Consider the following 72,089-nt stretch of genomic DNA (forward strand, 5'->3'; position numbering starts at 1 on the left):
CATATGAGCAGAATTGACTTCTGTGTTTTATGGTAGTCTGGCGAAAATTTGTAGGCAGGGCTAAGTCACGATCACTACATATGGCTTGATTCATTACTGAACTAGATAACATAGCAGATTAGGTCGAAATTTTACTAGCCGTTTGTATCTGCATCACTACAAGTCGCAAATTTTTGTACAGTGCTTGAAAGAAGTACTATGAAGAACGTACTACATATTCTGTCCAGTGGGAGCTGAGCGTGGAAGTGGGGGTGCGTTTGAAGGTCTGTATGTCTTTCTTTAATAACTGGAAAATTAAGACTTCTAGCGAAAACAAATCCCAGTAAAAATTTAATTACATTAAATTTTCTATAAAAAGGCCCTGTTCATTTTTTTTGTTGGACTAGTAGTTCGTGCATAGTGAGTGAGGCACTATGATAATCCCACGCGTAGATCAAGTCCAGATATAACATTGCAGCTCCCATGAAACATCAGTAGGGGCAGCTGTATCACTCCTTATACTGTAACGCTCTTCGTGAGTGCTGCCTTATTCTGCCAAACTCGAACCCGTGCGCAACCAACTAACACAAGTACATATAAACATAAAGACAGTTCATTATCACTTAAATAAACTTACGGATCTGCTTCAATCACACCGCAGCAATAATGTGACAGAGTTCAGAGTCATCTTCAAAAAAGCTAAAAAAAAAAAAATTAGCAAAGAACTGGATGTTGAATGTAAACGTCCTCGAGTGTTGGCAATGCAGACCTACAGCTCAAATTAGCCATCTGAAAATGTAGAAGAATTCTTCAGAATATCTATCTTCATCTCACAATTAGACTACAATTTCTTCTCTGAGAGATCGTTTTTCTTCTGCAAACAAAACAGCATTTTCGATTATGCAGGTCCACCCTGAAAATATAACAAAATTACACAAATCTTCATTTTTATCCATTGCAGAAGGCGTACCGAACTTTTATGGAGGTGTTTTACACAATGTTATTCCTGAAGTTATCATGGAATATGAATGGTTAAAGTAAATAATGCGAGTGATGAGAATTTAAATATATCCATGGAGTGCGCAAATGTGACCGATCAAGCCACCTCGTTTTACCCAACTGTGTATGACGCAGTCAAGACTGACTTGACTGTTGCAGCTACAATATATAGTATTGAACGTTCATTTAGTACATTACGATGTGTCAAGATGTGGACTCGGTCTACGACAGGAGGAAGACAGGAGGCTCAGTGTTCATAGTAAAAGGTTGAAGGAGGACATGAAATTCGTTGATAAGGTGCTAAACAGTTTTAGAAAACACCTTAAACGTCTCAAGTTTCTATTCACACGCCGATTTTCCCCCAAGGTTTACAATGAAAAAATTATTTTGTAAATAATATAACAACAAAATTTTTATTTCATTGTTTTCCGTCTATATTTTCCAAGATGGAGAATGGGAGTGCACCCCTCCCGTCGCTCATGGATCCTCCTTCTGTTATCATGTACTTTCGCCCACGTAAATCTTCACTGATAATTATGGTACCCATTGTATACAAATTTTGCATTCGTGTAACTCTGCCCTCCCCCCACAAACGGCCGCTTGGGCCCTAAACCGACGCCGATGATGTTACTAGAAGACCACAGAGAGGTTAATGGAAATTTATTCCTGGATGACAGTGGATAGAGCTGTAAAGTTTCCCAGGTGTCTGGGTCCAGAATCTATCGTGGAACTCTTTGAAATATAGTCGATGAGAATGCCCCTCCATCTGCTCCAGTCGTAACCCACAACCACGAGCCCCATGACAGTACTACATGATGAGCTATATCTTTCAAAATATAAGTGGAACAATGGTTGAGATTTTTAAAGAAATTTCCGCTATTTGACTGTTAATTGTTCATTTATTTTACACAATCATGATTTTGGCTTTACAGCCATTCTCAAGAGCATGTTGAAATGTAAATACACAGACGGAAAAAAATCGCGACACCAAAAAATAATTAACATTGAGTAGTGAAATTTCGGGAATAAATTTGTCTCGGTAACATATTTCAGTATTAACGTTGCGAGGTCACAGGTTAGTGTCAGTCACCGCAGAAGTGAAGCGCCGCTACATTAATAAGTGGTATAAACACCAGAATGCTGATGCAATCATGCAAAAGTGCATGATTTGTGTTGTACAGGTGCCAGATGTCAGTTTGAGGGATGGAGTACCACGTCTGTTGCACTTGGTCGCGCGCTTAATTATGGTTGTGGATGACGCTGGAGTTGTCATCCGATGATCTCTTATATGTGCTCGATTCGAGACAGAGCTGTTGATCGAGCAGGCCAAGACAACATGTTGACACTCTGTAGAGCATGTTGGATTATAACAGCGTATGTGGACTCCGTTACCCTGCTAGAAAACACACTCTGGAATGCTGTTCATGAATGGTATCACAACATGTCAGCCACCCTATTGATGCGCAAATTTGCAGTCAGGATACGTGGGACAACCACGAAAGTCCTCCTTCTGTCGTACGAAATCGCATGCCAGACCAGGTGTAAGTCCAATGTGTCCAGCCCGCTGACAGGCTGCTTGCAGGCACTCACCCGGCATCCTTCTACCCAACACATGGCCATCCACGGCACCGAGGCAAGACCGGCTTTCACCAGAAATACCAACAGACTCCACCTTGCTCCTCCGGTCAGCCTTCGTTTGACACCACTGAAGTCGCAAATGGCGGTGGTTTGTAGTCTGTGGATTGCGCGATACAGGGAGTCTGGCTCGGAGCTATCCTTAAAGTAAACGATTTGTAGCAGACTGTTGTGCCAACTGCGGCTCAAATTGCGGGTGAAGATGCAGTACGATGCGCCACAGCCATACGCCGAATGCAGTGGTCTTCCCTCTCAGTAGTACCACGCAGCCGTCCAGAGCCCGGTCTTCTTGTGATCATATAGTGTTGTGACCACCTCTGCGAGCAGTCACGTATAGTGGTTACATTCCTACCAGGTCGTTCTACAGTATCCCAGAAGGAACATCCAGCTTCTCGTAGCTTCTTGTAGCATTAAAAGCATCCTTGTCTGAAATCAGCTCAAAACGTTCAATCTCTCAGGCAACTACCGCTCGCGACGGCTGCAGCGTGTATTTAAAGCAAACCTGATTTGCATCCTCGTAGTGGCACTACTAGCACCACTCATATGTGACTGGCGCGAAATTTCAAGAGACATCATCCTTCAGATGAAGAAAGAGTTGCCACATCCATCAGGAATTGCCATAAATTTAAGAACATAGACATTCATAAATTTTGCCTAGTACAACATATGGAAGCATGTGCAACAGAAGTAGAATTTCACAAAAAATCCTTCATAATATTAAGTGTATATCGAGCACCTCTAGGTAACTTTAATCTGTTCGTAAACCACATTGGCCCATTTAACAACCAAAAACAAAGAAATAGTGGTTGCTGGTGATTTCAATGTAGATTTCCTTAAAGACTCTCCCAATAAGAACTTATTTGTGTTAGTAACACTATCATTCAACTTAATTCCCACTGTAAAGTTCCCCACTATGGTAGCCAACTGCTCACAAACAGCCATTGATAATATCTTTATAGAAAAGTCCAATGAATAAAATTATATTACAAAACCAATAGTCAATGGCCTCTCAGATCATGACATGTAGTTCCTTCTGTTAAATGTTAACACTGAACAGGATATAAAATCTGTTAAATCTGAGCTCAAGAGGGTAATAAATAAGCCAAAAATTGATTATTTTAGGACACTCCTCAGAGACATTCACTCGACTGATGTTTACAGTGCTCATGCCATGAATGAAAAATATAACACTTTTGCTAATAAAGTGCTTACCTTATTCCAACACTGTTTCCACCCAAAACTTACCAAGGTTAGAGCAAAGTCTACAAAGAAGCCATGGATTACTCAAGGAATAGGGGTATCTTGTAAAACAAAAAGAAAACTGTATCTGTCAATCCGAAACAGTTCCGATGTTGATGCTATAGCACATTACAAGAAATACTGCAGAATGTTAAAGACTGTAATATGGACATCAAAGCAGATATATTACAAGGAAAAGACAATATGGGATATAGTGAAGGAGGAGACCAGTAGAACCAGACATGAAGAGGGACAAATAGCATTAAGAGTAAATGATACATTAGTGACAGATGTGTATAGTGTTGCAGAACTTTTTAACGAAGATTTCATAACTGTTACTGAAAAGATGGAGTTGTCAGGTCAGACATTTCAAGTAATTCCCATAATATGAATTTGACCCTCACTACCCCAGCAGAAATAATGACCATCATAAAATCTTTAAAATCAAAAACATCTAGTGGGTATGATGAAATACCAACAAAGCTAATTAAAGAATGTGATTCTGAGTTAAGTAACATATTAAGCTATTGGTGTAACCAGTTGTTTATCACTGGAATATTTCCTGAATGGTTAAAATATGCTGAAGTTAAGCCACTATTTAAGAAGGGAGATAAAGAAATAGCATCAAATTTCCATCCAATTTCACTTTTGCCAGCATTCTTAAAATTTTTAGAAAAAGCAATGTACAATCGGCTTTATAACCATCTTATCTCAAATAACATACTGTCAAATCACAGTTCGGATTTCTAAAGGGTTCTGTTATTGAGATGGCTATCTACATTTACAGTGAAAATGTGCTTAATTCATTAGATAAAAAATTGCAGGCAACTGTATATTTTGTGATCTGTCAAAGGCATTTGACTGTGTAAATCACTATATCCTTTTAAGTAAATTATAATATTATAGTGTAACAGGAAATGCTGCAAAATCTTATATCTCTGGCAGGAAACAAAGAATGTTATTAGGAAAGAGACATATATGAAGCTATCAGGCATCATCTAACTGGGAACAAATTACATGTGAGGTCCCACAAGGTTCCATTTTAGGGCCCTTACTTTTTCTTGTGTATATCAATGACCTTTAATTAGTAACTTTACCAGTTGCCAAGTTCGTTTTGTTTGCCAATGATACAAACATTGCAATAAATATCAAATCAAGTGTAGTCTTAGAAAGATCAGCTAATAAAATATTCGTAGACATTAATCACTGGTTCCTAGCCAATTCCTTGTCACTAAACTTTGAAAAACCACACTACATGCAGTTCAGAACTTGTAAGGGGTGTCCCACAAGTATATGCCTAACATATGATGACAAAAAGGTAGAAGAAGTGGACAGTGTTAAATTCTTGGGATTACAGTTTGATAATAAATTCAACTGGGAAAAGCACACCACAGAACTGCTGAAGTGTCTTAAGAAATCTTTATTTGTAATGCGAATTGTATCCGACATAGGGGATATAAAAATGAAAAAACTGGCATACTGTGCTTACTTTCATTTCATAATGTCATATGGGATTATTTTTTGGGGTAATTCATCAAGCCAAGCTAAAGTTTTCTGGGTACAAAAACGTGCAGTAAGAGTTATATGTGGTGTGAACTCAAGAACATCCTGCAGAAGCCTGTTTAGGGAACTAGGGATACTCACTACTGCTTCCCAATATATTTATTCTTTAATGAAATTTGCCATTAAAAATATATCACTTTTTCAAACCAACAGCTCAATTCATGGAATCAATACTAGAAATAAGAATAATCTTCACAAGGATTTAATGTCACTTAGTATTGTTCAAAAATATGTGCATTATTCAGGAACACACATTTTTAATAACTTGCCAGCAGCCATAAAAAGCTTGACGACCAATGAAATTCAGTTTAAGAGAAGCCTAAAGGATTTATTGGTGGCCAACTCCTTCTACTCCATTGATGAATTTCTCAGTAGAACCAACTGATTTTTATGTGTGTATATATATAAATACAATATAACTTCTGCACAATTTCAGTGCAGTAATGTATTCATTGTAAATAAGTGTGTATGTGTGTGTGTGTGTGTGTGTGTGTGTGTACAATCTAACTTCTGCACCAGTTCAGTGCAGTAATGTGTGCGTTGTAAATAAGTATTATAGTAGTCGTATTACACGTTTATTACCTTTTAAGTAAATAAAAAACTTTTTTATTTTAAATTTAGTGCACTAGTATTTGTAAAATGATTCTTTCATATAGTGTTCATTAAAAAATGACGATCATTCGCCAGCCAGTGTGGCCATGCGGTTCTAGGCGCTACAGTCTGGAGCCGAGCGACCGCTACGGTCGCAGATTCGAATTCTGCCTCGGGCATGGATGTGTGTGATGTCCTTAGGTTAGTTAGGTTTGATTAGTTCTAAGTTCTAGGCGACTGATGACCTCAGAAGTAAAGTCGCATAGTGCTCAGAGCCATTTGAACCATTTGACGATCATTCCACTTGGGACCTGTGGAATGGTACGTACATTAGCTTATTTGTTTGCGTTGTAAATATTTGTCATGTATTGTTGTTTTTCTGACGTGTTCTACATCTTGGAGGACCTCCGCACTACGGATCAATTGGAATGAAAGTAAATCTAATCTAATCTCATCTAACACTCGTACCAACCCTCGTTTATATCTCACAGCTCCTCTTTGGTGTTGCGATTTTTATTTTTCGTCAGTGTATATCCGACCACTCTGTGACATGTCATCGTCAGATATATTTTATCATCTCAACAAGCACTTGAGAATGCCTGTAAAGCCGAAATCATGATTGTGTAAAATAAATGAACAATAAACAGTCATTTGGCGGAATTTTCTTTCAAAAAATTCTGCATGCCTTTAGTCCCCCACGAAGGAAAGATAATCAGAGATCTGTGCTCGATTACGTTGAAGACATGCGTCGAACTTGTAAACGAATCCTAAAGTCACAGTGTTTTGCAATCCTCTCTGTCACTTACACTGCATGTCTATGACTAGTGTCTTGTTTCTTTATTACTAGCTGAATTAAACTGACCATGTTTTAGAACTCATCTCATGATAGACGACTAAAACTGCTCAAACTTTCCATCACTTTTTTGGGAATCAACCAATTTCTAGCTAGTTCGATACAGCCCGCTACGAATTGCTCTCCTTTATCAACCTTGTCACTGTCTCACAGTAACAATTGCACGCAAAGTCTTCAGTTATTTGTTGGACGTACCCCAGCCTCTGTCTTTCCCCACACTTTTTATCCTCTACAGTTCCCTGTAGTATCACGGAAGTTATTCCCTGGTTTCTTAGCAGATGTCCTATCATCCTGTCCTTTCTCGTTATCAGTGTTTCCTACATATAACTTTTCTAGCCGTGCCGTATCAGTCGCAAATGCTTCCATTCTCTTTTTTTCTGGTTTTATTACATCCCATGATTCACTTCCGAACAATGCTATGCTCAGAAATTTTCTCATAAAATTAAGGCCAATGTTGGATGCTAGTAGTGTTCCTTTGGCCAGGAATGATTTCTTGCTTGTGGTATCCTCCATTGCTTCGTCTATCATGTGTCATTTTCCTTGTAGGATTGCAGTATTTCTTGATAAACAACTACGAAAGCAGCACTTACAACTTGCAGTTTTTTCTTCCATTTTTTGTCGAACTAGTCCTGCAAGTATGTAAATGAAGTATGAAGTGTAATATAAGACATATCCAATGTTCTTGCAAAGTGATCCACGAATGAATAAAACTACTACTACTACTACTACTACTACTACTACTACACTGTCACGCGCGCTCACTGGAACCTTACTACACACCTACGAACACACGGCCCGTTATAGCCTACTTCGTTTTGCGCTGCTCTGCACCTAGCGGCGCAGCGCGTCCAGTATGGACGCGGCTCTCCCTCATTCAAGTGTGCGCCTCTTACATCGTACTCTGCATTCTTGTCGCCCTGTTTAAGGCGAATGCAGAACTGGCTTCCGTGAGCCTCCTACCGATATGGCTTGTTTTACGTTTACATTAAATCGGATACAGGACTACTTTAGTCATTACGCATAAAATGATTACATCATACGATTTATTTCACTGTGATCATTTGTCTGGAAACATCTGAATGATTATACCCTTTACTAGAGAGCCTGTATACAGAGAGTGTGGCCATAGGTGAAGTTACCCGTGATTGGTTGATTAGCGTTGGCAGAAAAATGGCGCCAATCGTCTCTCGCGCTTCCTATGTTCGCCGTGATTTTGAGTTGAATTGAAATTCAGAGGACTTTTGGAAACGATTAAAACGTATTTGAATTATTCAGGGACTTGTTATGCGTTGTCCATGCATGTTCGATTTAGTTGTATATCGTTTTTAGTACGTAATTAGCGTTTGCGATCTTAAATACGAGTTGAAATAACGAAGCGTTTTGTGATGAAATCGGTAGGCCTACATGTTTGAAGTAAACACGTTAGTAATTGTACAGTATTGTTTTGACATTTGTAATTCGTTCTGCAGACGTTCGAAAACGATGCCAGGTTGTGCTGCATTTGTTTGTTCCAATAGAGGCGAAGGCTCTATACCCTTTACTTCAGCAAGGACTTTCACATTAATTGAATGAAAACAACTGGGATGCTTGGCTTCACACCGTATATGAAAGAGAGGAATGGGAATGATAGGAAAAGGGTGGGTAGATGGGAAACTAGTAGCTTCCAGCACTGGGCACTGCGAAAATGCAATGGCGAAAGTTGAAACTTTGTGCCGGACCGTGACTCGAACTCACATGTCATGAGCAGTTGCCTTAACCGCTTCGGTCATGCGGAAACGGTCCGTGACAGATTCAAATTTCCAATTATCGCACGCTGCAATGCAGCGTCCTTCGTCCATTAAAATTATTGATTCCTGTAGGAGTTAGGACGATATTAGTGCATCCATACTGAACAAATTGCCACGAAGCAGTCACACTATCACATGAATGTATAGGATATGTCCGCCATAGGGTCAGGGATTTCCTCTGCCTCGTGATGGCTGGGTGTTGTGTGCTGTCCTTAGGTTAGTTAGGTTTAAGTAGTTCTAAGTTCTAGGGGACTGATGACCATAGATGTTAAGTCCCATAGTGCTCAGAGCCATTTGAACCATTTTTTGTCTGCCAGAACAGACATTATTTATATATCTAAGCTTCCCGCCGATACAAAAATATTATCTTTGATTCATATTTGTATTTCATGCCATACACATCCTTTATGTTTACTCTTTGTCAATAAAATTTCTATCGTTAGTGGAGAAAATAGCACGTGTTATGTATTACTTTCCGTTAAACCCGGGAGTGATGAAGAACAAACGTGGTCGTAATAGCTGAGCAGTCACGGATCCCGCCCGCAGCAATGGTGGAGAGGAAAGTAGCAAGAGAGACACACCGGATACGGTACCTACTTCAACGCAACTGCTCCATTACATACGCAAATTAAACGCCAATCGTCTATGCGTTTTGGCTCTGAGTATTAGTATGACGCAGAATGTTTGTAAACATATGTAATGCGCTAACCTTCCTGACACGCTGCATTTGCCACGTTCACATGAGACACAACCTCCGGAAGAGGAAAACCGAATTTCGTAAGCCTATTTTCGCTGTCGTGATTGCATACAGAGACATATCAAATATCGTTTTCTAGGTCGTCTGTTGTTTAACAACTATGGCAATCAGCTTAATGCTCAGTCTAATATCTCTACTTCTCCTTCACTGCACCCCAGATCACGTAAGAAACAGATTGACCGTCCTTACGACGGAACAGGCAACCGTAAAAATAGTTTTCCCGTCGGTCAACAGATGTCTCAGGCGACACTACAATACTAGCTGACCTGTCCATGTCGGGGAATTGGCAACGCTGTATCTTCGGTGACGTGAATGACGCTGATTTGTGTTCGGCTAGAGCGTTGCGCGCGAAATGCATTCGTTACACAGCTGACTGTAGACCATGATCGGCTATGGTTTTTCCCGAGTTTTCAATCGAAGAATGTAGATTAGCTCCTGTAATTCTACAAACCAGGTTTATTTCTACTATAGGGATACTTCTCACAATCATATGCGAAATTAAATAAATGAAAAGTAACACTCAAATATTTCCCGTGAGTTACTGTTTAAATGCAGACTGTATTGCAGTCACATAGGTTTTACACTCGCCTTCCATGCCGTCTATTTCCTCTTTGTTATACAGCTCTTCTGATACGGATTATGTTGGTAAAAAAGATCTCCACGTGCAGGTTAACACTAGAAAGTTTTCAAAACCTCAACGTCTTTGAAATATAATCCGTTAATTTACTGACAAATATTGCACTGAGCAGTGGGTTTCGCGTCCTGACATTACCGACATAATTATTTATTTTGCATAAAGTATGTATAGGGATTAGGTGAGTTATAACTACAAGATATTTTTCACATTGAGACTGTAAATAAGTTTAAGAAACAGATTTTGCTTCCTTTCTAAGTATTTCTGTAAGCGTTCTTAAGTATAACCACATTTTTCATTTGCTTACTATTAGTTGTAAACGAATATAATTTCATGTACGCACTTAACAACGATATCTTCGAAAAAAATAAATATTGTGAAACTTTAAATATCGTGAGTAAAAAGAAATTCTGTGATGGTAAACATCTTAACTTTGCAGTCAGCACATCTACTATTGTCACATGCAGTACTGTTTTGCTCAGATTTAACACATTATTTCTTTCTAGTTAAACATGGTAGAGTGATCAAGGAAAGGCAACGAAAATTATTTGTCCAGCCTAACGGAGAATCTTTATTTGGTACTTAAATACAATATGAATAAACTACATATTTTTTATAATTTTCAGTTTTGAGACAGTTCTACTACACTTGCCTTTGAACATTTAAAAAAGTTCAAATCGCAGCAAAGATTTCATTTAAAAATTATATGATATGATTCTTGTACAGGAAGGGCTGCCACGTTATATCAGAATATAAGATCGACAGAATGTATATAGTATCGAATGCTTAGGGCTCTTCATTAATTCTTACTCGTAACTAATTTATTGATTTACCTGAATTTAAAATCCACTCGCGTAACCTTTCTTTATCTTTGATGGGAAATCTGAACATTTTTAATTCAGGATTTGTTCGTCTACTCCTTCCACAGCTGATATACTCGCAGGTCCTCGGCATGACGACTCGATCCACTACCACTGGTATGTCAGAAACAGCTGTACTTCACAGACGCCAAATAGTGGAAAGCTGCACGCGTTCGGCCGATGTTGCCAAATATTTCACAAAACGGAGTGCCATCTAGTGGTTGATTCCACAAGTAAGGGTGCGACGCTGTTGCCGCCTGGTGGCTGTTCCCTGACAAGGGTTGCCTGCTAGACCAAGCGATCGGGCAATCTGTTTCTTACGTGATCTGGGACTGCACAAAAAGTCACTACGTCCACATTAATTGAAAATATTTAAAAACAAGACGTAACATGACAACACAAACACTTTTCTGAAACATACGACATTGCAGTGTCTGTGTTATTCTGGTTACTATGCAATGTTGCTTTAGACACGGAGCATGTCCATAGGAACACAAGGTTGACGACATATGGAAGTTTGGATCTGACCGTGAGTCGTTCTCGAGATAAGCTGGAGATCCGGGTTCGTGTCCCGGTCCGACACAAGTTTTCATTGTCGTCATTCCATACTGCAGCTGATGGTAGTCCTTATTCGCAATTGCGAATTCATTTGATGCGTTTTAGAAACTGTTGTGTGTTTACTTGGGGGGCGAAAAATCGACAGTAGAATTACTGATCTGCCATCTGGAACCTCTTTTCCATAAACGGTATTGGAATCCTGACGAATAGGGTTAAGAAAGCAGGTTTTGGGAGCCCTATGTAAACGTAGTGATGGTTTTTTTGTCTATGACTTTTCGTCCATGCGTATTTATTGTCACTAAGTATCGTTGTTGCACTGAACCCCTTTGATGAAGTGCGATATTTGTTTCAGTTGTCTTTGGTTACAGCTGCCAGCGAGCGCAACAGACTTGGCAGATGATAACACGATACATAATGTTAAAAGGAAATTGCGGGAGAGGGCGAATGTCACGCGATTTACAGTTGTGATCAATGAGTTAAGTAATCTGAGGAGCTATAATACTGTGACAGAAGCTTAAAAGAGACATAGCACTTCTCTTACGTGAAGATGCTATTCATGACATCTCATCGAAAGATTATGACAGGGCAGTGTCGTGTTCCCCCATGTAATCTCGGCGTGATTGATTAATGGTGAGCTTTCGAGCGTTCCGCCGAGTTGGTGATTCCATTTCTTTTGCACAAAATGTTTACAACAACTCGACTGAATGCCATCTTCTTCAGAATATTATTTTCAACAGTTCGGCAGAAAAACCTAAAGTATACCGTTAATTAATCACGGCGAGAAAACCTGAGAGATCACGACAGTTGTCGCTCTCATAACCGTCACCTGACAAGAGGTAATGAACGGCGTCATCCTGATGCGAGATAAGCGCTAACGTATCATCTAAGCAACTCTCTCAGTGTTCTAATTTTGCCATGTGACTCAACACGTTTATCACAGCTGTACACCGCCTGACAGGCGCCCTGTCCTGACCTATCTTTTAAAATTGTGTAGCGTGTTATAGTCTGCCATGTTTGTTGCGGTGGCTAGCAGTTGTTCCTAAATACTATTGAAACATATGTCGCAGGACTGTATATAATAGTACTGTCCACGGAGTGGCTTTTCCAGCCGTGGAGCTTTCGCACCATTTCTACAGGAGAGTTCCAGTAACTCCAGTTGAAAAGGAACCGAGAGGATTTAAAAAGCCGCTCTCCTTGACCGCGGATTAGTGCCGCTTCCTCGTATTCCACGTAAAGATGAAGCATCTGCACAGTGGTTACAATTAAACATCCGCTACGTGAACCAGCGTAGACGGAAAAAATTTTTACCGGACGGGCACCCAACTTCATAAGATCTTCAGACTGTGCGCTGCAGATCTGACATGTTAGTAGTGTTAGTGTCATGACTTGCCATTAGGCACCATCACTGGTATGGCGACGTAGGGTTGAAACACAAGCGCCGGCAGGAGTGGCCGAGCGGTTCTAGGCGCTCAGTCCAGAACTGCGCGACTGCTACGGTCGCAGGTTCGATCCTGCCTCGGGCATGGAGGTGTGTGATGTCCTTAGGTTAGTTAGGTTTAAGTAGTTATAAGTTCTAGGGGACTGATGACCACGAGCCATTTGAGCCATTTGAAACACAAGCATCAGTCTCCTCTATAGTTACAGACAGTCAACATGGGACTGGGCAAGGTGGACAGGGCGTTACTCGCTGTTTTACCAAATAACAGCAATAGATATGCTGCTCTTCGCGAGTATCGACGCATTAAAGGAGTACGATGAGGTCCTCTCTCCGCGCTGGGGTTGAAGAGCATGATTCGGAAGTTCGAATCAACTGCCGATTTTAGAATTGCTCCTGGAAGAGGTCTACCGCCAACTGCGTCACAGGTTGTTGAAGAAGTTAGTGTTACCATGGCTGGAAATGTTGGGCGCAGTGTGCGTTCTTCAAGCAGTGCATGATCTGTGTCGCGACAACTGAACATTCCATTGTCCACCGTCGTTTTGGGCAGCAGTACAGCAATCTCCAGTGCGGTTCCAGGCTGTTGTGGAGGCAAATGGTCGTCAGATTCAGCAACATTTGTAACCCAGAACGTAAACATAGAACGCAGTTACCAAATATTACCCTCTCATATGGACATTAAAACGTGTTTCTTTCAGTGATTTTTTTCGTTATTTCTCTTCTGCGCTCCCCTACAAATGTTACCATATCGTTGTCCTACGATTACTCATTTGCCATGGGAACTCTATCAGGTAGCGAGAGTTTAATTACAACCACCCTACATTTCTCTTCATTTAATTTATGATACGCTAAAGGTACTGCTAATCTATTTTCTCAAGTAGTGATAGTTTAATTATAACCACTGTGTATTTCATGTTAGGTAATTTCTGTTACTGTGCTAATGGCTATCGATCAATTTCTTCATGGAGGTAAAAAAAGAAGGGAGATGGCATCGTAGACTTAAGCTGCACGTTGTTTTGAAGCTAGAGTGGACGGGGCCTGCCACTATCTTAAATAGCCTAAAACGTTAGCAGACTGTTGTTTACGACTGCTTCTTAAAAACGTTCAAATGTTCAAAAGCGTGTGAAATCTTATGGGACTTAACTGCTAAGGTCATCAGTCCCTAAGCTTACACACTACTTAACCTAAATTATCCTAAGGACAAACACACACACCCCTGCGCGAGGGAGAGGACTCGAACCTCCGCCGGTACCAGCCGCACAGTCCATGACCGCAGCGCCTTAGACCGGACTGCTTCTTACTCATTATTTCTGCCGTGTGCACGCAATAACTGTTTTAAACACTAAAAAATTACAGAGCGTACATGTATAACATAGCGTCAGTTTCGAACGATTTTCCGCTCTTAAATGCGTATTTGCTCTAGTAATACGACAGAACTGGCCTTATTAATGTAACTTTTTTTGTTGTTGTTGATATATTTCGAATAACCAAGAAGAGAAAGAAGTGATGTGCAAAACCTGCTTTCGGAATCCATTTAATTTCATTTTACCGTATTTGTATCGATAGCAAATAAAGCTGCAACTCCGAAAATGCTGCTTGTTCGTTATATTTTCAGCCTTCAACTCGTATGTACAATATTTTTAATGTTCACGTTTGCAAGAAAACTTATCTACGTGTTCTTTGCCAGTCTATAAACGTGTGCAGTAAGGAAAGACGCAAGGAATGCCATCGTATTTTGTGCATGTCAACAAAGTGAACGATTGTTGGAATGTCAAAGAAAGATAGCATAGAGGTGTACCTTCATGAAGAATAGAGTTCTTCGTTTATTAGATTGTCAATAAATTAGTTTCACTGTAGTCTACACATCTTCTGACCCTGAATTCTTACCCATGATGCGTCATTCAGCGTGTGACCAATACTGCAGATTTACAGTGTGAAAAAACGATATAATTTTTAACCACGTTCCAGCATTGTGCAGTACCGTACTATAAATGTGATCAAGAGAATGGACTCAAACGTTTGGACTTCGTAAAATGAATATGTTGCTTTAACATGTGTGTAAGTCATTTTGTTAGTAGTGATGGCGTAACCTGTGTAACATATACACCAACCTTTGTACAGTACCCTATTTGCGTATTTTCCCTGGATATTTCTCGCCAGTAACTCTGTCAGTTTTTCAGGAATAACCAAACATATTACAGTTATAACGTACCGCACGTCTACTTTGATCATCTGATTCAGTTTAATTTTCAATTTTATTATGCGATTTTCAAAGTATGTAAGTCTATACCACTCTTTATGATATACCAATAGACAGTTTCATGTTGCATGTATGATAAATCGTAATGACGTGGAACGAGCTATTTTATATTAAAAATATTTTTTTCTTTTGTAAATACGCCTCCCTACTAATCATTTATTAGATTTTTGTTTTTTAATGAAAGACAGACAGATGTTAATCAGTAATTTCTGCCCATCACCATTTACACATTACAACAATAGATAGTCTTCTGCGTAAGAGGACGAGATGTCGAAGAGAAACTGTTTCAATTTAGTTTCAAATTTTACTTCGTTGTCTGTCAGGCTTTTGGTTGGATAAGCGATCTAAGCTTTTGGATGTAGCATTGTGAATCGCTGTTTGTGCCATAGAGTAGATATCTCTATGGTTTGTGCTACAGATATTCTTTATGTAGTGTAATGAACGTCGTTTTTTTCCCTTCTGGTATCGTAGTGTAATGAACGTCGTTTTTTTCCCTTCTGGTATCGTAATTACCAACGAGTTAAAATTTCATAGAGTGGCTGAGATACTAGTTACAGCGCTCCTAGCGGCAACCAACGCTAACTCGGCCGCCATGTTCTCCTTAGTCAAAACATTAGGAAAGCGTTACTGTTGTTTGTGTTGGAAGTTTGTCAGCTGTTGTGATATTACTGCAATATTCAACTTTTCTAGTTGACTTTTTTGTTACAAAATGTAAAGTCAACATGCCTGCAGTGTGTTCAGCGTTCAACTGCACAAATCGTAGCGGTAAAACAACAAATATTTCATATTATAAGTAAGTATATTAGTACCGAAATACGACACACGTTTTTTAATGTTTATTAAAGAGTCATTTGCATTGGAACTGTTATTATGCTTAAGACAAATGCAGGAAAGTAATTTATTTATCGTTGATTACAGATTTCCTTTAAAAGATAAGGAAATTACAAAAAGATAGGTTATAAATATGAAGCGAGAAAACTGGTTTCCTACTACAGGCAGTTACCTCTGTTCAGCTCATTTTGAAGAGAAATATATGTACCACACAAATGTCCAGAGGCGCCTTTTGTCAAAAGCAGTACCTACTATCTTTAATTTTCCACCACATTTACAAAAGAAAGATAAAGTATTACGACCACAACCCAGAAAGCGATCTTTCGACAATTTGCAAGATAGTGCTGTTACAGTGACATCATTAGCACAAAGTAAGTCAATAATTTAATTTTACTCCTGTTCTTATTACTTTGAATTACATACTTTCTATAATAATCTTATGGTGTAACTCTGTTATAAACTTATGATGTAACTGCATTCTTTCAGTGCCTATCGGACCCACATCTGTTTCTGCTGACCACAATTACTGTCTACCAAGCCCTAAGAAGTTGAAAACACAATATAACAGAGTACAAGCAGAGAATGTGCGACTAAAGAAGCGGATAAAGCAAATGAAGCAACTTAGCGTACGACACAGAAGAAGAATAGTGGAGTTACAGACTTTAGTTGCTGGTTTGAGAAGAAGGCTATGTAGTTCAGTTTCTGATATGTTAAACAGTGAACACGTAGTTGGTTTGTTGAAGGAGCTATTGGAACTTCAGTGCAGTGCTAGAGTATGCCATTATTCTCAGCAAATAAGGAAATTTGCCCTGACCCTACACTTTTATTCTGCCAAGGCATACAGCTACTTACGAAAATTTGTGAAATTACCCCACCCAAGAACGCTTTGCCGTTGGGCAATGTCAGTGGGTGGCCATCCAGGTTTTATTGAGGAGGGTTTCACTAAAATTGCCTCTGAAGTTGAGAATAGCACAACCCAAATTTTTGCGACATTGATGTTTGATGAGATGGCTATTAAGAAGGACCTTGTTTGGGATGGGGAAAAAATAAGAGGCTATGTTGATTTTGGGGAGGGTGGCATAGAAAGTGATGATAGCGAGGCAGCAAAAGAGGCTCTTGTGTTCATGGTCACAGCGCTAAACAGAAATTGGAAAATTCCTGTGGGTTATTGTTTAGTTCACTCCCTATCTTCTACTGTAAAGCTAAATTTGGTACGACAGTACCTCCGAAAACTTGGAGACACTGGTGTTACTATAGTAGCTGTGGTTTACGATGGTACTGCCACAAATAGATCTTTAATGGCAAATTTAGGGATCAGATGTGATGAACAGGGAGCACAGTGTTAGTTTCCCCACCCTTCAAATAATGATATGAGGGTATTTTGCATGTTTGACACAGCTCACATGGTAAAGCTGGCACGTAATTTACTTGCAGAAAAGAATTTTTTGTTAGATGGTACCATTTCAGGCAGTGATAACATAATTAAATGGGAATATTTTAAAAAGTTAGTGGACTTGCATGAAAGGGAAGGTTTGCATGCTGCAAACAAACTTAGGAGGCAGCACATTCTGTACCATACTCAAAAAATGAAAGTGGCTTTGGCAGCACAAACCCTTAGCAATTCTGTTGCAAATGCCATGTTGTTCTGCAAAGATTTAGGCATTAAGGAATTTTATGGGTGTGAGGCAACAGTTAAATATATCAAAATGTTAGACGGTGCCTTTGATTTATTAAATTCTTGTCACACAATGGGCAAGGGCACTAAGGCACCAATTTTCAGAGGGAACAAAGACACAGTCTGTAAAAGGATCAATGAATACATTAAGTATTTCAAGTCTTTAAAGCTTTCTGATGGAATTCCTGTTATTCTGTCTAACAGAAAAATGCTGTTGTATGGACTTATGCTGAATTTAATGAGCATAAGGCAAATTGCAGAATTGTATGTTTGGAAAGAAAATGCAGAGCTCAATTATATTTTGACCCATAGAACAAGTCAAGATAACTTGGAATTATTTTTCTCCAGCATTCGCAGTAGAGGAGGAAACAGAAATAACTCAAATGCTGTGCAGTTTAGATCAGCATACAGGAAATGCTTAATTGCACAGATAGAAGGTTATCAAAATGGCAATTGCCAAGAATCAAATACTAGTATGCTACCGTTCCATCACTTCCTTTTGCTAAGGTAAGCCCTGCAGCTGTAGACCATGATTATGTGCCAGATTATGCCTCACTGAGTATGTACTTTGAATATGTCATTGAGTACATAGCTGGAAGTATAGTGAGACAGGTGACAAACAAAATTAACTGTACTAACTGCTTAGAAGTTATTTTTGTTTGTATTGAGGCTAAAAGAACTGGATTGATTGCAGTGAAAGATGTGAAAACCGGTTTAATCAATCCAGCTGATGATGTTGTTAAACTTTGCAATGTTACTGAGAATGTTTTCAGAAATAATGAGGACATAATCCTGAAATGTCAGAAAAACGTTTTGTTGAGGTTCCAGACAGAAGTGTTGCAATTGGGGAGAGGCTCCTTATTTATAAACAGTGAACATCTTTTCACAGAAACTGAATTTCGTGAAGAAACCCATTATGTTAAACTGATAAAACTGCTGCTCAAACATTATTTTGTATGTCGAATAAATCACTTATGCAAATCAAAATCATCTGAGCAGAGAGGTAAAGTTGTGAGACAACTATACACGAAGCTTATTTTATTTAAAGGTCAGTGAAAAGGCTGAAAAAATACGAATGTCAGTTAAAACATTGTAAAAATTAAATGTAAATAAATTAGTTTACTTTTCTTGTAGATTATTATTTTATTGAATTACTATGCTTGTGTTAACTACTTGTAACACATATTTCAAATAATATTCTCGTTCACAGTGTACTGGTTTTCGAGGCTTTGTTTACTTTGAAATAGCGACAAAAATATCGCATTTCTGCACCCGTTACTGTTTCTAATAGTTAACCACAGCATATTTAGAAGTTTCACCGTAATATTCTGGTGGTACCTGCTCTAATTGCATTAATTTATGGGCAACAAGTAACGTTATAGTGGATGGACAGACTTACTTGAGTTGTCTTGTAGTGTTATCTACAAAAACATCCCTTTTTGCTGTCAGTGTACACAGAAATCACTGCTGTCTATTGCTTGTTTTAGAAAAAATAAAGCTAGTATGGGCTATTTCAAGTGAGTCAAACGCAGACGAATGCCTTGACTAAAGAAAACATGGCGGACAGAACTTCAATTTGCTTCAAACATGGCGGACGTATAGCCACTCTATGAAATTTTAACTCGTTGGTAGTTACTATGTACATCATTGTTCCTGTTGAAGTGCGGAAGATTATTTACAAACTATTGTGTGAAGCGGATAGATTGCTAGTCACACGCCAAGCAGCAGGCAAGCACGATGAATAGTGTGTTCACATACGTTTTTGACCAAAGCTTTCTTCAGGCAAAGGAAGCAAAGCGCACGCACACACACACACACACACACACACACACACACACACTCGTATTATCATACACACAAAACTGACGCCCATGACCCCTGTCTCCGACTGTTCCAGTCAATCTTTTTTAAAGAGGGAAGAAATGTGAACAATGAATAATTATCGGCGGGGAAATTTAGGGCATTAGATGCTGCGTCAACAATACGAGCCGTCACGTAACCGTGTGTTACGCGGGGAGGAGGCCGTTGATGTAAGGTGTGGCTTACGTCGGCTTCAAGTTTGTGACGTAATGGCAACGCCCTTCTTTTTTTACCTTCGTGATTTTCTCTTTGACGAATAACCTCTATGGCCTCATGAAATAGCGAAAAGCCTTTAGGCACCGGAATTTAGGTTTCAAATTAATTTTTTCAAATGGAACTATGCGGATTTTTGGTTTCAAAATAATAGGATGATTTCTACTGCTCTTTATGGATTCTCGTTTGTACTATGCAACTATGCGGATTTTTGGTTCCAAAATAACAGTTGAGGATGATTTCTGCTGCTCTTTATGGATTCTCCTTTGTACCTATTTCTTCCTTAATAAAAATCGTCGTAGACCTAATAGAGATTTATAAATTATTAACGCTGTTATAATGAATATTTACGAGAAGCATAAATTAAATGAACTTCATGTGTCCCAGAACATCACACACACACACACACACACACACACACACACACACACACACACACACACACAGGCCGACCGGAGTGGCCGAGCGGTTCTAGGCGCTACAGTCTGGAACCGCTTGACGCTACGGTCGCACGTTCGAATCCTGCCTCGGGCATGGATGTGTGTGATGTCCTTAGGTTAGTTAGGTTTAAGTAGTTCTAAGGACTAATGACTAATGACCTCAAGGACTAATGACCTCAGAAGTTAAGTCCCATAGCGCTCAGAGCCATTTTTTGACACACACACACACACACAAACACAGAGAGAGAGAGAGAGAGAGAGAGAGAGAGAGAGAGAGAGAGATACAGTTATCTGTGTTCCATTTAGAACTTTTTCGATACGTTTGCGTAGAATTTTCATGTAAGTGTTTTCGTTTCTTATTTAAAGACTAATTTTTTGGGCCTCATCATCATTGCAGCATTTGTGGCATCGTCTTCAATTTTTGTGATGTCAGTCTGCCATAGTATCGCCCACACAGGATACATATAATTTATTTTCCGTTTGCCGCTCTTCCCGAAAATTAACAGACATCCGCTCTCTGTTTTGATGCATCTAAAAGATATTTACTTTCAGAGGTACAAATAAGATAAAGTACTTATGCAAGAACACTCCCTGAATCTATGTAAATTTCAGTGTGTCTGCTTATTATGTGATACGTAAAGTATGTCAGAACACACAGTGCTAATGTTCGTTCGTTCGTTCTCTTTCGTCATATGAGCGCCACATCCAATTCCTCGGCCGCGCGGGGTCAATGGCGCCTTGCCACGGTTCACGCAGCTCCGCCCGTCGGAGGTTCGAGTCCTCCCTTGGGCATTGGTGTGTGTGTTGTCCTTAGTGTAAGTTAGTTTAAGTTCGATTAAGTAGTGTGTAAGCCTGGATACCGATGACCTCAGCAGTTTGGTCCCATAGAACTTACCACAAATTTTCGATTTTTTTCAAATTCCTCATCGCCCCCTATGGTAGCACTGTATGTAACGGGAGGCGAATCAGTCAGAAGCTTTCATTTTGTTCGCCCTTTAGGTGTATCCCCTAACTGGCTTTGCTTCGTCGAATGATTGTCCTCCTGATTTGTGCAGAGAGCTCGTCGGTTTCTACGATAGTATCCTAAGACCGTAGCTGATACAGGCAATGCATGACGTTATAATTTTGAAACCAAGATCACGCTCAGATAACTGGTGGTGGCTTAGATTTGCAGGCGACTTCTGCAATATTGCTCAGTTTATGACTTTCCTAATCGTAGTTTTTTCAGTAGAGGTTTCTTTACTAAAGTGGTGAAATCTTCTGCCGTGTTCAATTGAAGCGAGAAGTATGTGAAGGGATGTAGCATTTCTTTCCACACATAAATTTGTTTCAAATATAGAAAAAAATTGCTAACAAATTTTTCGAGTTTCAGTAATTGAATTTACAAGATGAAGTTAAGGAGTGATTTCGTTACCAAACATATGCGAATAGCTTCATTTGAGAGTATGTATTTGTGTCTAATTATTACAAACTTAATTAGAATGGTCATTACGTATCTATCTCGTAAAAATACCTGGGAAAATGTGTGGTATATTATTTGCAAGGTGTTTCTACTTTTTGTTTTCTGTTAACTTTATAATTTGTTTTTACGTAATCTTAAAACTGATTACTGTGGACCCACTGATGCTATACAAAGGAATGTTTGGACCCTTGCTTTGAAAAGGGACAATTTTAACCCAAACGACTACGCAAAGCTATGAAGTAAACACAGTTCAAAATCCTTGCAGAGATATTTCACGAGCTGCAAGTTAATGCATTTGTTGGCCCTCATATCTAAAACATGATGAAGAATATTTTGAGATGGCAGAATGTTAATGTCTAATTCATTAGACGAGCTTACTGCATAACAAACGTTTTCTAACATATTATGCTTCTTATCCTGATATTTTTCAGGTGTCTGTACTGGATTAAATAAAAATTCTACAACATAAATGGTTATTTTGTATAAATACTGGACATTATGCATACAAAAAGACATAATTTGTTGTAAAAGCATAATAAAACTTTTCACATGCATTGTTGAAGAATTTTCAGAAAACTTGACGCTTCTTGCCAAATTGATACACTCTTTTCTACTCCCGTAGAAGCGGTGAACTAAGTGACTCACAATGCAAGTAAAACAGGTATTCACTGTATAACTGTAAATCTGTCGTTTGTAAAAACAAAGAACAGTCGGCACAGTGGCTGTAACTGTTTGTTATCTTTTCACCTGAGAAAATTTAAAAACAATACCTACCGCATTCACAGAGGAAATTTCGGAAAAACGCGTTAACTGTATTGCTACATGGGTGCTTGATTTAAACTGTAAATGAGCAATCCTGAGACTGTCGACTCCACTTCGCATAGTGTGTGATGACCACTTTTTGCCCTGCGTCACGTATCTTATTTTTAGATGTTGGTTTCAAATCTTAACAGTATCAATCTTTCGTCTAAGTTAGTACCTGATATATCCAGAGGGAGGACGCTACTCGGAACTCCCAGTTATTTGCTGATTAACCGGGCCTAAATGGTTCAAATGGCTCTAAGCACTATGGGACTTAACATCTGAGGTCATCAGTCCCCTAGACTTAGAACTACTTAAACCTATCTAACCTAAGGACTTCACACACATCCATGCCTGAGGCGGGATTCGAACCTGCGACCGTAGCAGCAGCGTGTTCCAGACTGAAGCGCCTAGAACCGCTCGGCCACATGGGCCGGTTAACCGGTTAACCGGGTCTAGTGACCGGATTTAGTACACAGACAAAGCGAATCCATCTACTCAGAAGGCAGTGAGGGGGTTGAGAGGAAGTTTTTTTGAATCCATTCCAAAGTCAAATGCAAAGATCGCGTTCCGCTAGTAGCCCCATGCACTAATTCTGTGCAAATGCCATCACTGAAACTGTAACTTTTCAGTTGACATCGAAAGCTGTTCGCGATTCTTGGAGCAGTTTAAAGCTCTCTCATATTAATTTATAGCACTGTACAATAATATGTGATGTGTTGCAACACTCCATCTGATCAAACATATCTACAAAAATATTAGTGGACATTAACATGGATGTGTCCTCCCTTTGCCATTACGACAGCTTGAACTGTTATGATGACATTTTCAGTGAAGTATGAAAATCTGTGGAGACACCTATTAGTGACATTAAGGTGCATGTCTGCTCTCTCTGAGCTTTGCTGCGAACTCTTTCAGTGAGGTGTCTCAACGTCTGTGGAAGTATGGCAGCCCGTTCTTCCTCACTAGCCGAAACTAGAGAAAGCAGCTATGTTGGACGCTGGGCTCTGAAGCACAGTCGACTTCTACCTCACCCCAAACTTGTTCCGTTGAGTTCAGGTCTGAAATCCGAGCGGAACAATTCATTTCAGGAACGTTGTTGTCCAAAAACCAAGACCTTAAGGATGTCACGCTGATGAAAACAATCATCGTCGCCCGACTGTTTCTTTCCTGTACACAACGCTGTAAAATGTTTCCATATCCTTTCACATTTAGCGTTTTCTTAAGCCCAATAAGGGGACCACAACCTAGCCACGAAAAACACCCCAATACCCCAACAGCATCTTCTCCGTACTTCACTGTTGGCAGCACATGATGACAGATAATGTTCTCGAACACTCGCCAAACCCAAACCCTTTTCTCTGATTGCCACCGGCTAGGTATATAATTCGTTTACATACATTCATTGTTCATTGGCGTCGCTGTTTACGTCACCTCTGGCGCCGCTTAGCACTAACTTCAGAAATACGTGACTTATAAGCAGGTATTCGACCATTCACCCCATTCTTTTTAACTCCTTACGCACCTACATTGTGCTAGCTGAGCTGCTGGTAGCAGTCTGGGATGCACAATTGAATACTTCTGTTGAATTCATGCGATTTTTACGACCATCCTCCGCGACACTGATGGTCCCTGTCCATCAGTTGATGAGATCTTCCTGGTCTTGCTTTAGCTGTAGCTGTTCCTTCGCGTTTCCACTGCACAACTACATCATCAACAGTCGAATCGTCCCTGATGGATTCGTTACTCAAGTGACATCTAGTGACCGGTCCATGTTTGAAGACAGTGAGCTCTACTTACCGACCCGTTCTGCTGCATACTCCTCTTTCCCGCTTCCTTGTATATTAGACGAGTCTACCTTTCGTGACATCTAGTGCTCTATATCACATTACATTGGGGTGTGCGGATACATTTGATCAGGTACAACACAACGGGTAGAGTATACAGTGGAATATAATGTTGCGTTCTGAAGGAATGAATATTCGCACATTGTAAGCGTGCGAATGACACCAAAACTGCACTGAGCTGTATTCATGTGAAAGGTTGCAAGAGAGAACTCAGGCTATCTGTTAAGGTGGCCAAAACACGAATGTTATTCGTTTGTTTAAGATTACCTACACTATGTGATCAAAAGTATCCGGACACCTGGCTGAAAATGACTTACAAGCTCGTGGCGCCCTCCATCGGTAATGCTGGAATTTAATATGGTATTGGCCTACCTTGAGGCTTGATGACAACTTCCACACTTGCAGTCGTACGATCAATCAGGTGCTGAAAGGTTTCTTGGGGAATGGCAGCCCATTCTTCACGGAGTGCTGCACTGAGCAGAAGTATCGATGTCTGTCGATGAGGCCTGGACGAAGTCAGCGTTCCAAAACATCCCAAAGGTGTTAACCAGGATTCAGGTCAGTCCATTACAGGGATGTTATTGTCGTGTAGCCACTCTGCCACAGGCCGTGCATTATGAACAGGTGCTCGATCGTGTTGAAAGATGAAATCGCCATCCCCGAATTGCTCTTCAACAGTGGGAAGCAAGAAGGTGCTTAAAACAAGAATGTAGGCCTTTGCTGAGATGGTGCCACGCAAAACAACAATGGGTGCAAGTCCAATCCATGAAAAACACGACCACACCACAGCACCACCGCCTCCGAAATTTACTTTCAGCACTACACATGCTGACAGATGATGTTCACCGGGCATTCGCCATATCCACACCCTGCCATCGGATCGCTACATTGTGTACCGTGATTCGTCACTTCACACAACGTTTCTCCACTACTCAATCGTCCAATGTTTACGCTACTTACACCAAGCGAGGCGTCGTTTGACATTTACCGGCGTGATGTGGGCTTATGAGCAGCCGCTCGACCATGAAATCCAAGTTTTCTCACCTTCCGCCTAACTGTCATAGTACTTGCAGTGGATCCTGATGCAGTTTGGAATTCCTGTGTGATTGTCTGGTTAGGTGTCTGCCTATTACACGTTACGACCCTCTTCAACTGTCGGCGGTTTGTCAGTCAACAGACGAGGTCGCCCTGTACGTTTTTGTGCTGCACGTGTCCCTTCACGTTTCCACTTCACTATCACTTCGGATGCAGTGGATCTAGGGATGTTTAGGAGTGTGGAAATCTCGCGTACAGAGGTATGACACAAGCGACAGCCAATTACCTAACCACGTTCTAAGTCCGTGAGTTTGCGGAGCGCCCCACTCTGATCTCTCACGCTGTCTAATGACTACTGAGCTCGCTGATATGGAGTTCAAAATGGTTCAAATGGCTCTGAGCACTATGGGACTTAACATCTGAGGTCATCAGTCCCCTAGAACTTAGAACCACTTAAACTAACTAACCTAAGTACAGCACATACATCCATGCGCGAGGCAGGATTCGAACCTGCGACTGTAGCGGTCGCGCGGTTCCAGACTGAAGCGCCTAGAACCGCTCGGCCACACCGGCCGGCTGTTATGGAATACCTGGCAGTAGGTGGCAGCACAATGCACCTACTATGACAAACGTATGGTTTTTTTTTTGGGAGGGGGGGGGGGTGTCCGGATGCATTTGATCACATAGTGCAGATGTTAGGAGGAAGCAGAAAACTGTAACATAAACTCATTCTCATTGATACTTGAAAACGAGATGATAGGTGAGGACCCGCTTTAGGTGAATCCTACCCTGTTACAGTATAAGAGGGTGGAGTTTACAGGGTATATTTTCGTAATTGGTACGGCTCATGAACAGTGTCAATTTACTAGGATCTGGTCTGTAACATTACTTCCTTGACAAATACAACTCCGTAACAGTGTTACTTTAATGGGTTGGTGGCCATTAACATAGTAACAATTGGAAGCATAATAAAGAAGGAAAAATTATGTATTGTGCCTACACAGTATAAGGGAAAAAATACATGATCTGGGGTATACAGAGTGCAAAATTTAGTACACAGAGCAGCCACGTCGGCAGCAACATCCTGTCGGTAACCTAGGGCATGTCCTGCTCTTCGTGGGCCTTCCCAGGGCCCAAAGCAGCCACAATTGTAAGTAGGCTGTTTAGGTTTTTGTATTGGTAACGTCACCTAGCACTCTGTATGAAAATCACTGGCTGTGCTGTGTGCAGTCTGTGGCTGGTGGGCATTGTTGAATTAGTCGCTATTGTAGTGTTGGGCAGCTGGCTGTTAACAGCGCGTAACGTTGCGCAGTTGGAGGTGAGCCGCCAGCAGTGGTGGATGTGGGGAGAGAGATGGCGGAGTTTTGAGAGCGGATGATGTGGACGTGTGTCCATCAGAGACAGTAAATTTGTATGACTGGATGTCATGAACTGATATATATAATGACTTTTGAGCACTATTAAGGTAAATATATTGTTTGTTCTCTATCAAAATCTTTCATTTGCTAACTATGCCTATCAGTATTTAGTGACTTCAGTAGTTTGAATCTTTTATTTAGCTGGCAGTATTGGCGCTCGCTCTATTGCAGTAGTTCGAGTAATGAAGATTTTTGTGAGGTAAGTGATTCATGAAAGGTATACGTTATTGTTAGTCAGGGCCATTCTTTTGTAGGGATTTTTGAAAGTCAGACTGCGTTGCGCCAAAAATATTGTGTGTCAGTTTAGTGATTATCAGAATAAGTAAAGAGAGAAACGTCTGAGTAAGTTCAGTTTTGCTCAGCTGTTTGAAAATCAAATAACGTAAGGGGTTTACCAGCACAGTAATTCACTAATTTTTCTAAGGGGACGTTTCACAATGTACAGAATACCTGAGAAGTCCATATGCCGCTCTGGAATTTGAACTATTGAAGAAATAAATAGTTCTCTTACTGGTATCGATTGGTAAATGACCAGCTGAACGACAAGTGCCTTGGTCAGCAATGGTTGACCATATTAAAAAAGATTTGAAAATGGAAGAATTTAGAGCGATATTTGTGAATGAATTATCTGACATCGACATGGAATAGCGAGTTGCAGCTTGCCGTATTTTGTTGGCAGAATTTCAAATGCCATGTCTCACTCAAGAGTGTTATTTTTAGCCGAAAGTGCGATATACTGTAGTTGACACAGGAGGAGCGTAGCTTCCTGGTCTAAGGAAAATCTCCATTGTGTGTCGTAACTGGAAAGTAACGCACCTCATTTAATGATATGCGCCAGGAGGCCATGACAGTTCCCATTGAGTTGGATATGTGTATGGAAATTCTAATTTTAACATGTTCCGAACGTTGTTAATACCTCAGTAGAAAACAAGGGAATCATGGGCCGTGGGTGGTTACAGAGGGAAAGAGATGCGGCACACTTTGGTATTCAGGTGCGTGAATTCCTCAATGAACGACCTCGAGGCATCTGGAATTGGCGTTATTCAGTAACATCTACAGCCCTTTTGAAATGACCACAAAGACACCCAAATCATGCCATGTCAGACAGATCATTACGGAGAATAATGAAGTCCCATCTGCCTCAGCATTGGTACGAGACTAAATGAAGGATTGCGCAAAAGTTTCGAAGAAGTCTTTCGAAGCGTAAGTCCCGAGATACGCCGGAAGATGTTAAGGAGAGCGCGGTGACGCACAGATATCTGTGTGATGATGGTGCACGTATAGATCCGTCGGAATGATAGTTTCTATATGTAAATAATTCCAGGGTTTTGGAAGACGAATGAGAGAAAACTACAGGTTTTTAACTCACACTACAGATACTCAATATTGCACAATTTGTGAAGCGGGAAACGTCAATACGGGTGGAAGAGAAAATGCGTGCAACTGATTGAAGTAGCAATGACAGTAACCCAGCGTGGAGATCTGTTCACTGAGTTGCCTGTCTGCAGGTCTGAAGTAATTCAGAACGATAGTAGGGAGCGGGTAATTGCCTACTTATTCCGACACGCCTGCGACCACGTGTACCCTACCAGCCACGAACGTACTAACACTGCAGTCCTATCCCCGGCTCCGAGCTTCCAATACTTGACAACATAGCACAAACAGAGTTAAATACCCCAGTTACAACACTCGACATAAAGCAAGTACTTCACAGAAAACGCAACGCATCCTCTGGTAACAACCGCATCGCCTCTTGACACCTTAAAGAATGTCCACTCTCCTTTCTAGCCACCCTTGCAACCCTTTATACCACTAACTTCTCCACAGGTTACCCTGAGCTGTGAGAAACCTCCAGATTCCTGCTCTTCCTCAGACAGCACAAACCTCCTACTGATATTTCATTCTACCGTCCTACCGCCCCATCTTCCACACCTCAATGTTCAGCAAGGTCATCGAATCCATCCTCTCCTGTCGTATCCATCAACACTTGAACCAACACCATCTTTTCCCATTAACCAATGTCGCTATCGTCCCCGTTTCTCCTCTGATGACCAGCTTCTTCACTTCGCCCATCTCCTGTCACACCGACTCAACTCCCATAAATCTGCTATTTTTCCTCCTACGGTCATGTATGGCATTCCGTTTTCCTTTTCAAACTCCAGACATACGCACTTCTAATTAACCATGTCCGCCTTATTGGATCCTTCCTATCTAATCACCCATTCTTGGTCACTGTTAACACTACCAATCATTGTACCTTCTATCTTACTGCAGGAGTGCCCCAATGATCCGTCCTCTGCCCTCTCCTTTATCTCCTCTATACTGCTGATATGCTCAAACCACCCTCCACCAGTCCACATCCTTCAGTATGCTGATGACACGGCATTCCTCACCCTCTAACCTACACTCCAGAAATCCCAGTGATCCCTCCAAATTCACCTCAATCAGTTTACCTCATGGTATAACTCATTGCTCCTGAAGATCAACCCCTCTAAACCACAGGCAATAAATATAGGACAAACACCCACACCTTCCGTCTGTGTGACTTATACCTTGACCTTTACGACTGTCATATCCATTTAACTAACACACTAAAATATCTTGAACTAACCTTCATCGGGTAAATAATGTGGAAACCTCATCTACTAACCACCCAAAAGAAAGCCCGCAATAGACTGAAACTACTAAAACTACTAACGGGCCGAACTTGGGGATTACACCCCTTCAATGTTCTCCACACCTACAAAGCCCTGATCTGACCCATCCTCTGCTATACAAATGTTGCATGAATCTCTGCACCATCAAAGTTCTGTAAGTCCCTCCAAATCTTGGAACACCATGCACTCTGTCTCGCTTTCTGCATCTGTCTGACTTCCCCACATTAATCCTCTACCATCTCATCACATTTCCACCTCGCCTCATCCACACTGAACTTGTCCACATCTCCTATACATTTTGCAAACTTGATTCCAATAACCCCATTCTCTCCCTTCTGAACACCAATCCTGGTAGGCTGCTACGCCTTCACAAACGCATCCCTCCTCCCAACACCTACACACTCTCCATATCCTATCTGAAAGCAACTTCAACCAAATCCCTCTCCCAGACAGTGAGATCCGCCCCAATATTTTTGCAGCTACCAACTTCAACGCTTTCTCGCCTATGCCACTCCACAGCTGGGCTCCTCTCTCCTTTTTCCTCTCTATCGATCCCCATAACTTTCCTCTTGTAATCAACACACTACCCACACGCCACGTGACTCCTCATCCTCTGTCTTTCCCACAGTCTATATTCCCATAATCCACCTGTACTTCTGCCTATCGTCTCCACAGTTTTTCTACCTAACAGACCCTATCTTTTCACCCCAGCCCTCAGCCCTGTGGAACATATTCTCTCCTCACACGATACTTCTCACACAATGCGGGTCCTTGAGATTTTATGTGGAAGCGCAGTGTTTCAGTACTTTTTCGTAGAAGACTATCACCAGGTTGCAATTGAGGTTTTTAAATTATCTATATTGTTCGTCCTTTTAGCCGTTCATCTTTTATATTTTTAATTTAAAAACGGAAAACATTCCTCATAAATTTTTTCGCGTCTTTTCTATATTTTTATGAGTCCTCTTGGCTGAAGAGTGGAGTAGTGCACCGCTGGCAGCCACCCACGCCCATAATGGGCGAGTGGGATGAAATAACAAGTAAAAAAGGTACTCACGTAGCAGAGCGGCATGGGGCGACGCCGCAGCAGCGTGATGTGTGCAGCGGTGGCGGCCAGCATGTCCGATCCGGCGGCAACCGTCGCCACGACGGGAATAAGCGTCGAGTAGGGGTAGAGGGCAGCGCGGTAGTGGTCCAGGCTGCGGTGCAGGCCCACCGCCACCGCCATCACCGACACGCACACCAGCTGCAACACCGCACGCCGCTCACCAGCCTCTTCCAGACTGCGCTATTTTGTTTGCGACCTACTCATTGTTGCATTTGTTAAACCCGTTTACCACCCATTACTTCGAATTCTGAAACACACTAAAATCCAGGAATTACATGATTAAAGATATTTCATAAATTGATTCTTTGGCTTCTTTCTTTGTGGAAAGAACACTCCATATGTGTAACTCCGATTTTAGATGTGCACTGGACACTACATTACGGCACAACGGACCGGCCCTTCGGTGACGCGGGATGAAGGGATATAAACCACCCGCATGCCCTCAGGTCAGTTTGTCAGCGCACCTATAGATAGCGATGGCGTTTCTCCCCGAAATATCGTGCCCTTTAGACACCGGGAACTGGCAGTACACATGTGGACTGTTCTGTCAAACATATTTCATAGTGTTTAGCTAGGAACACTTTAGAAACAAAGGATACCAAAAATTAAACAACTGAGAAACAAGTTTTAAAATATAGCAGTTAACCGATATTTGGTTTCCACCCTACGAACAGAAAATAAAAATGAAACTGTGTCATTATTCTCACTACCAACCCGTCTCTACAGTACTCACAGGCCAGAAGCGTATTTTTTGTATTACCAAATGCGTCGATGTCCATTGATTACCACCAGTATATTTCATCAAATCGTTGTAGTATTTATCACAGCTCCCTTAACAAATCACCGCCATAGACTTCTCCCTCCCTTCCTCTCTCTCTCCGTCTCACTACTATTCGTATTTTCCTAGTGAACGAACTGACTTCGAATTAATTCTAAACCTACATCGGTACTCTGTAAGCGACTGTACAGTGCGTGGCGAAGGGTACCTTGTACCATTATTATTCTGCATCTACATCCATACTCCGCAAGCCACCTGACGGTGTGTGGCTATATACTACTTGACTCCTCGCTGAAGGTATGTTCTCGAAACTTCAACAAAGCCTGTACCGAGCTACTGAGCGTCTCTCCTGCAAAGTCTTCCACTGTTTATCTATCATCACCGTAACGCTCTCGCGATTACTAAATGATCCTGTAACGAAGCGCGCTGCTCTCCGTTGGATCTTCTCTATCTCTTCTATCAACCCTATATGGTACAGATCCCACACTGGTGAGCAATGTTCAAGCAGTGGGCGAACAAATGTACTGTAACCTACTTCCTTTGTTGTCGGATTGCATTTCCTTAGGATTCTTCCAATGAATCTGCTTTACCGACGATCAACTTTATATGATCATTCCATTTTAAATCACTCCTAATGCCTACTCCCAGATAATTTACGGAATTAACTGCTTCCAGTTGCTGACCTGCTACATTGTAGCTAAATGATAAAGGATCTTTCTTTCTATGTATTCGCAGCACATTACACTTGACTACATTGAGATTCAATTGCCATGGAGACTGTATCGAACGCCTTGCGGAAGTCAAGAGACACGTTATCTAGCTGGGCCCTCTTAGTCTTGTGGACGAATAGCGCGAGCTGGGCTTCGCACGATCGTCTTTTTCGAAATCCATGCTGATTCCTACAGAGTCTCCAGAAAAGTCATTATACTCGAACATAATACGTGTTCCAAGATTCTACAACTGATCGACGTTTGAGATATAGATCTATAGTTCCGCACATCTGTTCGACGTCCCTTCTTGAAAACGGGGATGACCTGTGCCCTTTTCCAATCCTTTGGAACGCTACGCTTTTCTAGAGACTTACAGTACACCGCTGCAAGAAGAGGGGCAAGTTCCTTCGCGTACTCTGTGTAAAATCATTTCCTGTCCCGTTACACTCGCAAACGGAGAGAAGGGAAAACGACTATCTATATGCCTCCGCATGCGCCCTAGTTTCTCATATCTTATCTTCGTGTTCCTTACGCGCAATGTATCTTGGCGGGTGTAGAAGCATTCGGCAGTCAGATTCAAGTGCTGGTTCTACCAATTTTCTCAATAGTGTCCCTCGAAAAGAACATCACCTTCCCTCCAGGGATTATGGATTACAGGTTGAGTTCCCGAGCATCTCCGTAACATTTATGTATCGTTCGAACTAACCGGTAACAAATCTAGAAGCCCGCCTCTGAATTGCTTCGATGTCCTCCTTCAATCCGACCTGGTACGGCACCCAAACACTCGAGCAATATTCAAGAATATGTCCCATCAGCGTCCTGTATGCGATCTCCTTTACAGATGAAACACACTTCTAGAACTCTCCCAATAAATCAAAGTCGACCATTCGTCTTTTCTACTACAGTCTCCACACGCTCGTACCTTTTCATATCGCTTTGCGGCTTTTCACCCAGATATTGAAATGTCGTGACTGTTTGAAGCAGTACACTAATAATGCTGTATCCGGTAGGTTTTTCCTACTCATCCGCATTGGCTTACATTTTTCCATGTTTAGAGCAATCTGTCATCCATCACACGAACTAGAAATTTTGTCCAAGTCATCTTTTATCTTTCGTCAGTTACTCAAATTCGACGCCTTACCGTGCACCACAGCATCATCAGCAAACAACCACAGGTTGCTGCCCATCCCGTCCGCCAAATCATTTATGTATATAGAGAACAACAGCGGTCCTATCACACATCCCTGCGGCACTCCTGATGATACTCTTTTCTCTAATGAACACTCGCCTCAAGAACAAAATACTGGACGATAAAGGATAACAGCCAAAAACAGTTGCAGGATAAAAATTTATTAAAATTCTTGACCAAGGTTTCGGTATATACACTCCTGGAAATTGAAATAAGAACACCGTGAATTCATTGTCCCAGGAAGGGGAAACTTTATTGACACATTCCTGGGGTCAGATACATCACATGATCACACTGACAGAACCACAGGCATATAGACACAGGCAACAGAGCATGCACAATGTCGGCACTAGTACAGTGTATATCCACCTTTCGCAGCAATGCAGGCTGCTATTCTCCCATGGAGACGAGCGTAGAGATGCTGGATGTAGTCCTGTGGAACGGCTTGCCATGCCATTTCCACCTGGCGCCTCAGTTGGACCAGCGTTCGTGCTGGACGTGCAGACCGCGTGAGACGACGCTTCATCCAGTCCCAAACATGCTCAATGGGGGACAGATCCGGAGATCTTGCTGGCCAGGGTAGTTGACTTACACCTTCTAGAGCACGTTGGGTGGCACGGGATACATGCGGACGTGCATTGTCCTCTTGGAACAGCAAGTTCCCTTGCCGGTCTAGGAATGGTAGAACGATGGGTTCGATGACGGTTTGGATGTACCGTGCACTATTCAGTGTCCCCTCGACGATCACCAGTGGTGTACGGCCAGTGTAGGAGATCGCTCCCCACACCATGATGCCGGGTGTTGGCCCTGTGTGCCTCGGTCGTATGCAGTCCTGATTGTGGCGCTCACCTGCACGGCGCCAAACACGCATACGACCATCATTGGCACCAAGGCAGAAGCGACTCTCATCGCTGAAGACGACACGTCTCCATTCGTCCCTCCATTCACGCCTGTCGCGACACCACTGGAGGCGGGCTGCACGATGTTGGGGCGTGAGCGGAAGACGGCCTAATGGTGTGCGGGACCGTAGCCCAGCTTCATGGAGACGGTTGCGAATGGTCCTCGCCGATACCCCAGGAGCAACAGTGTCCCTAATTTGCTGGGAAGTGGCGGTGCGGTCCCCTACGGCACTGCGTAGGATCCTACGGTCTTGGCGTGCATCCGTGCGTCGCTGCGGTCCGGTCCCAGGTCGACGGGCACGTGCACCTTCCGCCGACCACTGGCGACAACATCGATGTACTGTGGAGACCTCACGCCCCACGTGTTGAGCAATTCGGCGGTACGTCCACCCGGCCTCCCGCATGCCCACTATACGCCCTCGCTCAAAGTCCGTCAACTGCACGTACGGTTCACGTCCACGCTGTCGCGGCATGCTACCAGTGTTAAAGACTGCGATGGAGCTCCGTATGCCACGGCAAACTGGCTGACACTGACGGCGGCGGTGCACAAATGCTGCGCAGCTAGCGCCATTCGACGGCCAACACCGCGGTTCCTGGTGTGTCCGCTGTGCCGTGCGTGTGATCATTGCTTGTACAGCCCTCTCGCAGTGTCCGGAGCAAGTATGGTGGGTCTGACACACCGGTGTCAATGTGTTCTTTTTTCCATTTCCAGGAGTGTATAAATATACCTTCATCAGAAGTTCATAGGCGAAGTAATGGTGCTAAACTGTTCGCTTTGACCCTGTGCCCATAGTCATGTTGTACAAATGGAGAAGATGTCTCAATTATTGACGACGCCTTTGGCACAATTGTTTTATTAATTACCATTGCATGATGTAATTTTAGATTTTTTACTTCTGATGAAGGTATAAATAAGTGTACCGAAACCTTGGTCAAGAGTTTTAATAAATTTTTATCCTGCAACTGTTTTTGGCTGTCATCCTTTATCGTGAAGAATTTCAACAGTTGCTGTTGCAGCCATGTTTAAAATCTTGACAAAATACTGGGTGTTCCAGCCACGCACATGTCTGTGAACTTATTCCACATGCTCGAACCTTCGTGGACAGTCTGCAATGTGGTACAGTGTCAAAGGCTTTCCGTAAATATAGAAATAAGGAATCTACCTGTTCCCTTCATCCGTAGTTCGCAGTCTATCATGTCAGAAAAGTGCAGGCTGAGTTTCGCACGTGCGATGATTTATAAAACCATGCTGATTCGTGGACATAAACTTCTCAGTCTCCAGAATATTTATTGTATTGGAACTGAGAATATGTTCAAGAATTTTGCAGCAAACCGAAGTTAGGAATACTGGTCTGTAATTTTGCGAGTCCGTTCTTTTATCCTCTTATATACAGGAGTCAGCTGCGCTTTTTTGCAGGCAGTTGGGACTTTGTGCTGGGCGAGAGATTGGCGATAAATTCAAGCTAGGGAAGGGGCCAATTCCGTAGAGTACTTTTTGTAAAACCAAATTGGGATTCCATTCGGATCTGATGACTTATTTGCTTTCAAATCATCAGTTGTGCCTCTATGCTAGGGATACTTATTACTATGTCTTTCATACGGGAGTCTGTCCGAAGGTCAAATGAATGTATGTTTGTATGATTCTCCGGAATGAACGACTTCTTGCACGTGAAATTTAAAACTTCGGCTTTCGTTTGCTATCTTCAACTGCCGCACCAGATTGGTCAAAAAAGGACTGAATGGAAGCCTTAGACCAGCTTAGCGATTTTACATAGGACGAGAATTTTCTCGAGTTCTCTGCCAGATCTTTTCTAAGGTATGATGGTGGTAGTTGTTGTATGCTTCGCGTAGAGATCTTAACGGAGAGTGCAACAGCCTCCGATACCTCAGCACCTTCCGAATTTCGTTATTACACTACTGTAGATCTTTCCCATCCTTCATCCACTTAGTAGGCACATAAGTCTCCAGACCACGATTTACAATCGGCTAGAACTTAGCCCATAATCCCTCTGTGGGTCTATCATGCTATCTGCATGATGAATTGCATAGTTAGCCAAGCGACGAACCAAGCATTCCTTTCATGTTATATTCTTTATGAGACCTTGGTTATTATTATGTGAATTTTACTGTAACTGAGTAACGTCAATTCACTATCTAAGGGGTATGCTAACAACTGCTTATCTGCTCTATCCAGCCGAACATCCTTCTAACCTTCTTGACTGATTTATTCAGTTTCGTAACCATAGTTGCTATAATGACATCACGACCACTAGCCCCCGCTTCTGTTCTGACATTGTCTAAAAGATCCGGCTTATTTGTAGCTACAAGGTCTAAGATATTTCCTTTGGGTGTGGGATGCCGACCTAGCTGCTCAAGACAGTTTTCAGAAAGCGTTTTCAATAGTATTTCGGACGATTGTCTGTCTGTACTCCCTGCAGGCATCCATAGACACTTCAGTCTATACTTGGTAGATTAAAGTCGCCTTCAACTAGTATTGCATGATGTGACTTTCGTTGAATGAGTCTAGAACTGTCACAGCGGAATGTGATGACCGATAAAAATATCCAGGAATTAACTTGGTTTCAGCTACAACTGTAATATGCGACCAGGTATCTTCACTGTCGCACTTCACTTACACCTTAATAGAGACAATATTTTTGTCAACTGCAGTGAACACCCCCCTCCTATGGCCTCTAATCCGTCGATACACGTTCCTGTGCTCGCTAAGTGTCTCAGAGCTTCTCAATTCGGCTTTCAGCCAGCTCTTGGTGCCAAGAATAATCTCAAGAATAATATGGAAGACAATAATTCGGGAACTTCGTTACGAATATTTCGATAGGTTACTAATAAAATTTTAAGAGTCGTAGTGTCTTTACCTATGAACGCGGTCTGACTTCCTTTGCTGCGTATCGACTGGCGAGTGTTCATCAGAGTACTTCAAACTACCGTAATTGCCTAGGACAAATCACTGACTGCTGTTGTTTACACATCAGTTATGACGTTGTGGCTGATTCAGACGAAGGAAACACTCCAGTCCGCTGAGTTAATTACTGGGCGTGGTGCTTAAATCCGGACAAATTTCAATTTGAGTTTCCAACCATATCGTAGTTCCACTAGAGGTCACCATTGGCGTTCTTGAAAGCCATAAGCATTCAGGCATTCAGAACCTCAAAATGGCAGAGATGTTACGGACAAGTGCGGAGTGCAACCGAAGAGCTGCGATTATCGAAAGTCTTCGCGCTGGGCTTTCGCCCACTGAAATAATTCGATTATTTGGATACCCAAAATCAACTGTTTACGTCATTGTGGCCAAGTATGATGCTTCGGAGAAGTCTGCGGAAAGTTCCGCTAACCCGACGAGGAAACCTCATTCCAGGAAACGTGTGTCGCGAACTGCGGCAGTCATCGAAAAGGCTCAGGCGCTGATTTCAGAGGACCAGGGGATACCGCTGAGGAAATTGGCATCAGAATTGAGTGTCAGCTATCGAACAATGCGTCTTTCATGTTGTTGAGCAGCAACCTCCGTTAACCGTAAGAACGGAAAGAGTCACCTCAAACGAATTTCTTCTAGAAACACACAAATATTTAGCATATTTTGTAATGCTATCTGCATGATGAATTGCATAGTTAGCCAAGCGACGAACCAAGCATTCCTTTCATGTTATATTCTTTATGAGACCTTGGTTATTATTATGTGAATTTTATTGAGTATTTATGAGGTTATCTATGGTTGGTTCCTGAATGGCGATAGGTACTTCGTAAAAAAACTGGTCACTAGTAATTAATTCTTTGACAAACTGTCTGTTGGATTCTGTCTCAGGTTCTTCAGCCGATGTTTGTTTGATGATTTTCCTGACGTTTTGCCAGCACGAGTGGCTGATATTTTCAAAGCTTCACTCTCCATTGCTGGTGGTGGACTGGAGTCAAGTTCGCGGCCGCTGATTATATGTATCTGGCGCGCCAACGCACGAGGGCTCTTCCGTGGTCATTACTGCTGTGGTTCTTCTCTTAGTACCAGCAACGATAGTTCGCCGCAGCACGAGAATTCAGGATCAACCGAGATGGCTTCTCAATCTTTGCAGGTACCAAGTGATCCACAGCGGTAATGACCATGAAAGAGTGCGCGGACATTGGAGTGCCAGGTACTCTCATACCCAAAAGCATCCGAACAACGTGAATTGCGTTTCACCTGATCTGTGCCGGCCGAAGTGGCCGAGCGGTTCTAGGTGCTACAGTCTGGAACCTCGTTACAGCTACGGTTGCAGGTTCGAATCCTGCCTTGGGCATGGATGTGTGTGATGTCATTAGGTTTGTTAGATTTAAGTAGTTCTAAGTTCTAGGGGACTGATGACCACAGATGTTAAGTCCCATAGTGCTCAGAGCCGTTTGAACCATTTTTGAACCTGATCTGCATGTAGCCCATATAACGTAACCGTCTTGCAGTACTCTAATTTCTTCGCAGTATAATCGTTTGACTATACAAAATTGATACCACAAAAGATCACTAGGGAACACTGTGCTTTAAGGTAAGATATAAACCAACATCACGATGTTGCAAATACAAGGAAGCGCGTCACTGGTGACGAAGCAGATCTTAACGGTTGTAAACGCAATTTTATTACAATAGGTGACATTTCAAAAACACTACCACACTCGCTAGAATTTGAGTTAACTGAGTCGGTCACGTAAGTCATTCCAGCAATCTTCAGGCAAAATTAAATACTTTTATGAACAAGAGATATTTAGAGAATATATGGACACCTAAAGTTCTATGAAAATTCGAAGTATTTTTGCTCTTTAAAAAGGTTTTCCCATACCTGTGTAACGTTCTGATACGAATGATTGATCATATACTGGATATGGAAGTAAAAGGAACGCGATTAACGACGGCAAGCGCTCTATGGAAACCTCAAAATTAACATCACGTCACCAGTAATTTTTCTGTACTCATAACTCACAATACTGAACTTTGTTTCGTTTTTGAGATATTTATTGCGCAATAAGAAATATAAAATAAAGTCGAACGCAGTGCGACTGCACATCAATTTAAACGCGGTGTGTTTGCAGTTTCCCACTCCTCGTGATCAGACAGCGCGGAGTGTCGGAGCGGGAAATATTCAGCGAGGCTGACCGCAATGGCACTCCTGCCTAGGTACGGGTCGTGCGCCGAATTCTTTGCCGCCCCTGATATAAATGAAGATGTTAGACTTCGAGAAAAGCGCACTCAAAGAGACACTTTCACAGCACTCAGAAAACCAAGACCACCAGCAATAAAAGGAGTATTCATTGACAGAGGGGAAAACCGTTTTGACACCATCTTAAGCCTACAACATAAGGAAACAGCCTATGAATACAGTGCATTGTAAACAATGGAAAGTCACTCCCCTATAATGAGACAAGAATACTTCAAGCAACAACATAGGAAAACAAACCCAAAAAGAATTCAGGGCAGATGGCATATACTGTACACAGAGAACCTCAAAGAATCGTATCACATGATGGAAGTACTGGACAGAACTATTCAACAACTGCATGGGAACAGGAAAAATACCAGAAATATGGAGAACATCAACGGTGTAATTCCATTACATAGGGAAGAGAGAAATCTGTAACCCAGGCTCATACATAGGCATAGCCCTTGGAAACAAATCTTTCAAAATTTTCAGGGCATTATTAACCAGCAGACTTACAACTCAAGTAGAGGGCCGAATACCAGAAAAGAATTTGGTTTCAGAAAGGGGAAGAAGCACCCTACATGCGGTGAACTGCTTAACAGAGTAAGCTTCAGACACAGTCATCCAGAGAAAAATATTTTGTAGTCTTCATAGACTATAGCAGTACCTTCGCCACTATTAACAGGAAAACACTCTTTTGAAAATTCAGCCTATTAATTGGTGACATACACAAATAAAACAAATACTTTCAGACATTGTAAGAAACAAATGTGGTGTCGTAAGCACAGCACGCACCACCAGGTAGCACCACAGGCGTCGATAGGTCGACAACCAACTCCAGAGACGGCATATAGCACGGCGATTGCCGCACTAAGAAGTCGCCACGATGGTGCCGCCAGAGAATTGATGTGCGCAGGCGTCACAGCAGAGCGGGCAGTTCCAAGTCATCTCGACTGTCGAGAAGTCCGCCTTCTACTTGTGTACCTCGCGCCGCATCGTCTGCTTCTAGCAAGTCCACCCTAGCACGTCTTCAGTGAACGTGCTAGTGGGACAAAAACTGTTTACTATACAGCCTTAGCTTTTAGAATGTTGGTTGAACTTGAGGATCTGCTGTCTGACCCGATTTATATAATGTTGAGTATTCGTCAATAGATGTGTGTGATCCTGTCATTAACCGTTATCAATGTTTCAATGTCCTCCTCGTTCTCCTCTCATAGGATTTGCCTTAGCGGATTATAAATAATTTAGTGTGGCGACGAGTAAAATCTCCTTCTGTGGTTGTATCAAAAGAGAAATACAACAACAACCAAATATCTGGTGATATCACCCTACCCAAAAACAAATGAAGTTCTACAAGGAGATCCGATCGGTCTGATACTGTTCAATATCATGACACCAGACAAACATCGTTTTAACAGCTCTGCTACCCTCATACTTTATGCAGATGACGTAGCAATAGGTTCAGAAGACAAAGAAGAGCTACAGAAGGTGCTAGCTAAACAGACTTACGTCATGAGTTCTGGAAAATGACGTACAAACAAACCACGCCAAAGTCAGATAGATGATTTTCAGAAGAGATGGTAAACTCTCAACAAAAATAACGCTGGCCCCTCGAAACAAACCACTAGAAGTGATAGCAGAATCAAATATCTGGGAGTACTGACATCATTCTATACCCATGTGAAAAAAGAGCAACTGCAGCAATAGAAGCAATTTGCAACCTTCAACAGACTCAAAAACTCTCAATAGAAACGACAATGACGTTATTCGCAAGTACCATAGCACCAATAGCAACTTACGGGATCCACATAATATGGAATAAACTAAAAGTCAACGACCGTCTAACATTAGAGAAAGTCAAATACCGCTATATGGTGAGCATCGGGAAGACAGCGCATTCAAGACTTAACCTAAGAAACCTTGTTCACTGAAGACTTCAAAATGCATATGCTCCTCGCAGGCATCAAAGCCTACGAAAGCACTCGCCAAATACTCATAGAAAAACACAGTTCTGTCTGGAACAACTTATACTTAACTGGCGCCTTAATGACGGAATAATGGAAACATTCAAACTACGGACATTTAATAACACTATAAGCAACACCTGGTTTTCATCACAAGTTCTGCAAAAACAAGGTATTCCATCAGCCGAATGAGGACTGCATACGTGAACTGTGCAATGAACACTGTGAAAGATATCACAACAAAAGTCAGATTAAAACTAGGACTAGAGTAATGTAACTCAGTTATTTTTATTTGTATTTGCGTTTGTGTTTCTTTTGTATTTGCATAATAAGCGTAGCCTCGTTAATAAAAATTTATTGGCACCCACTAAAAGCAACAAATTATTGATGAAGACACATGTACCAGTTGACCACAGCTGGCGCAATTCTTTTCACAGACTACAGGTTTCAGCACGGACGTTCTGGGCTTGCTCTGTTTTCTTCCTATGATTTTTTCATAGAAGATGTTCTTCATTAAATCGTTATGCCAAATTAGAATGACCAAGAAAATCAGATTTTCTTTTCCTCAAAGTGCTAGTCAACGTTCTGTTTTTATAACTTTCTTTCAGAAAATGACAACTAGATTTTATTTCACCCGAGGACGATAAGGAAACTGAACTCCATATCCACATCTCTATTGCTTATAAATACTTCTTTTCTGTTCCTCGTGAGTCTACATTTCATAAAGATAATTTAAGACTCTTAAAATAGCTCTCTTGGTGAATTTCTTCCTTGTTTGTGTATTTAGATGATTTTGTGATAACGAATTAATTTTATTCGTGAAGGAGTTTTTGGTCACTACTATTCTTCTGTTGTCAATAAAGTATTTAAAAAAATAGCAGGACTTGGCCATTTGCTTTAGAGCTGCATTTCATCAGAGACCGTTTACGGGTGACATTGTTATCTATAAGGGCTGTTATCCAATAAAAATTGTTGTAATATCTATACTTCGCAAGATGCTATACAATTCATGGAAGATTGTGCTTCGTTCTAATATTAGTCATTATCATATTCAAATTTTTCAGTCTGCGGTGGAGTGTGCGATGATATGAAATTTCCTGGCAGGTTGAAACCGTGTGCCGGCCCGGAACTGAAACTCGGGACCTACACCTTTCGCAAGCAAATGATCTACCAACTTTTTGCTCATTATGATTGTCAGAATATTATCACAAACATCGAAAAAAATTTCGAATGAAAAGAGGCCATGACCAGGAACCGAAAACGGACCAGCAACTGAGCTACCCAAGCACGGCTCACGACCTGCCCTCACAGCTCCACTTCCGCCAGCCCGACTTTTACTTTTCCGAGGTCCCGAGTTCAAGCCTCTATCCGGCACACGTTTCAATATGCCAAGAAATTTCAATATTAGCGATTTCTGTTCTTTTCTGTCTGGATATCTAGCGAGGGGGAAATGGCTGTTTGCCACGGTACACATTCTAATCTCTGATATCTGCTTTTCATGCGTAATATACGATGATGGCAGCGACGCACGCTCTCGTTCGAGTGCTTGTTCGCTAAATTTACCTAACAGCGTATCGCGAGAGCATCACCGCCTGTCCGAAGATTCCTATTAAAGTTTTCTGTGGTGTCACCGCCAGACACCACACTTGCTAGGTGGTAGCTTAAATCGACCGCGGTCCATTTAGTACATGTCGGACCCGCGTGTCGCCACTGAGTGATCGCAGACCTAGCGCCACCACAAGGCAGGTCTCGTGATACGAACAAGCACTCCCCCAGTTGTACGGACGACCTAGCTAGCGACTAGATGTACGAAGCCTTTCTCTCTCATTAGCCGAGAGACAGAATAGCCTTCAGCTAAGTTAATGGCTACGAACTAGCAAGGCGCCATTAGCCTTACAGTGATTGTAATTAAAGTCTCCTGTGTATAGTCAAGAGCGATGTACCACAATGATTGATTAAAGATAAGTATTAATCCAGCTACGTACTTTTCTCCATAGCATTAATTACGTAGCCTGTTCCAGTACTTCACGCCCGTCTGCGTTAGTCTAGCGTGCATTTTCAGCCATCTCGATCTACAAGGTGTTGGCCCAGCTGCCGACACATCATTTTCTGCATTATATTTTTGTAAGGATATCCCGAGGTGTTACGAACAAAGCAGCATATCTCTGAATTTCTGTGATGTTTGCTGTTACCTATATGTTCTAAACACAGGGGAAATGCTATCTAACTGGTCACACTACCGTTTCGAAAGCGATGTTCAAATGATTCAAATGGCTCTGAGCACTATGGGACTTAACATCTGAGGTCATTAGTCCCCTAGAACTTAGAACTACTTAAACCTAACTAACCTAAGGACATCACACACATCCATGCCCGAGGCAGGATTCGAACCGGCGTTCGCAGCGGTCGCGCGGTTCCGGACTGTAGCCCCTATAGCCGCTCGGCCACTCCGGCCGGCGAAAGCGATGTCCTCCACAGATATACCACTCTTTTTCAGAACCTGTACTGCGAACACAATTCTTACAGTTGGTTTCTCTGCTGTTGATCCCACAAATTCGTCATATTTGATATCGTTCATAGTAATGCCTCTGCATGGTTAAACGATATGATAGCCTCCAGATGTTATTTCTCTTTGTTATTAGCGTATCTGGAATTTACCCACGTTTAAAGAAACCAAGATCTATATGTCTATGGATTAATATAACTGTCATATCCGTGATTACGTGTGAAGTAAAGGGCTAAATTGAAGACAGAGATAGTTGCATTTTTTAAAGGTTCTGGGTAACACATATGACGTACAATCTACTTAAAATTAACTAGTTACGCAACCGCCAACGTTGCAGAATTGCTCATAAGTGAATTTTTAAACCATTTAATGAAATAACTTACATTAGTGAATGAGTGTCCGATAGATAAGACGTGGAATTTAAATCTAGCAACTGTCAACGTATTTTATTACATCAGTGTCTGCATTCGTGGCTGAGTAGTCAGCGCGTCCGACTGTCACGCAGTGGTCGCGGGTTTGATTTCGGGCCGGGTCGGAGATTTAATCCGTTCGGGTACTGTGTGTTGTGTTGTCCTCATCGTCATCGATGTGAAAGTCGCCAAAGCGGCGCCAAGTAAAAAAGACTTGCATCAGGCAGCCGAATACCCCAAATGGGATATCACAGCCAAAAAGTGCCGTACGATCATTTCATTTTCAGTATAGCAGTCCTTTAAAACTGAAAAATAAGTGCTGGATAACCAACAGTGTGCAACACTCTCAGCTAAGAAAATAACTATGAAGTTCCAGATTCTATGAAGTTATATATGTTTAAGCTAAAAATCACACACGATGGAGAAATGTTAACTGTAACACACCGATGCATGTTTTGTAGTAGTAGCAGCAGCAGTAGGATTTGACACTGCATATTACGAATATGTAAATATTCATATGCGTGTTAGGTAAACGTCGTGTGTCTTCCAAAGTTGAGCCGCGCGGGGTAGCCCTGCGGTCTAGGGCGTCTTGTCACGGTCCGCGCGTCTTCCTCCGTCGGAGGTTTGAGTCCTCCCTCGGGCATGGGTGTGAGTGCCGTCCTTATAAGTTAATTTAAGTTAGATTAAGTAGTGTGTAAGCTTAGCGACCGATGACCAACACAGCAGTTTGATCCCATAAGACCTTACGACAATTTTTTTTTTCTTCCAAAGCTGTTTTCTGAACCGCGGAGTTACATTGAATCACAAGCAATTTACTTTTAGTTCGGAGCAACGTCGCAGTTGCATATATGGTCTATCTGGTCACAAACTTTTGAGAAATTGCTTTGGTTCTATCCGAATGAGGGCAGGTTGGTACATTCAGACGTTACTTAATGATGGTTCAAATGGCTCTGAGCACTATGGGACTCAACTGCTGTGGTCATAAGTCCCCTAGAACTTAGAACTACTTAAACCTAACTAACCTAAGGACAGCACACAACACCCAGCCATCACGAGGTAGAGAAAATCCCTGACCCCGCCGGGAATCGAACCCGGGAACCCGGGCGTGGGAAGCGAGAACGCTACCGCACGACCACGAGATGCGGGCGTTACTTAATGAAGTTGAACAGCAATTTTTTTTATTCATGGGGCTTATGTGCGTAAGTTTTGGTTCTTTATGCAGCGAACAGAATACCGTGCAGCCAACTTTACGCTCGACAATACGTCGCAGGGGAATGAGCACTCTTTAGAAGAACCAGATGGAGTTGATGGCTCAAGATCCTAGGGAAGAGAGAGCTCAGATGTTTTAAGTGAATCGGTGAGTTGGGAAAGGGGTCATGTCCCAGAAAGTGAATATTCCAGGAGACACAAAACCCTGATTTACTACATAACAGGTTTAAATATGGTGTCGTGGAGATGCTATGTTGCAACTGGCCCCAGGATGAAAAAGTATAAACCATTACAACGTACTTTAGCCATCGAATTTGGTCCGTAATCCAGTTTGAATCTGTGGTAGATGACCCTTTTTCGGACGATATGATGTTGATAGGGCAACTAGCATCCTGTTCGCAGCGGAAGGATAGTCTTCTGCAATTTTCTGTCATTCATATTCATTATAGCAATAAAAGACTGTGTTATGAGCCTACAGGTTTATTTATAATGTACGCAAAATATAACCACAATCAAAATACAGCTATACGGGAATGCTTCATCTTTATGTTGTCCGTCCTTCATTGGTCACTGGCAGATACCGTTATAAAATGGTTTCTGCTTGTCAGTTATGTATTGTAGAATTTTCTTTACGTTTTCTAGTTTCTTCTTTTTTATTGGAACTGGTCCACCATATGCTTATTTATCTGGACTTGACCCGTTCCCTAGCTCAATGCCCATCTGACGGGCACTTCTGTTGATGCAGTATGAGCCCTTATTACACCAAAGTTACATACGTACATAACTCTCCTCCGTTCGAACAAGCCTTGGAACGCCGAACGGTACCGACCGCCCGGCGCGTCATCCTCAGGCCACAGGCGTCAATGGATGCAGATATGGAGGGGCATGTGGTCAGCACACTGCTCTCCCGGCCGTATGTCAGCTTACGAGACCGGAGTCGTTACTTCTCAATGAAGTAGCTCCTCAGTTTGCCTCACAGGGGCTGAGTGCACCCCGCTTGCCAACAGTGCTAGGCAGACCGGATGGTCACCCACCAAGTGCCAGCCCAGTCCGACAGCGCTTAACTTCGGTTATCTGACGGGAGCCGGTGTTACCACTGCGGCAAGGCCGTTAGCACGTACATGTATAAAGATCAGTTATCGCCAGCAAACATAATTTGGGAGAAAACGGACATGACCCCTTCTCCACCACACTGGCTCAATTAGTCTTTTGCGTCATATTAGGTTACATTGTTCGTCTGCCAGTTTTGTACGTTTGTTTAAGACTTTCCCGGAGCCAGACAACTTCTGACCATTCTGGCTATATTTGTTTTTATGCGCTCTTATTATATACCAGTAAAAGCCCCAAAACATACGTAATAACCTGTCTTCTTCATAGACGAGCTCCAGTTCCTAGCACCCCTTCAAAGAATATATTATCGTATTCTTTACCTATCTAAGTGGGTGACTGTTCCACTCGATGTCTTCACACATTGCTACACTTATATAATTATTTGACACATCTAACTCAATTTGTGATCAGTTAATCGCAAAGTCGAAGCCATCACATTTTAAGTTTTCTGAAACGCACATTTTTATGATTCTCTGAATTAGCAGCTAGTTGCAACCTTTGCATCAGGTTGATACATTGCCAAGATTTTTTACAATAATTTCCACTGTCGTATTCAGACAAATGATTCATCAGAAAATCCTCAGAAATTTGTTAGTTACGTGTTCCATAGATAATTTGAACGATTTTCTTATCGAAATGATGTTGGGCGATTCAGTTACAGGATACATATGCAACTACATTAATAACATTAATGAACGTATCATGCTTAGTCCCACTCATGTAACTACACTTAGAAACTAGTCTTTCTTACAGGCTACCAGTTATTAAATAATAATTCGTCGTAGAACAGAACGAACTATTCAGGAGAAATGATTTATCTAAGGTACAACACTTAATTTGTTACCATAATTCCATGAGACCTTATTGAGTGTAAATTTGCAAAATATGTTTGGTGGTTGATTCATTTGTTACTACGATTTCAAATTATACGAAGAACAAAAGTACTTAAACTTAATTGTTTGAGAATCTCAGTAATATGCTTCTTCCAGTTCCGGTTTTCATCGACTAGTACACCCAAAAATTTGGAGCATTCTAACCTATTCACTGACTTCTGATCATGTGCTACATTCAAGCCGCACGCCATATGTTGTACAGAACTGAATATGTGTTCCTTCTTAATTTTCTTTACTTTCTCTCCATTTTTTCTTTACACTGATAGTTGAGTGAGGTTGTCAGCTCAGTCGCCCCAAACACTAGCAAGTCCACCAGCCGAACTGAGCCCCTCCCTTTTTCACTGGGACAACACAACAGGCTGCCCACTACGGCACCCCTTTTCACCACCTGCGAGTGTACTGAAAAGAGAGTGTTTAGGTGAACAGGGAAGGTGACTGGTAAAACATTTCCCATTTATCTGAGTGTACACATGCGAAGGTCCGTTGTTAGTAAAGAAAATCCTGTTAGGGCGACACTAGGAGCTCAGAATATCTCCAGGAAATATTGTATGTTCTCTGTTATTGTATAGGTTTGTTGTTCATTTGAAGGATTCCTCAAGGTCAGAAGTTCCTACTGATGAAAATTAGAAACATAAACTATAATATAAGAGGCGATCAAAAACTTTGTTTCAGTGCAGTGCTGCAGCCGATATGCAACCCAGCGCGACTCCGATGCAAAACAAACGAAAAACATTTTTGGCGTCACCATCTCTGGCGGGCCGCTTCAATTTGCGCGCCATAGCCTGACGGGCTAACTTCAGTGCTAATTAATTCGAAAACGGAGATTTTTCTTAACAATTACTTATCAGGACAACTTGCTCTGGAATACCATTTCAAGTTTTACTGACTGTTTCGGACCACCCTGTATAAGCACCGACATGTTGGCAAGGGATTAGTCTGGCCTTCGAACGAAAACTTATTGATCGCCGCTTGCACTTCACGTACCTTCAAGTGTTTTAAAAACACGCTCCTGAAAATACTGCTTTGCAAATAAATTTCGTGATTGTAGTTTAGTCCACGAGACGAAATACCATTCCAGACCAATATTTGACCTGGTGTTGAATATATATATATATATATATATATATATATATATATATATATATATAGGGTAGTCCATTGATAGTGACCGGGCCAAATGCCGGTCGCGGTGGCCGAGTGGTTCTAGGCGCTTCAGTCCGGAACCGTTCGACTGCTATGGTCGCAGGTTCGAATCCTGCCTTGGGCATGGATGGGTGTGATGTCCTTAGGTTAGTTAGGTTTAAGTAGTTCAAAGTTCTAGGGGACTGATGACCTCAGATGTTAAGTCCCATAGTGCTCAGAGCCTTTTGAAGCGGGCCAAATATCGCACGAAATAGGCATCAAACGAAAAAACTACAAAGAACGAAACTAGTCTAGCTTGAAGGGGGAAACCAGATAGCGCTATGGTTGGCCCTCTAGATGGCGGTGTCATAGGTCAAACGGATATCAACTGGCTTTTTTTTTTTAAATAGGAACCCCCAGTTTATTGACATATTTGTGTAGTACGTAAGGAAATATTAATGTTTTAGTTGGACCACTTTTTTCGCATGGTGATAGATGGCGCTGTAATAGTCACAAACGTATAAGTACTTGGTATCACGTAACATTCCGCCAGTGCGGACGGTATTTGCTTCGTGATACCTTACCCGTGTTAAAATGGACCGTTTACCAATTGCGGAAAAGGTCGATATCGTGTTGATGCATGGCTATTGTGATCAAAATGCCCAACGGGCGTGTGCTGTGTATGCTGCTCGGTATCCTGGACGACATCATCCAAGTGTCCGGACCGTTCGCCGGATAGTTACCTAATTTAAGGAAACAGGAAGTGTTGAGCTACATGTGAAACGTCAACCACGTCCTGCAACAAATGATGACGCCCAAGTAGGCTTTTTAGCTGCTGTCGCGGCTAATCCGCACATCAGTAGTAGACAAATTGCGCGAGAATTGGGAATCTCAAAAACGTCGGTGCTGAGAATGCTACATCAACATTGATTGCACCCGTAACATATTTCTATGCACCAGGAATTGCAAGGCGACGACTTTGAACGTCGTGTACGGTTCTGCCAGTGGGTACAAGAGAAATTACGGGACGATGAAAGATTTTTTGCACGCGTTCTATTTAGCGACGAAGCGTCATTCACCAACAGCGATAACGTAAACTGGCATAATATGCACTATTGGGCAACTGAAAATCCACGATGGCTGCGACAAGTGGAACATCAGCGACCTTGGTGGGTTAATGTATGGTACGGCATTATGGGAGGAAGGATAATTGGCCCCCATTTTATAGATGGCAATCTAAATGGTGCAATGTATGCTGATTTCCTACGTAATGTTCTACCGATGTTACTACAAGATGTTTCACTGCATGACAGAGTGGCGATGTACTTCCAACATGATGGATGTCCAGCACATAGCTCGCATGCTGCTGAAGCGGTATTGAACAGCATATTTCATGACAGGTGGATTGGTCGTCGAAGTACTATACCATGGCCCGCACGTTCACCGGTTCTGACGTCCACGGAATTCTTTCTGAGGGGAAAGTTGAAGGATATTTGCTATCGTGATCCACCGACAACGCCTGACAACATGCGTCAGCGCATTGTCAATGCATGTGCGAACATTACGGAAGGCGAACTACTCGCCGTTGAGAGGAATGTCGTTACACGTATTACCAAATGCATTGAGGTTGACGGACATCATTTTGAGCAGTTATTACATTAATGTGGTATTTACAGGTAATCACGCTGTTACAGCATGCGTTCTCAAAAATGATAAGTTAACGAAAGTACATGCATCGCATTGGAACAACCGAAATAAAATGTTCAAACGTACTTACGTTCTGTATTTTAATTTAAAAAACCTACTTGTTAACAACTGTTCGTCTAAAATTGTGAGCCTTATGTTTGTGACTATTACAGCGCCATGTATCACAACGCGATAAAAGTGGTCCAACAAAAACATTCATATTTCTTTACGTACTACACGAATATGTAATAAAATGGGGGTTACTATTTAAAAAAACACAGTTGATATCCGTTTGACCTATGGCAGCGCTACCTAGTGGGCCAACCATAGAGCCATCTGGTTTCCCCCTTCAAGCTAGGCAAGTTTCGTTCTTGGTAGTTTTTTCGTTCGACGGTTATTTCGTGAGATATTTGGCCCGGTCACGATCAATGGACCATCCTGTATATACCTGTATTGAGGCAATCTTTAAGGGAGCAGCATACTAATTTACGTAAAATATTTTTGGGTACTAGTTTCTGTGCGAGTGTGTGTGTGTGTGTGTGTGTGTGTGTGTGTGTGTGTGTGTGTTTGTGTGTGTGCATGTGATTATTATTTGATTTCGATTTGTGACTGATGAGTTGGAGGTAATTCTGTTACCTTCAAGGACAACTGTCTATCCAATCGGAAGCCTTGGAATGGGCACTTGCAACCTGAAGACTTATCTGAGACGAATAAAGCACGTGGTGCAGTCTCAGCCGCACTCTTTTCCAGTCTCCATTGCAAAGAAAGAGAGCTAAATTACACTGATACCATACTTCTAATCACATATTCGTATTGCTTCCGTGACCTATAGTTCAGTGATACGAATCACTGGTGTATGAATAAATTACTTAAAAAGTCATTGACATTAATCAGTCAGTTTATGCATTATGATCAGTTACCGCCGGCCCGCGGAAATCACTGATGGAATGGTATAGGCGGAGCAATTTTCATGATTGATTATGAATTAATGCAGAAAATGCAGAAGGTTGAGAATGTCGGTAGAAGTTTTGGGCCATAACTTTCAAATTCAAGCTCAAGCGAAACTGATACCACCACAGGGTCACCAAGCGGGGCGCCAATAGGCCGAGATAGCCTCACTTTGCCACCGCCAGATAAGTTGATTACAGGGACCTTCCTCTATCGGAGGAGACATGCTGTCGTGCTGCGTCCCGGGTTACAAAACTACTGAGAGACGCTCTTTTAGGCCCATTTCGGTACAGTTCTAAGTCGCCTTCACTAAGTGACCACCAGTAGTGTGGTTCTTGCCGCCATTTCCCTTCCATCATCTTGAAGGCAACCGTGTGAAGATTCAGTCAGATTTAGTCGAGACGTTTCATGGTAGAGTGCTTGTCTGTGATTAAGAGGCAAATTTGCGATTTGCTTCGTGAGAAGCCGGCATTACAGTTCCACCGATGCTAGAGCGGTACGCTTCATCGCACCGCCCCTGTCCGCGTGCTCGTATTACTTGACTCCTCATGGCTAACTACTTTCGTTCGTGATTCTCAGTTCCCAAGACTCATCTCTATTTTTATCCGAGTATCGCTCTCTCGAGGGACTGGACGAGTAATCTTTGATTATCGTTTGGTTCTTTGTGTTTTTCAAGCACGTTTAGCCTGTCCTACTAGAAACCGGTGGCTCGGTGGAATTATATTTTAGCGAAATCTCATCCTTTGTGATAAGACCGCCTTGCATTAATGTGATTTGTTTTTAAAAAAAGACAAGAATACATTTGCTTCAATTTCACTTCACTGCTTGTTACTGATTTTTAATTTGTGTCTGTTCCCTTCCTTATTTAAGTCGTCTAACTAGGCAATAGATTTCCCTGCAGTAGGTGATGAAGACTGATGTCTCAACGGTACAGTGAACAGAAGATCATCAGACGAGACTGTTTATTTGCTGGCAGGGAAAGATTGACAGGCAGTTAATTTCATTTACATCCCACCAAGCAGTCACAGCATCTACCAAATTCTTTGCTTCGGAAATTTGTGAAATCTTACATATTAAGCGGCAGATTTTTTAAATTTCTTTTCTAGTGCGTCTCCCTTTGTAGTTTATCATACCACTATTATACTTTATGCGGATCTTCATTAGTTTCTCCTTATTCGATTTCTTTTTATTAATACAAAATCTATCCTTAAGGATTTCTCGATTCCAATTAACAGTTCTTCTAAATCTTCTTGAAATTTTAGTCATAAAAAATCAGAGGTTGTGTTTATTCCTGTTGCACTTTCATTACAAATATGAAATTTCCTTTCACATCTCCCATTGTATAAATGATGCACAACTCATAAATAACAGCGATGATAAGTTGCCATCTTGTTTTATGTATGTGTTAACAAGATCATGTCCTTACCGATTTTGCAGTTTTATTACTTCCCTTTGCTTCTTATAGAGATCATGAATTTTCCTTTTGACTCAAGTGTTCCCATGTAACCTTCTCAGGACTCCGAATATCTTATTTCATCTCCTTTGCCGAAGGTCGTCCGACTCGTATGAAGGCACCTCGATGTTTCTTACTGTCTATTCCACTATGTAGTGAGCTTTTTGAACTTTTTCTCGGTTCCTGGGGCCAATCTGATCTTGTCCAGTTTCTCTTCAGTTGTTCTTTTATATACCACATTCTATTCTAGTCATTTATTTGCAGAAACAAAAAGACAGTCCAATAGTTTTCATACTTTATCTTTAGCGTCTTTTCGGTAATATGCCTGTATTACTTTTCGAAGAAAGTGCCCTGTTACGTAGATGATCAACTAACATTGTAGTTCCAGTCTGTACCATATCAAAATCAGACTGCAATAGTAGATCATCATTTTAATCACATAAGTTCCTCTACCTCTACCGCACAGCTAGACAGCCTTTTAGATAGACTTTCGTTATACATCTATCTTAATTATGCTTTTCTTTGTACTTAATTGAGCACCCCACAGATACACACACATGTAACCACTTTATTTTATTGAAATTTAGTTAGTTTTTGCCTATACCACTCTGTTTCTTCGAATATCTTTCTTACCCAATCAGATTTTACAATGTGTTTACAGTTGATCGCGTTTCCAAGCCCGGCAGCTAGTATCCTTTTCCGTCGCATCCATTCCATTATTGCACTGCTTTCTTAGACACTCCCATATCCCCAAGGGGTCGTTAAAAAGCTAAAGCAATTTAGTTTAAGGTAGCCCATGAGGTTGGGATGAGTTACTTTACTAAAACGGTTAGTTTAATATCTGGACTTCAAGCATACAGTTTCATTGCAGAGATGTGAAAATTTTTTTGATGGAATGAAGAACACTTACAACGTTCGTAGAGCCACACAGACGCAATATTTAAGCATATTACATTTGAATTCTAAAATGAACCGAGAGTACTGAAACTTAAATTATACATATTTGGTAGGTACTGAGATAAAGTTAGTGAAACCAGTGAGGTACGCATTCTAAACGAAAACGAACTTGTTATTCATTGAAATATATGTTTAATAATCCAGATGCAGCAAAGACATCATTAGAAAGAAAGTGTTACATTCTCTTTAAAGAAGGCATTATAAGGGGCTGTGACACTTCTTTCATCGGTAAGCTTGAATACAGCGCTATTGAAAAAGAAGGAACTGATTTCAAACGTTTATTGATTCCAAACTACGAAACATAGAAACATTATTCCAATGTTCCTGGAAAGAGAAAAGTTCCAATTTATATACATTAAATATGAACACCATGTGTTACACGACAAACATCAACGTAGTGGCTCATTTCTTGCCACACACGAAGCGGCTGGTCTCTTATTATCGAATTCACAGCTTCAACAGTGCAATGTAGCAGACTTTCAGGAGTGTCAGGCATAGGGCGGAGAAATTCTCGGTCTTTTATACAATGTAATAGAATGGTGTCATTCAGTTAACGTCGGATGTGCTTAGACAATTTATCTGCTTCGTGTGTGGCAGGAAATGAGCCACCGTTCTGATATTTGACGTGTAGCACATGGTGCTCACATTGAATGCATGAAAATTTGAACTTTTCTCTTTCCAGGAACGTTGAAATTGTGTTGTTGTCTTTTGTAGTTTGTAAGCGATAAACCTTTGAAATCTGTTCCTCCGTTTTGAATAGCCCTGTAATTTCACCGTTTATCGATGGAATTCTCCTCTTTGCCTGTGGTGTTCTTCTGGTAGCCTGCTTGACCTCCACTATCCCTGCAGACATACTGCACTGATACGGAATGATCTACGATGTTTTTACTTTGGCTGGAGTACGTGCCTCGCAGAACTTTTCAGAGTACATAATTTTATTATCGTTTACTGTTCTGAATTTCGCTGTACTGTTCATTATTACTAGTTTGTGATTCTAATTCCAGGAGAAAATCTGTATCCACGTCTAGATATGGTTTGCCGCTCAGTATTTGGTTCATAAATCTTTATGTAGTAACGATACAGAGTCAGTACTTTCTGCACAGTCACAACTTTTCCATGACCATCTCTCTCTCCCTCTCTCCCTCTCTCTCTCTCTCATTAAATTAATGACTTCCAGAAGGATACTCGTTAATCTGATCACAATGAGCGAACATTTATTTCAGGTGAGTGGTCCATGAAATCGAGGCTTAAATTTCCTTATCGGCTTTATCTATATGCACTTTAGCGTTTATTGTGTTGCGCCAACAGACTATTTTTGTCTCCTGTTATCGGTGTGGCCTGATGGAACGTGAGATTTCCTGCACTGTAGGTACTTGAGTTTATATTTATCATGATTATCAGCATATGCCGATGCAGTCATCTACTCCGGTTCTGATTCGAATGTGTTTATTGTTAATGAAGTTTACTGCCCATATGAAGTCTCTATCAGCCGAGAAAATTTTAACCGTTCAGATAACCTAAAGCGTGACTTGTTTGACTGTACCACGTCCTCTAACACTAAAGTAAACGCTTAATTTTCACTTTTTGAAAGTTATTCAGCTACATCATGTTGATACACTGAAGCTGTGAAGTCTTGTTGACAAATCAAAGCGCTGTGGCATTTTAATAATATCATCTTGTGATCCATCGACAAATGTTTCACTCATCATACAAATTTCAAATAAGGCACAGCTGTTAAAAAAACAGTTCTTTGTTGTGGTGAGATACGGTAGTATAACGTAGACTTCTTTCGTGCCTGATTGAAGGACGTTTGTGACAAGCTAAAATAGAGTGCTACACCGTGATTCTGAACCATGCATCATGCTTTTCCTTTCTGCGGGCAATTTCCTGTCGCTACTGCCATCTGTACGTATCGCGAAGCGAAACAAAGTTTCAGCTCGCAACTGACTTTCCTTTCAAACTGCAGAGAATCTTCTCACTTGGCTGGTACCGTTATCAGAACGAAGGCAACGGAATATTCATTGGACCACGCTTGGATTGTCAGTGTATTAGTTTTGTGCGTTAGCCACCTCGTCTTTTCGAACTAACGAAGAGCGAAGGATGGTACGTTGAAGCTTTGAAGAGGTCCACCAGGTATGCCTTTTAGTCTTCCATATTGTACATGCCACAGTACGAATGAAACTCGCTTAAATTTAACATCTTGTCTGTCAGTACATATAGACATGCTATGAGCTATAAATTAAAAATTTGTCAGTGGAATAGAAATTGTTCAGAACACACAGTTTCGATTTTGATTAAAACTTGCCTTACTACGTGTCAGTCAGTTTACGTTGTTGGGTAATTGATAAAAAATGTTTGAAATGTTTGTCACCGATTGCTGCATACTTTTGTGTGCCGCAGACTCCTCTGGTGTTGTGTGACAGGAGTTCAAAACGTAAGTTACACATTATTATGTCAGGCCAAGTAACTTTTATTGAATGTCACACTACACTCCAAAGTGGCACGGATACATCACGTTGTTTTTCACCATGGTCAAGTCTCGTTAAACAACCGTTAGAACGTTCTACCAATCGTTTAGTTCCTCGAAGACAGAAATCTGCTCCTTGGTCACCGAGCCATTCGAGAACCCTTGTCTGAATGTCCTCATCGGAAAATCTGCGTCTGCTGACAATCACTTCCTCGACTGACCAGACATCGTCGTCTGTATGCGATGTCAGTGGCCTTTCTTCCCTCTCAGTGTCACCCACGTTTGTGCGGCCTTGGTAAAATTCTTCATTTGTGTGGCCACATTGTCGGTAGGTGCTTTATGACTCTTGAGGGTATTTTCGTTCTGTTGCTGTAACTACAATAAAATGCGTCTCTTTTTCACCAGACGCGTTTCGCTTTATTGAGGTAAAGCGTCATCAGTAATCTGTAATTAAAGATATTTATAATTTGATTTGTTTTTCAGATGGAAAAAAAAGTTCGTTAACAATATGTTGCTTTTTATTTACAACGATTTCCACTTGGTTTCTGGCCTACACCGGGAAATGCCGTCACACCAGTGGAGTTTTTTCTTTTTAGACACTCACACTTGATGTCTAAGTTTTAGTGGCTCTGCAGAACTATGTATTTCACGCATTTTACACACAACACTTTTCCGCAGACCACTGTTTTCTGTTTATTTTTGTACTTCTAAGTATGTATTGCGGTTTGTGTTTCGAAGTGTTGCCAACGTAACGTTGCCACTAGTTTGTCTTTGACCTATACCCTGTATTTTGTATTTTAGTTAATTGTATGTGTGTGTTTCTATTAAATTATGTTGCTGTGTAAAACTGTTCACAAAACACTACAGATGAACGCAGAACTGAATTTGGCAGATATATCGCCAGAATTTCACAGCGAATCACTGTGCAAATTAGATGTTTTGCCCACAAGAATCGTACTGTCCCGCGTACTTTAACTCTGGAGTACGTTTCCAGTTGCCGTGCCATTTCACACACACACACACACACACACACACACACACACACACACACACACACACACACACTTTGATTGCCCTATTACCCTTATCACAGCAGAACTGTGTCTACAGTAACCCAGAATATGCACTCCCTTTTGACAATACACCACTTTTGTTGCGCAATTGTCTTAGCATTTGACGCAATGTGTGTGAGTTGACCACAATATTATTGCAGCCAGGAGTGAGGGCGTTTCAGTCGGCTCGTGTGTTTATCTGTTCGCTTGAAGCCCATCAGAATGTGCTCTGCTGTTTTAACGGTCAGGCGAAATGCTCGTAAAGATATTAGGACATCTGCAGTGTATTGGACAGTCGAAAAAATTTATGTGTTTCTCGAAAAAATTCATGAGTTTCATTTACACTATTGTTACCGCGTGTTTCCGATTACGGCCAAATGCAATAATATAGTGGTTGAGTAGTAACTTACTTTTAAAGGAAGGAAGGATGGAAGATTAAGGTTTAAAGCCCCGTCGCCATCGAGTTAGTTTTGACGCAGAACAAGATGGGTATTCCGTGTGATACGCTGCGTCGGATAAGAATTGGTTAATCAAGATGTCTTCTCTGCCGACGGACATACAGAGGAAGCTGCGCAAACCCAGAAGCACTTCCACCTCGGCTGTATGGATTACCTAAGATCCATAAGAGAAACGTTCCACTAATACCGAATGTTAGCGCTCCTGGCTCACCGAAGTATAAACTGGCGAAACACTTGGCCTCTCTGCTCCAGCCCCACGTGGGGAAGACTGACACATACATTAAGGGCTCAGAACATTTAGCTCAGAAGCTGAAGAAACTAAAACTTGCGCCAAACGACATCCTGGTCAGCTTTGATGTTGTTTCTTTGTTTACAAAAGTGCCACTCGGGGACTCTCTGGAGCTCACCGGTTCCATCACAAAGCTCCTTCATGCTTGTCTCATCACGAGCTATTTCACGTGGAATGGCAACTTCTACGAACAGCTGGAAGGCGTCGCGATGGGTAGTCCCCTTATAGTCCAGTGGTGGCCAACTTATTCATGGAACACTTCGAAGCACAGGCACTGGACTTGGCACCTTGTAAGTCTAAAGTGTGGTACAGATACATCTATGATACCTTCGTTGTGTGGACTCGGTGACTTCCTAAGACACTTGAACAGTCTCCATGCCAACATAAAATTTACTGTGGAAGTAGAAAAGGACAAAAAAAACTACCTTTTCTAGATGTGCTGGTCACGAGGAATGGTGAAAACCTGGAACACAGCGTGTATCGAAAACCGACACACGCGGACCGATAGTTGCACAATCAGATCACCACCCGAGCCAGAAAAGAGGCATGAGTGACACGCTGTTAACGCGGGCAAGACGAATATGTGAGCCACGGCACCTCAGACGCAAAATGCAATACTTGTATAGTGTCCTGAGGAGCAACGGTTACTCCACAAGTGGTACTAGAAGTATAACAGAGCCAAACACTCGGCGAAGTGAAAAATCAGAAAAAGAAATGTCGGGTACGGTCTTTCTGCCTTACATTCCCAGAGTGACGGACAGAATCGGTCGTATATTGCGCAGACACGACGCAAAGACTGTATACAAACCGACAAAGAAAAGCAAAGAGTGTCTCAGATCGGCAAAGGAGAAAAGGGACCCATTTGCAGTGCCAGGAATATACCGCATACCGTGCACATGTGGAAAAGTTTATGTTGGAATGACTGGACGATCGATCAACACCAGGATTACAGAACATAAACGACATTGCAAGTTGGGGCAGATGGAGAAATCGGCTGTGGCAGAGCACTCGCTGTGTGAAACCGACCACGTAGTAAAATTCGCCGACACGCAAGTTCTGCCGACCGCAGTGGCCGAGCGGTTCTTGGAGCTTAAGCCCGGAACAGCGCTGCTGCTACGGTCGCAGGTTCGAGTCCTGCCTCGGGCATGGATGTGTGTGATGTCCTTAGGTTAGTTAGGTTTAAGTAGTTCTCAGTCTAGGAGACTGATGACCTCAGATGTTAAGTCCCATAGTGCTTACAGCCATTTGAACCATTTGAACGGAAGTTCTGACTGTAGAGAAGAACTATCACACTCACTTGTTCAGAGATGCTCTAGAAAAACACAAAGACGAGAGCAGCTTCAACAAGAAAGAGGAAAGCCTCAAATTAAACGGGTCCTAGTTTCCTGTGCTGCAGCGAACGACCGTTGCAGGTAGCAAGAGAACCGCACCGGAAATGACGGCAGATAAACCCTCGAACGTTGACGCGCCAGCTACACAGTCTGCGGCTGCGAGCTCGGATCCAGCCCACCATCAGTAATGGATGGTGAAACTTTGACAATGCCATCCACTCTTGCTGGTGAAACGTCAGAAAAATCATCAGACGAACGTCAACAAGTGGCCACGAAAGCCTTAACAATTTTTTATTTCTCTTAATACTACCGTAACTTAACCGAGAAGGAAACATTGGTGTGCAGTGGGCGCTATATACATGCGCGTAAGCATAGCGTCTTGCCGGTATTAAGTAATGTAATTTAAAATTAAAGCAAAATGACAATCTCTCATAGAAGGTTAGTAATAAATGCGATGATTTTAAAGGTATACATTAAATACAAAATTATCTGTAAAACTTTTATGTAGCAGAGTGATACTGCACGTAAATTTAGCGTGGAGAAGATAACAATTCTGTTACAAAAAATTACTTCTGTTACGAAAAGGCTCCCCAGTAGAGAGGAAATGTTTTCAGGAAAATGGCACTTTTGCCAATGTTTGTAGGGTTCGGAAAACACGTATTATGTGACCGTGAGCACATGTTAAAGTCATCAAGGAAGTGCTGATTCGAGAATTGGAACTAATCCTTCAAACTGCTACCGCCTCTCTTACAAAGATGTTTCTAAATTTCAACTTCTTGTAATAATTTCAGTTTCCAGTCTTCTATTTGCTTATATAAATTTACGGTTTCTTCTAATACCCGCGAAGATTGGTCTGAAATAAATAAATGTTCACCAAAAGAAGAATTATGAACATTTACCCCTTTGTTACCAAACAGGTAATCCTTATATTTGGCATTAATAGTTCTACCAGTCTGCACTAGATAATAGCTATGGCAATCTTCACAGGCGATTTTATACGTGCCTGAATTTGTGAAAGGATCTTGTTCAGTTTTTAACAAATGTACTAAATTTTTCTTCAAACTATTGTTAGCAGAGAAGGTAATTTTACAACCAGCAGGCAGGGGACGGCCAATTCTGTAGGACATATTACCAAAAACTGTATTGAAGTGAACTTGCGATTTCCCTCTTCATTAATATTCAGTTTGTAGTCTTATAGCGCTGAAAAATTTTTATTTGTACTTTTGCTCCTCAGTGTCTGATTGACTAAGTCTTGTTTATAACCATTATTACTAGCAATAGTCTTAATCAAATTAATTTTTTTCTGAAAATCGTACGGGGAAATTGGCGTTGTTAAAGCACGATTTATTGCTGAGGGAAGAAGATATTTTCATAAATATCGAAACCTAGGTTAAGGGCTAAATAAACCTTTGGTTTGTAACTGATTGGCTGACTTTTTCAACCCCCTTCAAATTTGTACAGTTGCTGAATCGCAGCCATCCATAAGATTTTGAACAAATTATTTTCTCAGGATGCAAACTGAGGAGTTACTTGATGGAGAAGTTGCGGCTTCGGTCTCTGAAACTAGCATACGGCCGGGAGAGCGGTGTGCTGACCACATGCTACTCCATAACTGTATCCGGTGACGCCTGTGGGCTGAGCATGACACTGCGGTCGGTCGGTACCGTTGGGCTTTCATGGCCTGTTCAGGCGGAGTTTAGTTTTAGTTTTAGTTGAATCTTATTCGGAGCTATGTCTACATCTACATCTACATCTATACTCCGCAAGCCACCCAACGGTGTGTGGCGGAGGGCACTTTACGTGCCACTGTCATTACCTCGCTTTCCTGTTCCAGTCGCGTATGGTTCGCGGGAAGAACGACTGTCTGAAAGCCTCCGTGCGCGCTCGAATCTCTCTAATTTTTCATTCGTGATCTCCTCGGGAGGTATAAGTAGGGGGAAGCAATATATTCGATACCTCATCCAGAAACGCACCTTCTCGAAACCTGGACAGCAAGCTACACCGCGATGCAGAGCGCCTCTCCTGCAGAGTCTGCCACTTGAGTTTGCTAAACATCTCCGTAACGCTATCACGCTTACCAAATAACCCTATCACGAAACGCACCGCTCTTCTTTGGATCTTCTCTATCTCCTCTGTCAACCCGATCTGGTATGGATCCCACACTGATGAGCAATACTAAAGTATAGGTCGAACGAGTGTTTTGTAAGCCCCCTCCTTTGTTGATGGACTACATTTTCTAAGGACTCTCCCAATGAATCTCAACCTGGTACCCGCCTTACCAACAAGTAATTTTATATGATCATTCCACTTCAAATCGTTCCGCACGCATACTCCCAGATATTTTACAGAAGTAACTGCTACCAGTGTTTGTTCCGCTATCATATAATCATACAATAAAGGATTCTTCTTTCTATGTATTCGCAATACATTACATTGGTCTGTGTTAAGGGTCAGTTGCCACTCCCTGCACCAAGTGCCTATCCGCTGCACATCTTCCTGCATTTCGCTACAATTTTCTAATGCTGCAACTTCTCTGTATACTGCAGCATCATCCGCGAAAAGCCGCATGGAACTTCCGACACTATCTACTAGGTCATTTATATATATTGTGAAAAGCAATGGTCCCATAACACTCCACTGTGGCACGCCAGAGGTTACTTTAACGTCTTTAGACGTCTCTCCATTAAGAACAACATGCTGTGTTCTGTTTGCTAAAAATTCTTCAATCCAGCCACACAGCTAGTCTGATATTCCGTAGGCTCTTACTTTGTTTATCAGGCGACAGTGCGGAACCTTATGGAACGCCTTCCGGAAGTCAAGGAAAATAGCATCTACCTGGGAGTCTGTATCTAATATCTCCTGGGTCTCATGAACAGATAAAGCGAGTTGGGTCTCACACGATCGCTGTTTCCGGAATCCATGTTGATTCCTACAGAGTAGATTCTGGGTTTCCAAAAACGACATGATACTCATCTGCTCGACGACCCTTCTTGAAGACTGGGACTACCTGTGCTCTTTTCCAATCATTTGGAACCTTCCGTTCCCCTAGAGACTTGCGGTACACGGCTGTTAGAAGGGGGCCAAGTTCTTTCGCGTACTCTGTGTAGAATCGAATTGGTATCCCGTCAGGTCCAGTGGACTTTCCTCTGTTGAGTGATTCCGGTTGCTTTTCTATTCCTTGGACACTTATTTCGATGTCAGCCATTTTTTCGTTTGTGTGAGGATTTAGAGAAGGAACTGCAGTGCGGTCTTCCTCTGTGAAACAGCTTTGAAAAAAGGTGTTTAGTATTTCAGTTTTACGCGTGTCATCCTCTGTTTCAATGCCATCATCATCCCGGAGTGTCTGGATGTGCTGTTTCGAGCCACTTACTGATTTAACGTAAGACCAGAACTTCCTAGGATTTTCTGTCAAGTCGGTACATAGAATTTTACTTTCGAATTCACTGAATGCTTCACGCATAGCCCTCCTTACGCTAACTTTGACATCGTTTAGCTTCTATTTGTCTGAGAGGTTTTGGCTGCGTTTAAACTTGGAATGAAGCTCTCTTTGCTTTCGCAATAGTTTCCTAACTTTGTTGTTGAACAACGGTGGGTTTTTCCCGTCCCTCACAGTTTTACTCGGCACGTACCTGTCTAAAACGCATTTTACGATTGCCTTGAACCTTTTCCATAAACACTCGACATTGTCATTGTCGGAACAGAAATTTTCGTTTTGATCTGTTAGGTAGTCTGAAATCTGCCTTCTATTACTCTTGTTAAACAGATAAACCTTCCTCCCTTTTTTTATATTCCTATTAACTTCCATATTCAGGGATGCTGCAACGGCTTTATGATCACTGACTCCCTGTTCTGCACTTACAGAGTCGAAAAGTTCGTGTCTGTTTGTTATCAGTAGGTCCAAGATGTTATCTCCACTAGCCGGTTCCCTGTTTAATTGCTCGAGGTAATTTTCGGATAGTGCACTCAGTATAATGTCACTCGATGCTCTGTCCCTACCACCCGTGCTAAACATCTGAGTATCCCAGTCTATATCTGGTAAACTGAAATCTCCACCTAAGACTATAACAAGCTGAGAAAATTTATGTGAAATGTATTCCAAATTTTCTCTCAGTTGTTCTGCCACTAATGCTGCTGAGTCGGGAGGTCGATAAAAGGAGCCAATTATTAACCTAGCTCGGTTGTTGAGTGTAACCTCCACCCATAATAATTCACAGGAACTATCCACTTCTACTTCACTACAGGATAAACTTCTACTAGCAGCGACAAACACGCCATCACCGGTTGCATGCAATCTATCCTTTCTAAACACCGTCTGTGCCTTTGTAAAAATTTCGGCAGAATTTATCTCTGGCTTCAGCCAGTTTTCTGTACCTATAACGATTTCAGCTTCGGTGCTTTCTATCAGCGCTTGAAGTTCCGGTACTTTACCAATGCAGCTTCGACAGTTTACAATTACAATACCGATTGCTGCTTGGTCCCCGCATGTCCTGACTTTGCCCTGCACCCTTTGAGGCTGTTGCCCTTTCTGTACTTGCCCGAGGCCATCTAACCTAAAAAAACGCCATCTAACCTAAAAAATACGCCCAGTCCACGCCACACAACCCTTGCTACCCGTGTAGCCGCTTGCTGCGTGTAGTGGACTCCTGACCTATCCAGCGGAACCCGAAACCCCACCACCCTATGGCGCAAGTCGAGGAATCTGCAGCCCACATGGTCGCAGAACCGTCTCAGCCTCTGATTCCGACCCTCCACTCGGCTCTGTACCAAAGGTCCGCAGTCAGTCCTGTCGACGATGCTGCAGATGGTGAGCTCTGTTTTCATCCCGCTAGCGAGAATGGCAGTCTTCACCAAATCAGATAGCCGCCGGATGGCATAGAGGATTTCCTCCGATCCATAGCGACACACATCAATGGTGCCGACATGAGCGACCACCTGCAGATGGGTGCACCCTGTACCCTTCATGGCATCCGGAAGGACCCTTTCCACATCTGGAATGACTCCCCCCGGTATGCACACGGAGTGCATATTGGTTTTCTTCCCCTCTCTTGCTGCCATATACCTAAGGGGCCCCATTACGCGCCTGACGTTGGAGCTCCCAACTACCAGTAAGCCCACCCTCTGCGACCGCCCGGATCTTGCAGACTGAGGGGCAACCTCTGGAACAGGACAAGCAGCCATGTCCGGCTGAAGATCAGTATCAGCCTGAGACAGAGCTGAAACCGGTTCGTCAGACAAACTGGAGAGGCCTTCCGTTCAGCCCCCTGGAATGTCTTTCGCCCCCTGCCACACCTCGAGACGACCTCAGGTGAGGGATCAGTCTCAATGTGGGCAGTATCCCGGGCAGCCACAATCGTAGTCCGATCGGGGGATGCGTGGGACGAGCTGGCCGTCCCCGACAAACACCCATGCGGACTCCCACAGTGATGCCCATTGGCAACAGCCTCAAGCTGTGTGACTGAAGCCAACACTGCCTGAAGCTGGGAGCGAAGGGATGCCAACTCAGCCTGAATCCGAACACAGCAGTTGCAGTCCCTATCCATACTAAAAACTGTTGTGCAAAGAACGTCTGAACTAATCTACAGAGAGCACAAACAAATCGACACAAAATTTAAACGGTTATTAAAATACGAGATTGCCTAGTAAATGCAGTAATGCTGCTACTTGCGCACTGCTGACACACTGCTCGGCGGCGGAAGGAGACTACGCGGTTTTACACTATTCAGGTACTAAAACGCGATGCTACAACTCTCAATTACTATAATACGCCCGAAATTTGTGAATTAAACAATGCAAGTACCAAAAACGCGCAAAGAAATTAAGAATTAAACTATGTAACAAATAAGTGAGCTAGGAGTATACGACTTTCTGCTGGCAGCTGCTTATCCAACGGCGACAGGGAACAGTGACTGACTGTATATCTTTCCAAATCATTAAGAACACCCTACCATTGTATATGTAGGGCCTTTGCAGCTGCTTCCAGTTCCTGAGTTCTTCCTTCTGCTTCCAGAGACGTGCGCTCTGCTAGTAGGTCGTTGCGACTTACGGAGTCAAATACTTTATTCACAGTAGGACACAAGAGCGAGACTGTGCTTGTTCCTCACTATATCATGACATACAGAAAATATCAACTATTACTTATTGCTAATAGGGACAAACTTTATAATGCTTCTTCTTTTTTGGTAGACGGAAAAATCAAGAACTGTTTCTAGATACTTGTCGGAAACTCAGTTGTCTCCCCTCGAATGTGTGTAATCTTCTCGTAGATTTACTGCAGCCGCCGGCCGCTGGTGGTCGAGCGGTTCTAGGCGCTTCAGTCTGGAACCGCGCGACAGCTACGGTCGCAGGTTCGAATCCTGCCTCGGGCATGAATGTGTGTGATGTCCTTAAGTTAGTTAGGTTTAAGTAGTTCTAAGTTCTAGGGGACTGATGACCTGAGATGTTAAGTCCCATAGTGCTCAGAGCCATTTGAACCATTTTGAACCATTTACTGCAGCCGCATCGAAGTGTCGCTCTGTAGTGACCTCGAGACTTGGCTGTGATACTGCTCCCTACTACTTGCTCGCCCTTAACTGTTCCTTCTGCTTCCTGCTAATGGCTGCTTCCAATTCTTGGTATCGATTGGTTTGACTCCCTAAGCCGTCAGATAGAATAGCTAAGTCTGAGGATAAAATTGAAACCATATGGTCAGTCGTAAAGGAAGTTGCTGGTCTGCAGAGACAGGTCGAGGATATAGAATCAGTGCGTAGTGGGAATGACCGTGTTACTGATAAGTCGCATATATGTACAGTATTTAATAATCACTTTCTGAATATAGCAGGTGAACTAAATAGAAACCTAGTCCCAACAGGGAATCATATAGCGCTCTTAGAAAAAAGTGTTCCGAGACTGTTACCTGAAATGCTCCTCCATGATACTGACAAGAGGGAGATTGAGTTAATAATTAAATCACTAAAGACCAAGAACTCTCATGGATATGACGGGGTATCTAGCAGAATACTGAAGTATTGTTCTATGTATGTTAGCCCAGTTCTCAGCCATATCTGTAACTTTTCCTTTAGGAGTGGTCGGTTTCCTGACCGATTAAAGTACTCGGTAGTGAAGCCACTTTATAAAAAGGGCGACATTGATAATGTTGACAATTTTAGACCTATTTCTATGCCATCGGTGTTTGCTAAACTTATCGAGAAGGTGCTATATTCTCTTTTCTCTGTGAGGTTTTGGACGGATTAAATAAAAAGTTGCGAACGCTAGGTGTTTTCTTTGATTTAACGAAGGCTTTTGACTGTGTTGACCACAAAATATTACTGCAGAAGTTGGACCATTATGGAGTAAGGGGAGTAGCTTACAATTGATTCGCCTCTTACTTTAAGAACAGAAAGCAGAGAGTAATTCTCCGCAATATTGAGAGTGGTAGTGATGTTCAGTTCCAATGGGGCACTGTTAAGTGGGGCGTTCCCCAAGGGTCGGTGCTGGGGCCACTACTGTTTCTTATTTATATAAATGATATGCCTTCTAGTATTACAGGTGATTCAAAAACATTTCTGTTTGCTGATGAAACCACCTTGATAGTGAAGGATCTTGTGTGTAATATTGAAACAGTATCAAATAATGTAGTTCATGAAATAAGTTGGTGGCTTGTGGAAAATAATTTGATGCTAAATCACAGTAAGACTCAGTTTTTACAGTTTCGAACTCACAATTCAACAAGAACCGATATTTTGATCAGACAGAATAGGCATATTATAAGTCAGACGCAATAGTTCAAGTTCCTAGGCGTTCGGATAGATAGTAAGCTGTTGTGGAAAGCCCATGTCCAGGATCTTGTTCAGAAGCTAAATGCTGCTTTATTTACCATTAGAACAGTATCTGAAATAAGTGACACTTCAACACGAAAAGTAGTCTACTTCGCATATTTTCATACGCTTATGTCGTATGATATTATTTTTTGGGGTAATTCTTCTGATTCAAAAAGGGTATTTTTGGCTCAAAAACTGGCTGTTCGAGCTATATGTGGTGTAAGTTCGAGAACGTCTTGTCGACCCCTATTCAAAAATCTGGGAATTCTGACATTGCCCTCACAGTATATATTTTCTTTAATGTCGTTTGTTGTTAGCAATATTAGCCTATTCCCAAGAGTTAGCAGCTTTCACTCAGTTAATACTAGGCAGAAATCAAATCTGCATGTAGAATGCACTTCCTTGACTTTTGCGCAGAAAGGAGTGCAGTATTCTGCTGCACCCATTTTCAATAAGCTACCACAAGAACTCAAAAATCTTAGCAGTAGCTCGAACTCTTTTAAGTCTAAACTGAAGAGTTTCCTCATGGCTCACTCCTTCTATTCTGTCGAGGAGCTCCTGGAAGAGCTAAAAAATGAAGCAAATTCCAGTGTTACATTGTTGATTTTCTTCATTTAAACTTACGACTTGTCACCTGAATATGTTTTTTTTATATTTCATTTTATCTGTTTCTAATATCGTGTTATAATTTCAGGTATTGACTCGTTCCATGACCATGGAGACTTCTCCTTCATTTGGTCCCACGGAACAATAAATAAATAAATATACTGATTTTTTTACGGCTTTTGGACGAGTTTCTCTCGTAGCGTCGCATTCCCCTGCCTCTTCCCCAGTTTCTGAAAACTTGCGACCTCGGTTGATACGGCAGCCATGGCTGTGTGGCTGCTGTAACATCTATTGCATATTGACATGTTATTATCCTGCAGGTCGGCTTCACACGCAGTCAATATACAGCGCCGCTCTATGGTTCGCAAGCATGCCTTCCCAATACCACGCCTGTCCGTTGTCTTAGAAATACTAATTAATAAAGTTTCTTTCTTTTCCGCTGACGTTAATGGCACTGTAAACGCACGTTATTGGAGCTACGAGCTTTGCTCACCTTGTGTAAAATTCTGAGCAAAAAATGGAGGATATTTCTTTAAGTGTTCAACAAGATTCGGCAGAAATTGCAGTAGAAACATGCCACCTTCTGCATAACTTCGACAGGAAAAGAAATGGGTATAAGTTGAGAGCACACTTTGTATTAGAATGAAATTTTTACTCTACAGCGGAGTGTGCGCTGATACGAAACTTCCTGGCAGATTAAAACTGAGTGCCGGATCGAGACTCGAACTCGGGACCTTCGCCTTTCGCGGGCAAGTGCTCTACCAACTGAGCTACCCGAGCGCGACTAAGGCCCGTCCTCACAGCTTCAATTCCGCCAGTACCTCGTCTCCTACCTTCCAAACTTCACAGAAGCTCTCCTGCGAACACTTTGTATTGCTGGACTAGAGAACGAGATGCCAGTAGGTAACTCTTTACCTAGAAGCTCTACTAAATGCATCCGAACAGCATTTGTGGTTACTTCATGAATGAGGGAATGGAAATAACAAATATACATAAGATTTGTAATCAGAATTAAGGTGCAGCTGAAATGTTTGCTTGAAATGTAACTTTGCATTTACTGAATTTATAAAGCATTGTAGCTATTATAATAAGTCCTGTATTACTGATAGTTGGTAGAAATAAATACTATTTTTTCTTACCGATCAAGTTTGATCAAGTTTTTCTGTTTTGTGGACATGCCAGTGATATTTGTTTCGAATTTCTCTATGACGAACTATCACGCATTCTTATTTGCGACCGCGTTGCTTCAGTTGTCTTGTTTCAGATCCCGCATGGCAGGTCACTTTTCATTCTCAATGACGAAATCTCATGGTTTACTGTTTGGTCCGCGTATTTCCGTATCCAACGACACTGTCTACGACAACCAACCACTTCCTCTTTGCAGCAGCTGCTTCGCTACGTACAAAGCGGACCACTGCACGTCCGTTAGCAGCACTGCGCTCGCGTGTTTGAAATAGTGGTGCGGCTGCGACGCAGTCTGGACGCTGCCATTACATTCATTGCATCATCAAGAGTGGATTCATTTTTTGTGGTCCCCACTCGCGTCGAAGAAGACCATCGAGATTGCAAGTAGTGCCACCGTTCAGTGACTGTGGCTGCGTGTGAAACCGTTCACGTACTGCGGTATTTGCCACCGGCAGCGCTGTTAACAGTAAGAAGCGCTGCAAAGCGGCCACGTCTATAGGGGCCCGTACTGGTTGCGGCTGTGAATGCGAAACTTTCGCCTCTGCGTGTGAACACTTATATCTGCTCCATTTTTCACAGGCCTTGCGCTACACACATCATGCCTTCCCACACCACGCTTGTGAGTTGTCTTAAAAATTAGGAATTAACCAAATTCCTTTCTTTTCGTAGTGGCCATGACAGCTCTTACGTTAATGAAATTTAACAGCCATGACAAGCCTTTCTGTGGTTTTAATCTCTAGCGTAAAGAAATTTATATTTGACATAGCAACGCAGATTTCACTCTAATTTACAACAACAGCAATCATAAGCAGAATTTGGTTAAAAAATGGTTCAAATGGCTCTGAGCACTATGGAATTTAACTCCTGAGGTCATTAGTCCCCCAGAACTTAGAACTACTTAAACCTAATTAACCTAAGGATATCACACACATCAGTGCCCGAGGCAGGATTCGAACCTGCGACCGTAGCGGTCGCGCGGTTCCAGACTGTAGCGCCTAGAACCGCTCGGCCACTCTGGCCGGCGCAAGACATGGAAAACGGAAAATAAATTATACCAATCCACATGTTCATATCACCATTTAAAGTAGCAGGAAAGTAGTTTTGGCTGTCCTCGGCACCTAACGGGACTCGACAGTACAATGGGTTATAATTCTTACAACACTTGATAACAGTCAAGCAGTTTAAAAAATATAATTACGACGCGGCCATACAATGCTGCGCAACAGCAATTAGTTATAAGCAAAAGCCTTAGTTTATTACTGTTTCTTTAAGTGCTTAGAGTTTAATGTTTTATAAGCAAAATTAAAATTAATAAAATGTTGTTTCGGATCTTTCGCGTGAAAATGGACAATGAGACTGGAGAAGTACATCGGAAAAATGAATTTATCAACGAATATAATTATGTACATTTAAGTTTAAGTTGTCAACCAGTTCAACAGCTTGAGGGAAGTGAAGATTGTTACAATTCTAATGTTAGTGAAGCAAATGTGTGTGTGTGTATGTGTGTACGTGTGTATAGAAATAAAAATAAATAACGATACTGACTTTTCTTCTCCAGAGCGATAGCATTCACGGTAATCAACACAGTAATCTAAAATCCGTGTACAGTGGTAGTTATCTAAAATCGTTTAGCTTTATGAAAGTTATCTAGCTGCTTTTGCTTTTATTACTTTCACAAATATATTCGAGAAGAAACTTAGTTGGTAATAAGTTAAATTTAATGCGCAAAGTTTGTAGAGTTTAATGACACGACTGGGGATTCAAGGAGGAGTAGAATGCGGCTTGTTATCCATCAAGGTTTGTCACTCCAGACACGAAGGTTTTGGGATTATACTTCTCAGTGATCTCTGTTCATCACCCAGGAGATAACGCTAGCTGTCTCACTCCGTTTGCAGATGAGGCAAGGTTATCTTAAGAAAACTGTACGCTTATCTCATCTGTTGTTGCAGGTAATACTGCAGTCTGGTTCGGGCAATGGCGGATAATAAAGCAATTTTTGGGCGTTACAAACATGCCCGTGTTATTACGTAGCGGGTGACACTCTAAACCAGTACCCACGTTAAACCAGTAAATCAGACATCTAGCAAAATTCTGTGGGGCGCAGGACGCAGTGGTAACCTGATGTCTCACGAAAACGAAAACGCCAGTTTTAGGAACCCGTTCATCACGCTGTGGTTCCAGCTGATGCTACTTTATGGGGAAAAGAATACCATCCTCTCTCTTGAAAAATGGAGATTATGGAACATGGGTTTCCTTCGTCTGCGAGTTACGTAGGTAGGAACTTAAATAGAGGCAAAACTGCTGTGGATACACTATGCAATGGAATCTACTTTTGTCGCTGATAACACACGTTGTTGAAATACCTACCTTACCTCCGAGCAAATGGACTCGCTCGTCCCACGTCACCGGGGTGGGCACAATCGAGGAAAACACAGTCACTTGTGAGCGAGCGGTCTAACGTAACGGTGTCATAATGTTTCCGAAACAGGTACAACGGAGTTGGATCAAGACTGAATGTGCCATTTTTGGAGCATCACCTGCGACCAGCTTTGCGAAAGAAGCGGTGATACTTTCTGCGCAACCCACGCATCATTTTGCACGACAATGTGCGGGCGCATACAGCGCAAGCTGTGGCTGCTCTTTTCGGTCGATGGAACTGGGAAGACTGTATCATCCACCCAATCCCCGGACTTGTGACTTTGATTTGATTCCAAAGATGAAGGGCCCACTTCGTGGCATTCGCTTCAGAACTGTTCCAGAGATTCGACAGGCAGTAGACCGCTCCATTCGCAACATCAACAGAACAGGCTCTGCTAAAGGTATACTACACCTTCCACATCGCTGACAACGGGTTCTACACAACGCTGCTGACTACTTTGACGGACAGTTGTGAATAAATAGTTGCCACTATTTAAGTTCCAGTCCTCGTATTTCACCCTCCATACTATTGAGCTGGCTGCTGTACCACAATTTCATTATTGGACAAACGATGAGCTGCAGCTATCTTATGATTCCATAACTTAATCTATAAAAAAGGAACCCTTATGGGATCACTTCATTGTCCGTCTGTTAAGATTCCATTTTCTGGCGAACGGGTAGAGGTATCAAGTTGAAATTTGTGTCATTACAAAGTCTACGGTCTCTTGGCGCTGGAAAAAATTAAAGTAAGATTCTAACTCAATTCAGTAAAAAGACACGGTGATGTTTGATACTTGCAAACTCACTCATCAAAACCTTTGAGGTACTTCCCGTTGACCTATAATCATGTAATTCGGCAACGAACAATGTTTCTCTGTACAAGTAAAGGAAAATTCTGAAAATTGTTAATTTGTAATTATATCACATAATTTATTTTGGCAATAACAAACTTACATTGCATTCGTAGTCCGTAAAAAATCCCAGA

The sequence above is a fragment of the Schistocerca americana genome, chromosome 1 (genome assembly GCF_021461395.2).
Source record: "Schistocerca americana isolate TAMUIC-IGC-003095 chromosome 1, iqSchAmer2.1, whole genome shotgun sequence".
Lineage (NCBI taxonomy): Eukaryota > Metazoa > Arthropoda > Insecta > Orthoptera > Acrididae > Schistocerca > Schistocerca americana.